The 63,217-nt window shown below is 47.1% G+C and overlaps 1 protein-coding gene across 3 annotated transcripts; it reads right to left on the minus strand.

Moving 5' to 3' along the window:
* Window positions 1-5,536: 5,536 nt before the first annotated feature.
* Window positions 5,537-44,301, minus strand: ASCC2 (activating signal cointegrator 1 complex subunit 2). 3 transcript variants are annotated; one of them, XM_090257265.1, is made up of 20 exons: window positions 44,216-44,301; window positions 40,076-40,173; window positions 34,676-34,761; window positions 34,136-34,306; window positions 32,820-32,949; window positions 28,344-28,411; window positions 26,533-26,643; window positions 25,318-25,430; window positions 22,024-22,098; window positions 21,480-21,587; window positions 21,194-21,262; window positions 20,920-20,994; window positions 19,365-19,545; window positions 17,741-17,955; window positions 16,749-16,868; window positions 9,613-9,706; window positions 9,393-9,523; window positions 8,727-8,826; window positions 7,424-7,503; window positions 5,537-6,087 (listed from the first exon to the last, which is right to left on the minus strand). In XM_090257265.1, the coding sequence occupies exons 4-20, from the start codon at window positions 34,202-34,204 to the stop codon at window positions 5,916-5,918; spliced, it is 1,911 nt and encodes a 636-aa protein (XP_090113391.1). In that variant the 5' UTR covers window positions 34,205-34,306; window positions 34,676-34,761; window positions 40,076-40,173; window positions 44,216-44,301; the 3' UTR covers window positions 5,537-5,915. The 3 variants fall into 3 exon arrangements, with proteins under 3 accessions (XP_090113391.1, XP_090113392.1, XP_090113393.1); XM_090257266.1 differs by having other exon boundaries at window positions 34,676-34,834; window positions 44,216-44,281; XM_090257267.1 differs by lacking the exon at window positions 34,676-34,761 and having other exon boundaries at window positions 44,216-44,281.
* Window positions 44,302-63,217: the final 18,916 nt, after the last annotated feature.

Consider the following 63,217-nt stretch of genomic DNA (forward strand, 5'->3'; position numbering starts at 1 on the left):
GGCCAGCTTGCTTCTGACCCCAGAGCCAAACCCTGCTCTGAATGACAAAAGCAAAATAGGCCACTGGCCATTCAGAGGATCCTAATCCCCAAGGAGATGTTCTGGCCTGGCCATCACAGGCTACTCTGACTTAATACTCTTGGGAAGAAACCAGTGCCTTTCTCTGCGGACTCCTCCCAAGTGGGGAGTCTGGTTTTCCAAATGTGACATGCTGGTCCCTGAACTGATTCTCATCTGTTACTTCTCTCCTGTGACAGAGGCCAGCTGGACCTGGGGGCCGGCCTTTGCCCCTTGAATCTGCCCTGTGGCACCCAACAAGCCTGTCAGAGGAATGGGGGCATCGGCTTCACCTTCTTCTAAACAAATCCCATCCAAAGGGGTCTCAGACATAGACCCCTGGAAACATCACAGTTCCCAGGCTCCCCTAAAGGCAAGGGCCTGGGGGAGACTGTTTCACCTCAGAACTTACCCATGGAGGCAAAAACCTTGGAGTCCAAGCCATCCCCTGGTCCTGTACTTCTGATGAGAATGAGCAGCAAAAATTCAGAGAAAGGCAGATCTAAAACTGTTCGTGGCCCTGGGACCCAGAATTCTATAGTTAAAAATGTACCCCCGGAAATAACAGGTGATTGGTGCAAAGAGGTTTCTGGAAAGGTGACTAAGGGCAGAGGTGACACTCCACCTCAAATGCTGAGCGGACAGGACTCTGCCCCTCACCATTCTCTCTCATTTGACAAGGTTCACTGTTTTGAGAGTGTCCCCTGGTCACGATCTCTTACAATTACCCGTGCCCATGAGGCAAGAGGACCAGGAGAATGATCGCCCTCGTTTCACACAAAAGAAACCGAGGCCCAGAGAGGCCAAGAGACAGACCCAAGGCTACACAGCTTCATGAAGTCCAGGGCCCAAACCCCAGCCACCTGACCCTTAATCTAGTGGTCTCTTCACCACCCCAGGCCGCCTTTATGAACAAATTAGCAATAAAAAGGATGGGCACGTGAGACCTGGGCATGCACCTTTGGAAGAATGCTAAGGAGATCGGACCAGGAGATGGGAGATAGGGTGGGGATCTGCATGTAAACTGCAAGTAAAATTCCTACATGTTCAGGAATTATTTGTCTTCATCCCATGGGGGCCCCTTTTCTGCCAGGCTCTTCTAAGAAAACCACTTTAAGGAGGAGAAAACCAAGATTCCTCCTTGGGATGACAGAACACTTAAGGGACATGTCAAAGTGCTGAGGGTGGGCTCACACAGCCAGAAAAAGCATATTCAATGTCATAATTTCATATTTGGAAAACTAGAATTAGGTACCCGTTGTTTTTGTAGTTCAGACCACAGCGAGAGAAGCTTGGCGTAACCTCCACAGCTGGGAAAGACCCATGGGAGTCCAGTGAATTCTTAAGAAGGGAAAGCTCCCATCCCCAAGGGAGGAGGGGGTATTTGAATTCCTGGGGCCTGAGACTGGAGAGGTTTGGAGGTTTAAATAGGTTAAAAATTCTGGAAATTAAATGCCCTTTAAGGCTCTCTGAATTCTGCCAGTGTGTGTAAAATCCTCTTGATGATTATTGATTGTAGGAAGAGAATTTCCAGTATGACGTGAAGTCAGAATTTCATGCTCATTTTAAGACACCCTCCCCCCACCCACCGCCACACAAACACAAGGGGCTGGAGACATAACCTTTAGACTGATTTGTTGACTTTGCTTCAGGCTGCAGAATTGTAACAACAGTCTCAGGCCATAGCGCCAGCACCCATAGATTTAAAGACCTGATGTGTTCCTGGCCAGGTAGCTCCGGTTTGTTGGAGCATCGTCCAGATACCACAAGGTTATGGATCAACCAATGAAAATACATAAATAAGTGGAGCAACAAATTGACATTTCTCTCTCTCTCTCTCTCTCTCTCCTACTCTCTGTTGACCTTGCCTATTCACGTCTTCATTTCTTTATTAGGATTTAACACAACTGTTACTAATAATTTTTTTCCAAAATGTCTTAGCATCCAGAGCCCCCTTGAAATATAAATTGCGCGAGGGTGGGTACCAGATCTTTGTCACATGTGCCAGTGCAGCGCCTGGCACCTGGCAGATCTTGGTGGACATGTGCTGAATGGATACACCTGTCCTCCCCACCCCGGGCCCTCCCGGCCAGGCTGACCATCCATGCCACAAGCTCTGAGAGCAGGCAGCAAACATTCAAAGCTGATGCTCTGCACAAATGTCCAGGCCGTGGCCTGTGGCCCTAACTCTGGCACTCCCTCCCTCTCCTCCGCCTTCTTCCACAAGCACCCTGGGCCCTTTGACTTTCCTGCCCCCTTGGCCTATCTCAGGCCACAGAGCTCTCCAGGCTCTGCTGTCCCCATCTCGGCTGAAGTGCTCTACCCCCAGCCTTTTCTCCACTTCCCCTGAAGAGGGACAGGACAGAAAAATAAAGGATTATCCAGTGGGCTGAATGGCAGACTAGAAACACAAAGGAAAAGATAAATGAATTTGAAGACAGAAAGTGAAAAAAAGGGAACAGAGCATCTGAGATCTGAGACAGTATCAAAAGGTCCAATATACACACAATTGGAATCTCATCAGCCTGGCCTGATGAAATGGGATTTCCCATTCTCATGTTCTGCAGCTATATTACTTGTATTTTCTTTCTTTGTAGAACAGTAACAAGGAGGCAGGAATAGAGGAAAGAGAAAAATGACTATTGGCTTAAGGATTAAGAGCGTGGAGACAATTCTGGGACTGAATCCTTCTCTAGTCATCTGTTAAATGTGTGACCTTGGGCAGGTCACATACCTTCTCAATATCTCGATTTCCTCATCTGTACCCGAGGATTAAACAAGATAATACAAGGAAAGGGCCCAACAGAAAATTGCCATGGTAACTACTCAGTAATTGCTTTTATTTTCATTACAAATCATTGTGGTCTCATCAACGTTTTCATGTATGTGTATTCTCGTCCAGATTTGGTCTGTATGTAAAATCTTTTTTTAATATTTTCACAGTCATGGTGCAACACCATTATGTTTTCTGCTTTCAATTTTGTTTATTTTTTTAAAAAGATTTTACTTATTTAGAGAGAGGGAAAGGGAGGAAAAAAGAGAGGGAAACATTGATGTGCAAGATACATCGATTGGTTGCCTTTCACATGCCCCCAACTGGGGACTTGGCCTGCAACCCAGGCAAGTGCCCTGACTGGGAATAGAACTGGTGACCTTTTGGTTTGCAGGTCAACACTCAATCCACTGAGCCATACCAACCAGGGCTGCTTTCAAATTTTAAATAAATAAATAAATAAATAAATAAATAAATAAATAAATAATTCTTGACTATTTAGTTTCCCATGTGGCTAGTAAGTCTTCACTGACATCATTTAAAGGGAGGGCTCTACAACACTCCCTGCATTTTTGGTGGATTTATTTTTGTTTCCCTCTCTGTATTATTTACCCCAAGCTCCTTGTGTAACAGGGACAGGCAGGTTCTTGACAATTCATTTATTCTTCCAGACTGCACTTGGCTATCTAAGGGGGCCACTCAGAAAGGATCTGTATCCAGGCTCTGCTGCTAACTTGCCATGGGCTTTGGGCAAGTTACTCCCTGTGCTCCTGGCTCCCTTTTATAAACAATGACAGGCTCTTCCACGCACTCACAGAGGCACATAAGCGCTGTTCAAACAAACATGGTCACCATCATTGCCACTCTTGGACTAGAAACAGACGAGTCTTATGTTCTTCCAGAGGCACGAGGTCTTAAAAGCTTCCTGGGAAATGCCTGTGATAGTCATGTTCTCTGCCAGGGAACAGAGAAGGCACTTGGCAAATTGCTGCTTAGGAATGGTAGCAGGGGTGGTGGGCCCTAGTGAGCCAGTGGGCAGGGCTCAGGGCCCCAATTCCACTTCTCTTACAACACTTCTGCCATTGCCCATCTAAAACCTGGGCGCCTCCTCAGAGGATTTAATGGGTACCAAGTGGGAACCACGCTCTGGCCCAGTGTACCCACCTGGCAGATGGGAAAACTGAGACTCCAAGAGGTCGAAGGGGTGTGCCTACCAGCACCATTCTGTTTTCAAAGCGTCCCTGAAAGGGTGTCCTCAAGGTCTGAAATGAGAAAGTATGTAGTTCCTCAAGGGAGACCAAATTGGACCTGGCATTACATTCCGGAAAGTTTTAAAAAATAATTTCTGTCTTCTCAAGTCCTTTCAACCAGGAAGCTGTGAGACCTGAACATCACCCTTGGTAGTCAGGAGGTGCAGATGACAAAGTGAAGGTGACGGGGGCCGTATGAACAGTAACAGGTATGACAAGTAAAGTCTGGGAGCTTCCCCAACCCACCTCCCTTCTCTCCAGGGACAGGTGCTGGGTCTGAGGAACTCAGTGACAGAGAAAAGAATGGCCTCTGCCCCTGCGCTGGCAAATGCCTGCAGGAGGAAACAGAATCTTCCTGCTGCCTGTCAGGATGGCTGACCCTGGGCCTGATCTCAGCTAATTTAGTAGTGCGAGGGGAAGACGCCACCCCCATATCTGCTCTGCATCTCCAATGCACCAAGAGAACTGTCATGACACAGAGGAATTGTTATTGATTTTCACTTGTGCGGGCTGACCTGAAAAAACCAATTCATCAAGGGCCTGTCTGCCTCGCTGCTTCAGACGCTCATCCTAACCACATGCAAATAAATTGTACTAGCAACTAAAGTGATTTGTCAGGGTCCAGCTGGGCAGGGGCCCTGGCTTTCCACTGATGGACAGCAGGCCGGGCTGTGCTAGGATCAGCCCAGCAAATGCCTCACTGTTGATCCACCATTGTTCAGCAATGTTCTGGGGGGCCCAGGAATCGGGGTGCCTTGTGGCTGCGGCCACACTAGGAGCCAGTTGGCCCGGCCTGGGAGTAGACTCTGAGGAACGAGGCCCAAGTTCCTCTCACTCCAACAGGGCTTGGCAGTAACAGCCTCATTTGTTTCTCCTGATCTCTGACCCCTCAGTTCTGGAGAATTTAAGAGAATGTGCAACCAGGAGGCACTGAGTTCTGGTACTAGCTCTGCTGCTGGCCACGTGTCCTCAGGCCTGCTGAGACAGAGAGGACACCACCCACGGGGCCTGGGACCTGATGAAGGCCAGGGATCAGACCGAGTGTCCAGCCCTGTTCCCCCAGCTCGTAGTTGGGAGTGAGTGACTGCAGACGCCGAGGCAGCACCTTCAGCTCTCAGTGCCTCCCTTTCCTCACATGTGCTCTGGGGCTGACATCGGTGCCTGCCTCCTCGGGTGGAGGAGGTGGTGACTAAATGAGGTAACAGACAGGACTTCAGGGCCTCACAACCCGAGTCCTTTCCTCCACAAGCAGGGACTGAAGGTTCAGAGAAGGGGGTGATGTTCTCAGGGACACACAGCAAGGCAGAGCAACATCAGGGGGGACCGCAATGAGAGGCGAGCACGAAAGGGTCATGAAAACACAGTGACATCCTGCCCTCTTCCTCTCTAGACAGTGGCTGTCACTGAAGAATGGGACACAGGGACAGCGGGTCAAGGGCACATCATGGGTGATTGCTTAAAAGGGTCAAACACTTTATTCGCAGGCATTTTTTTTTTTTTTTTGAATACACAGGTTTCCTGCCGTCCAGAGAAAAAGGGAAGTGGTGTCTTGCTGCACGAGGTTTGGGGGGCTTGACTGGGGGCCCTGGCCCATCCCTTTGGCCGGCTTGCTGGCCCCATAGGTTCCTCTGCTGTGGAATAAGGCACTGTGTGTTCCGACGAAGGTGCTCATGGCTGGCTGGTGGACAACGAGGCGGCCTTCTCAGGGGCTGCAAAGCTGAGGCTGCTGAGGGGCCAAGTTGACTGGGGCCCTGGTGAGGTGGCCCTGGGCTGTAGACATTGCAGCCTGGCGGGCCTGGCACTGCTGTCTCCAAGCTGGCCGTGGCATGGCGGCTTCAGGATGGAATCATGCCTTTACTTCTTTTGCGGTCGGCCATGGTCCTCCGGTTGTGATTGGCTCGTGCAGACTTGTTAACTTCCTTCTTCCTGCGCTCCTGGGTTGTCTCACGGCCCTGCCCGTGGCCCCGGGGGCTGCCGGCCACTGCTGTTGAGCTCTCATGCCGGTACCTAAGGGCGGAACAACCCACCCGGAGGAGAGCACATCAGCCAGAACACGCTCCGAAAGGAAGAGCCCACAGCCTGCCTCAAAGATTCCTGGGAAAGGACACCCAGCTTGGGCGAGGATGCCTATGTCCCAACTTCCAGTGGGAAGAGAAATGAAGCCTATTAGGGGCAGGGGCTATAGGGGCTCTGCACGACCCTGTGCCTGGTGATTTCTCTTCGCGGAACCTTGCCTGCTGATGGGACCCTGGTTAAGCTCTGAGGAAGGACCAGCTAGTGGGCTGACTGCAGCCCGAACAAGGAGAGGAGGAAGGCTTGGGGATGGGTCCGCTCCCCACTCCATCCAAGGCCTTATACTATAGATAATACTCATTCTATACCTCAGAGTCTTGCTTGGTGGCCTTCAAAGACCAGGTGCACCCACAGACATGACTTAGGACCTTTTCAGACCATCTCAACTGCTGGCTTTACCCAGAGCTCTGTGCTCAGGGGGTTGGGATGAAAGAGAAGTCAAAGTTCCTCTGCTTCCTGCTCAAAAACCTTCTGTGGCTCTCTCTTGCTGCCTTCGGAATGAGATCAAAATGCCTTCCCTCCTGGGCGAGGCCTCCCGCACCTAGCAGGCAGTGCTGTGGGAGTCCCAGGGTCAGGACGGGGGGCTGGGCTTCCACCCCGGGCTCGGCCTTCAGTGGAGGAGGGACCACAGGCAGGTCCTTGGCCCCTCTGGACTAATTCCTCACTGGGAAGACTTAGGGGAATGAATTAGAAGTGTCTCTGGCTATGTGTTCCCAGTCCCCCACTCCCCATGGCCAGACACCTCTCCCCGAGCACACATGCAACTTCTCGCCTCTCTGCCCTCACATGACAAATTACTTTGCACCCTTTCCACCCTTCAGGCCCCAGCTCAAGTGCCCCTGTCCCCACCATGCCTCTCAGACATAAAGGACGTACATCTGTCTGTCTGCCTGCCTGTCTGGGCTCTTTCACATTTTACACTCTGCCTGCTTGACACCAGCTAGTGCTGGACACACTGGGCTCCCACATTGGGTGGGGAACTCCTCCTGTATGACAAGTAATGGTTATCACTGTGGACCCCCAGAGCTGGGCCACCTGGACTCAGTCTTTGCTTCACCATCTACCAGCTGTGTAACTTTTGGCAGGCTACTTAACATCTTTAGGCCTCAGTTTCCTCATCTGTAAAATGAGGAGAATGATAATAGTAGGTACTTCATAGGGCTGTTGTGAGATAAATTAATATACATAAAATTCTTAGGGTTTACATGTGGGCTTCCTGGGTATTTAGCTGGGAATTCCCTCCCACCAGAAACAGCTCCTAAAATCTCACCCCTTCCTGGCGAGGAAGGCCATGCGCCTGGCTTCTGCTTTCTCCCGCAGCACTGCGGGGTCCTGCACAAAGTGGTCAGGCTGTGGAGGGAAGGGGAGGGAAGAATCATGAGCCATCCCATACCCCAGGCTGAATCTTGTTGATGCCTCTCTGCCAGGGGTAGGGACAAGCCACAGCACGGCAGGGCAATGCCCCAGGATGGAAATGGCTTGCTATGGTCCAAGGTTTCTACCAGAGATCTCCTCCTCTGTCCCTCCACCAGTTTCCCAAGGGGGAGGCAGAAAAGGGACTGAGGCTTCTAGGACAGGCCTCATAGGGTGGCTGACCACAGTTGGAGCATAACAATGATAAATGGGAGCAATGAAGGGAAGGCCAGGACGGCCACCATGAGAAGCCACGTAGGGTCTTGCAAGTCAAGAGAGCCGCTTCTGGAAGCTGTCTTGTTCTCACACTGGTGCCGCCACCACCAGTGTGTTGTGGGAACGTCCATTCTCGAGGACCATTTTCTGTGCCAAGATTAAAAGGGGCCTGGACTAGGAAGAGTAAAAGGAATAGCCCAAAGACCACCGACAGACTGTGGTAGCCTGTGCTATTTAAAAAAACACAAGCAAAAGTAACCTTTGAAAACTGGAAGATTTTACATGAAAATCTGGGTGGCTTCCTTGCCTGGAAGAAGAGGAAGCCCTGGAGGTGCTGGTCTATGCTTGTGCTAAGGCCCCTGCTCCCCACCCCTGACAGGGTGAGAGTGCTATCCCACTACTAGGCTCAGGTTTCACTAGGACACATCTGATTTTGTCACCCTGTTGGGGCAGGGGGCACAGGGAGATCCAGGGGTTGCAGGCTGCCACTCCATTCAATCTGAGCAGCACTGCTTTTGTACGTTGAGATTCGAGTTAAGATTTTATGTGAAGAAAACTTTTAGCTGCTAATAAATAAAATTTTCAAACCTACCAGCTCAGATGACCTACAGAGTCCCTTGGGCTCTCACACTTCTCTGATTTAAAAAATTGCCATCCTGGCACAGGCGCAGACAGCTGCCCTCCTCCCGGCCCCCAGGCTCCTGGGCCTAATGAACCCAGCAGCTCGAAGGCCCAGCCTCTGATGTATTCCCTGGGCCCTCACTGGGCAGCGAAGGTGAGTTTAGAATTGCTCTCCCAGCAGACATCTGGGCTGGAAGGTGCCCTTCTTCTCCAAGCAGTGGTGCTGGGGCTGCCTCGAGGCCAACAGGGGAGGTCAGTGCTCTCCATTTGCCCTTTAGAACTGCACCCTCCTTCCCTTCATCTGCCACCTGCCAAGGAGGTACCTTGGGGGCCTCTTCTTCAGCTTCATCTTCCTCCTCCTCATCCTCCTCTTGCACTTCTCCGGGCACTTTGGTTCTTAGCACTTGAGGGATGGTGAAGGGCCTAAGGGTTTAGAGAGAAGGTAAGATCAAAGACAAGAGTAAACTGGGAGAGCCTCAGGGAAGAGGGAATCAGCCTGGGTGAGGGGGCTGATGGGATAGGCTCAGGAGTCCTGGAAAAACCAAAGTGCTTTTCCACCCAGCTTTGCTCCAGCCTCCGGATTCTTTGAGGGTACCAGGGTCTGATGTATGGGCTTAGCGGAGACTGAGCTGGGGCTGTGGGGGCCCTCTAGTTCTGTTTTTATATGTATTGGGTAACCTCCACATGATTCCACTGGCAAAAGTTTTCTATAATTAAGAAGAATGTAAAACTACTCCATGAAACCAAATTAATGAGTTCCCCCTGAGGGTGGGTTGAACCAACCAGCCAAGGGGATAACTTGGGTAGGAGAGAGCACTGGACTAGGAGTCAGGAGGCCTGGGTTTGGGCCCTGGTTCTGCCACTGACTGCTCATGTGAACAGGGCCTTGGCTTCCCCATCTGTACAAACCAGAGACTATGGGAGAGCCCCACGGGCTGAAAGCTGCCCTGCCCCCAGAATTCCACCCTCTGCCTGCCCTAGAGCCTCACCTGCGACTGATGAGCTCATCGTCGGAGTCGGCATCGTTGGCACCCACCTGGTTGCCATCATATGTGTCATCATACTCATCCTCATAGTCATCACCACGGTAGGACAGGCCCTCACCTGGCTGCACTGGCACCTGCAATGGTAGAAGTGCGAGTCAGAGGGGCCAAGGGGCCAGCTGGTCTCTCTGGCAGGGCACAAGCCTGGTGGCCTGGGGACACCTACCTCCTCCACCACCACACTGTACTGCTCGTAGCGCTGCCGCTGAGCCACCACCTCCCGCTTGTCGTTCAGCAGGTTCCTCGTGTTCTCCCCCTTCCTGGCATTGAGAAGAAACAGCGAAGGAGAGAAGAAAGAGAACCATCAGGCATTGAAGGCTATATCAAAGGTCCAGAGAGACCACAGGTTCACTTCTTCACCCCTCAAGTGAGCACAAAATGGAACAGCCAATATTGAGCACTGGAGGGGTGTGGGCAGGTGGGACTCAGAGCTGCTGGTGCCCACATGACCATGCCCAGTACTTTCAAGGCCATCCCAGGAGCAGCTGTTAGAACATAAATGTGCCTGCCCTTCAACCAGAAAATACCCCTTCTAGGCATCCACCCTTGAGAGGGGCTGGCTGTGTGCCACTGGGTCTCACTGGGGATTTTCTTTTCAGCTTTGTCTGACAATAGTGAGAATGGAAAGCAACTAATGGCCATCACCAGTGAAATGGCCAAACGACCTGTGCCACATCTGTATCACAGAACACCGTGCACCAGTTCTCCAGAATGACGTTGATCTATTTGTGCTGACGGAGAAAGAATTCTGACGAGGAAAAAACCCAGCTGTAGAAAAACGCATACAGTACAATTCCATCTATACAAAAGCTGAAAGCAAACAAGACCAACTATCTGTTCTCAAGGGCACATATATATCTATGTATGTAAATGCACAGAGAGGGGCTAATGAGCCCTCCACTAAAGGACAATGGTGACTGCTAGGAGGGCCCTGGGTTATTTGAATCTTTTAAAACAAACATTTAAGAAAGAGCAAGGCACATACAAGAGACTTTCGGCCAAGATGGAGGCCTAGACTGACATGCTCCGTCTCCCTCCACAACTAAGAAGGAATACAACTACCGCAAAACTAGAAATAACCAGAAGTTCCAGAAAATAAAACTATATGGAAGGTCAGCGTATGAAGTTATAAAGAAGTGGTGCTGGTCCAGACGGGTAGGAGGGACAAAGACGGGGCGGAGAGGTCAAGCTGTGCTGGCGGTGGCAGCAGCGGCGACAGCGGCGGGACAACGGTAAGCACAGACACCCATATTTAAGGGGAGACGAGAAGCACCTGGGGAGCACCCCCCGGCTGCAGACCAGATCTGTCAGCTTGCGATTCCAATGCCGGGAAAGGTAGACCCCCATTGCCTTCGACTGTGAGGCCCGGAGGGAGTGGGGACAGAGGAGGAGGCTCCTGGTCTCTCAGTGGAAAGTGAACGGCAGGAATTCCTCTTGGACCCCCACCCCCGCATAAAATGCCACAGCGTGGTGAGAAGGGTTGCCTGCTTGTGACAAGTGCACGGGGCTCTTGTCCCCCAAGAGCACAGAAGGTGTGACAGCCCTGCCCAGGAAGCAAAGGTAAACAAAAAACTGTCAGGATGACACAGATCATGATAGAGATCCCAATCATGCAGCTGACCAGACAGCAAATATCTAATCTAATGAAGCAGCAGATAGGAAATCTTTCTGAGGCTCAGTTCAGAGCTTTGGTTTTAAGAATGCTTACAGACCTAACAGTAGATCTTAAACAAGACGGGGAAGAAATGAAGACTAGTCCTGCTGAAATGAATGAAAACACATACAAAACTAGTGGTGAGGGAGAGAAAACCAGGGATCGAATCAACAAATAGGAACATAGGGAAGGAACAAACAGTCAACCAGTGCAAAAAGAGGAATCGAAAAGTGAGGAAAATGAGGAGAGGTGCAGAAACCTATGGGACAGCTATAAGCGGGCCAACATCCGAATCATAGGGTTGCCAGAAGGTAAAGAAGAAGAACTAGAAATTGAAAAATTATGTGAAAAAATAATGAAGCAGAACTTCCCTAACTTGGGGAAAGAAATAGACTTACCGGTCCAGGAAGCACAGAGAGTTCCAAAAAAACTGCACCCAGGGAGAACCACACCAAGACACATTATAATCAAAATGTCAAAAATTAAGGATAAAGAGAGAATCTTAAAAGCAGCAAGAGAGAAGAAGAGAATTACATACAAAGGGGTCCCAATTAGACTATCAGCCGATTTCTCAAAAGAAACTCTGTAGGCAAGAAGGGACTGGCAAGAAATACTCAAAGTAATGAAAAGCAAACACCTACAACCACGATTACTCTATCCAGTGAAGCTGTCATTCAGAAAAGAAGGGCAGAGAAATTGCTTCCAGGACAAAGTAAAACTGAAGGAGTTCATCAGATCCAAACCACTGTTATATGAATTGTTAAGAGACTTGTTTAGGAGAAAGAGAATCAAAACTATGAACATTAAAATGAAAACTGTATCACAACAACCAACAACAGAAGCTAGGGAACTGAAACAAAGGCAAACTAAGTGGGCAACAAGAGTGGGAAAAGAACTATAGGTATGGGGAACATATTGGGGGGAGGTCAGTGGGGAAGGGGAAGGGGGGAAAGGGAGGGAGATGGTACAGGAATTAAGAAGCAGAGTAGGAGGGAGTGGAGTAGATAGGAAGATGTTGAGAAGAACTATATGCACAACCAATGGGTATGGACTAAGGTAAGGGGGGGACAACTGGAGGGAGGGGGGGTCACTGGGTGGAGGGGAACAAAGGAAAAAGAAATTGGGACAACTGTAACAGCATAATCAATAAAGCATATTAAAAAGAAAGAAAGAAAGAAAGAAAGAGCAAGGCCACATGTGGCTTTTTTCTGCTGAGCTCAGGGGAGCCCCAGGGGATCTTTAGAGTGTGAGGGGTCAGGAGGATCCAGTCTCTTTCTCTCACCCCCACTTTAGTACGGTGGCCTTCTAACTGGTCTATGTTCGATCTTCCATGTCAGACTATATGGTCAAAAACGTGCCTGAAAGTTCCGCTCCCTATATCACAGGTGAGGAAACTCGGGTGCAGGGAAGGGGAGGGACTGCCCAGGATCACAATGAGCTATAGCACAGCCACACTGGGGACTCAGGCCTGTTGACTCACGGCTTTGAAAACCTGTAGAAAAATCTGGCTTGTCAGACACATAGGCCTGTGGAATGTCGTTTTGAGCCCTACAGGGGAAAATCAATATGAGATGCTAGGCAAGAAAATCCAGCTTAGCTGTGAAATCAGGTCTCTGGAATGTATCAAGGGGTGGCGGGGGGGGGGGGGCACACAAAGCCATTCGAAGCTTCCACAAATATCTTCTATTCACTGGCTTTTGGTGCAGGGAGGGGCAGCTGTCTGAGTCTGTCTGGCAGCCATTGACCCCAGGGCAGGACAGGACCGCAGCCTCCAGCATGGCGGGTTAGGATTGCACTTTTTTCAACGGTTTTTACTAAGGGCCTGCTCTGAGCCAGGCAGGGTGCTAGGCTGACTTGGGGGAGATTCAGAAAGGAGCAAGCTATGAGTTTGACGTTGTGGAACTCACAGTCCAGTGGGGGTGACACACAGGTAAACAGCAGCCAACACGAAATGTGCCGAATGGAAGCTCAGAGAAAGGAGGAAGGAACTCCAGCTGGGGGTCTGGGGAAGAGGTAATGGAGGCTCCATGGTGGAAGGGTGTTTGATCTAGACAAGGGAAAAATCTCCATCCACAGAAATCTTTCACATGACTGCAGGAAAGCGGTCCTGGGACTGTGACCATGGCCCTTAACTGGCTCTCTTTGCCAAGTTGGGGGCTGGAGAGGAATGAGGGGAGGAAGTGAAGGGGGTCCACACTTGTCTAAGTGGTTGGTGCCACTGTCAGGAGCACATCCATTCGTTCAACATACAGTTCCTGAGGGCCTACTGGGTGCCCAGATCTGCGCTGGGCCAGGGGACCAAGGATGAGTAAGAGGCATCACTGTCCTTTCTGCTACAACCCATGGCTCCTGGTCCACACTGTTCCGGGTTCTGGGCAGGAGGACAGTTCTTCTGTACTGGTGGTCTCTGTGTGTGGCTCCCTGGCAGGGCCAGATAGAGAAGCCTGGCAAACTTGCCCACCCATCCAGGCCCTGGGAGAGAACGCAGCTAGGGACAGAGTAGCCCGGGCATCCTGTCTACCACATCCACGGAGGTGTGGCTTTGGCCCATGACCTCATTCAAAGTCAGGAAGAAAAAACTTAGGGGAAACTAGCTGGGAAAAGATCCACCCAAGGGCCAGCACTTCAGTCACGTCTGGAAATGCAGGCAGCAATGACTTCGGAGACAGTCTTTGGAACAGTTTGCTTCCTTGGACTCCTAAAGATGACAGTGAGCCCAGGGAGCAAGCGGGCTCCCTGCAGCCTGCCTACTGTTCCCCTCCCCACTTCCTCTAGCCTATTCAACACCTACCCAAACTGGCCCTTGGGAGGGTCACTCCCACCTCCGAACTTCTGAAGGGCCTGCAGAGGCAATAAACACTTCCTTTTCCGGGTGAGAAATCAGGGGATCCAGAGAGGCACAGTAACTGGAAGGTCACACAGCTTTTACAAGCAGGGCCAGGGCCGAACGCAGGTCTCCTGACTCAAGTCTGCTCTGCTACTTCCTGAGCTGTGTGGCCACAGGCAAGTCCCTTGTCCTTGCCAAGTCTTAGTCCTGCCTCCCAGGGATGATGTAAGAGAAAATGAGTAGATGTGGACCTGGCACCTGCTGGCTCTACAAAGTAAATCCTATTTCTTTTACTGTAGGACTGGTCAGAGCCTTTAATGTGCTCTGTGACTCTCCTAGAGGCAGAAAGAGCACCCAGACGTTTTTGGCCATAGAACCTTTCTTGGGGGGAAAACATTGACTATGTTCCAGGGCACCACTGTTAAGTCCCAAAGAGTTAAGGGGCCCCACCTTATACACACCGCCCCCTTCGTTTAGCGATGATATACCTGCAGCACCTGTGCGTGGTTACCTATTCAACAGCCACCTTCTATCTCATCCCCACTCCCAACAGTCCCTCATTTGGTCCAGGTCTTTCCACCCTCCCCATTCTCCTGGAGCTGTGGACCTAAGTGCTGTGACTCAGTTCCCCACTGTGATGTGGGGAGGTTCTGGAGACTTCTGGGAAAAGTTTCCTGGTCTCTAAGATACAGAAAGACCCGGCCCAGACTTCCTCTTGGCACTGTCATTTTTGGAGTCATGGCTCAAACAGCAGCAGTGACCCAGTGGCCTTGTGGGAACCAGTTCTAAGAGATGGAAAAGGTGCATCCTTGATGATGTGGCTTCCCACAGGTCAACTAAGCCGAGGCTGCCCTACCTTGCAATTTCTTGTCATGCAAGGGAACAGATTTCCTTATTACTTGAGTCACTGAATGCATCCTACCTGATTTAAGAACACACACACACATTTTAATTCAAGTGTGACATGCCTTGTGCCCTGAGTCCTTCTGCCCTACACCCAGATTGGGACAGGTATACCCACTGAGGCCCTTGTATGCTCCATCCCAGCACCTCTCCCACTTTCTCTCTGCTCTATTGAATGGTCCAAGTCTTTCCCACAGTCTGTGCAGTTTGAGGGCAAGGCCTGGGCGCCCTGCTCACATTGTCTCCCTACTGTCTAGCACAGGATCTGGAGCTAGTAAATCGCTTAATAAATATTTGCTAAATGAATAATGAATACATGAATGGAGGCTTTGCCTCTTTGCAAGCCTCAGCCCCTGGGCTAGCTGTCACAGTAAGTTCAGTAATCATTGGTCACCCAGACTCTCTACTTGGCAGCCTGCAGCATCCCATGATCAGGGCCACAGCCCTCCTTGTCTGCCCCTTTCCCCACAGCAGGAGCTACAGAAGGTCATTCTGGCCTGGCACAGTGGCTACCGATGCAGGATACAGTCTCTGGCCTACGATCTGGGGATGTTGCAACGTGTGTGACTAAGCAGATTACAATTACTTCCTGCCCATACAGCCAGATAACTTTATAGCTGTCCTGTGCCTGCTCCCCAACCACTCGGCCAACCAAGCTTCCAGCACTGGACAGCCCTAGGGAGGGGAAATAGCACGGGGCTGTCACTGAAGTAGCAGCCTGCAATTCTGTCACTGGGGCTCTTATCATAAGAACAGGGTAGGTCCCACCCCCATCTGAACTGCACTGTCTCTATCTATAGGGTGAGGGAAAGGGCAGGCTGTACTTTTCCAGCAGAGCCCAGGTTTCTGGATTTCATCAAACAACACCATTTAGGAGAACTATGGGAGACGAGCAGTGTTGTCAATGTCTCATTTTGCCATTCTCTACTGCGTTGTCCTCTGAACAATCACTGCTGACTCTCAGGCCCTCCCATGGGTCTCCATTCCAAAGTCAGGTGATCCTTCCAAAACATAAAATGTTTTGGCTCACGGGACCATCACCATGCTCCCCATGGCCTTGGGGCCACTGCCCCTGCTATTCACTCTTTTTAGGAAGCTTCTGCTTCCCCACTTTGCTGACCCTTCCTTATCCTTCCTCTCTTGGTCTCATGTCATTTCCTCACAGGAGCCTTCCTGCCTGGATTGAAGCACCTGCCAAAGGTTTGGAAGTCTGCTCACCTTCACCTTGTAGTGCCTGTTATAGCTGCGATTTCACGTTGCTTGTTTGATGAATTGATTAGTGCAAACTCCACGTGGGCAGGGGCCATGTCTGTTTCACTCTCCACTACATCCCTAGGAACTAATAAATCCTGGGCAAATATTTGTTGAATAAATGAATAAATCATGAATAGTCTTTCAATGCCAAAAAAATAGGAAGGACATCAACTATAAATACAGTATGTGAAACACGTTCACCTTCTGAAATGCTTACTTAGTACAGGTCCTTAATTTTCTCTTTTTGTCACAGACTGCAGGAGATCAGGGCAAGGGAGGCTTCTGGGAAGCACTGCCCAGCTCTGCCATCCAGAGATTCGATGGTCGGCATAACCATATACAAGAAGAAGGGAAGAGTTTTGGCCCCTCTGGCCTTTTACTATCAACAAGGAGAATTCACTAAAACCACACTATGCAGTGTCAGAGCCTGATGTATTATATAATTGTTAAAGAACCTACACCCAATTGAAAAGAAGAGAAAAAAGAAAAGAAAGAAAAAACAGACCTGCCCCTGCCTGCTGGGAGCACACAGGTCTCGGACTGCCAGGGAGCCCTAAGCTGAACTCAGGCCAGTTTCATTAAGATGAAGCCACTGGTTTCTCTCACTGTCTTGCTGCAGTTGCAGAGTTGGGGTGCCTGGAACCCCACAGCCCACTACACTCACCTCCTGCCCTTGTGTACCCGGCTCAGGTCCACTGAGTCCCTGCTGAACACGTCAAACTCATCATTCTGGAAGACGTTGTGACGAGAAGACAGCAGAGGTGTCGGGTCTGGCTTCATCTGCCTGGGGAGTAAAATCAATGTAAGGGGGACTAGCCAGTTGATGCCTGCCTGCATCCCACTCCCCACTACCATGTTCAGATTCTCCACTCTCCTCCAACAGCCATACCTATCTGGCCCCTGCCTCGTATGACCCACACCTTACACAAAGCTCCCCCTTGGTCTCACTTGCCATCCACACAAATTTTCTTAGACATTCCCTCCCTCATTTAGCGCTTAGAACAGCCTATGAGATAGGTAGTCACAGATCACTCAACCTCTTTGTGCTTCAGTGCCCTCACCTAGAAAAGGGGGCACAAGGAGGCTGACAAACTTGTCCAAAGGCAGAGCTAACAATTCATTTCCAACAATTCACTTGTTCAGTAAACATCATTTGTTCATGGAAGAAACACCCATCCATCACTCATTCCTGGTACCCCAACAGCCCTAAGGGAAGCAGTGGGCCGAATTCAGAAAGGGTAGGTATGAAGGACGCATGCTTTGGCCGTCCTTCCTTAGGAATCTACTGGGAAGGTGGCAATGACAGGGGCAGGTCAGTAACTTCGGAGCTCTGAAGGGCTCAGCGACCGCTTTCACATCCTGTGTCTCTAGTCGGTCTTCCCCCAGGTACAGCAGGGATGTCCAGCTGTGTACTCTCTGCCTTACAGCGGGCACGTGAGAGGCTCCTGGCTACAGTTTTTACATCTCCCCCAAAAGGGCATTAGTCAGGGAATGCCCCTCTGGGGATGAGAGAGCAAGCTGAGTCCTGGGACATGAGGGAAGGAGTGGGAGGCAGAGGGGCTAAGAAGGGGCCCTGATGAGGGCCTGCAGAGCCCTCTGGCCAGGCCCCTGAAGCAGACGGGGTGCCATGAGCCTCCTCCCACTTGTCTCCCCTACCTGTCTAGGCTTTGGTCCAGTTGGCTAAGGGCAGGGGCCAGCCGCTCCTCCAGGATGTTGTTGATCACCTTCTCCGGGTCATAGCCATAGTGCTCCAGGCAGGCCAGGATGAAGCCCTCACCAAGGTACGGGAGCAGGTCTTTCACTTGGGAGATGAGCGAGTCCAGCTCCACACCACACACGGTGGGGCCCACGGCAGCCGCTGCCCCCAAGCCCTGTGGAGAGAGCCGAGTGAAGGCGAGGGCGGGGGGTGCCAGGGCAACAGGCCCCAAACAGCACTGGACCAGAAGTCAGGGGACCTGATTTGAGTCTTGGCCCTTACTGGCCATAGCACCTTAGTCAAGGGACTCGAGTCTTTCTGAGCCTCCATCCCCCCCCCCCGTGAAAGAGAGAGCTCTAGACTTACTGGGAGCGCTAGTTCCGGCTGTGTGACTCGGGAGGCGCTTCTCCTCTCTGAACCTCAGTTTCCTCCTTATAAAACAAGCATACAGACTACCGCCCGTCTCATGGGGTTGCTCCAAATGATTCAAGGCAACAATGCACATGGAGTGCCGAGCACGGTGCCTGGCACAGACCACGCTCTCCACAAACAGCCGTGGCTTCTACTAACCAAAGCCCTTTCCAGCTTTAACAAGTTGATGGCTGGCGTCGGAGGGGAACAGCAACCACGAGGCCTGGACCGTGTGGAGAGGCTCCCCTTTAATTATATGCTCTTCAATAAGGGATTTGGCTTATAGACTTTTTGATGTGGCTTAATTTTGTTAGGCTTTTCACTTAAGGAAATTCCCAAATCAAAAAACAAAACAAACCCTTTATGGCTCAGATAAAAAGCCAAATGGGGAAGAGGGTGGGAAGAGGTGGAGGGGACTGCCATTCCCCAAGGCCTTGTGACAGTTAAGGCACCTGGGCTCTAACAGAACATCAGCATCTATTAATGTGGCATTGAGGGTCAGCCAAGTTCAGAGAGCCCCAACGAGCTCACGGAGGCGATGAGCCCCATCTTACAGATGAGGAACCAAGGCTCAATGTGAGTGACCGTGACTAAGCCACACAGCTGCGGAGTGGTAGGACCAGGACACACGCCTGAGCTCCCTAACCACTCAGACTGTGTGGTCTTAATGCATATGTCTTGCTGCTCCAGACACACAGGGAAGGGCTCTGGGCTCAGTACAGCCACAGACTTGGTGAGTTCTGGAAAAGCCTGGAGAGAAAACCCTCGATGAGAGGTTTCCAAACAGGCTCAGTGGAGCCCTGTAGTCCCATGGAGGGGCTTCCAGGGCGGCCAAGCAATGAGACCTGGTACTGCACCCAACTGCAACCAAAGCAGCTCCACCATGATCTGTTCAGAGGAGGGAGGATTTTGCTTCATTTCATAATGGGGAAACTGAGGTTTTGACAGCTTACGAGACTGGCTCTCTTCTCAGACCCGGCCCAGCATGCCCTCAGCTCAGGACGCTCTAAAGGCAGCACAGAATGGACCAGCAGGTTGAGGCTGCCCATTCCAAAAGAAACCTTTTTCCCTGAGAGCAGAACCACAGAAAGGAGGTTTTCTGCTGCCCCAACCTCTCAGATGGGGACGGGAGGGCCTGACGCAGGGAGAAAGCGCCGCTCCCGACATACACACCTCCACTCCCTCCGAGTTCTCCAGACGTGATGACGGTCCACTGACTGGCCCTGCTGCTGTCACAACCCTGTTAGGATCCTTGGCCACTGGTGGGTCTTTAGCATCCGTGGCTTTCTGTCGGTCCACCCCTTCCCACGCACTCTTGACTGCCCCAAGGATGTAGGCAGTCCGCATCTCGTCTCTGTGAGGAAGTGTTAAGGGGTCCCTCTGCCTCCTCAGCTCTGAGGCAGCACAATTTCTCAATCCCTCCCCAGCTCAGGATCCTATGGTTGCTGCCAGGGGCTGTCTGGGATGCAACCCAGGGTGCATCACAGGCACCTGGGCCGCCTGAGGAAAGACTGGACCGTGGCCACACTGGCCTTAAAACCCAGTACCTACCACTTAGCAGAAAGCGGCTCCAGGTAAAGACAGGGACAGGAGGGCCTGGAATCAGAGCACCATGGGACAGGGTGTTCGGATGCACCAGCAGCTTCTCCTCTGCACTAACCCCCAGGAGGAGGGCCTAGCGTGGGCACTGCCACTGGGCTTCCCATCCGACCACGTGAGGGCTTTCTGCAGAGGCTGGAGGCCACAGGGGTTCTCTGAGGCAGAACTGCGCAACCCACCCCACCACCAAAATGGTCCAGAGGCCTGCTCCGCCCTGCCCCTCCTCTCTCTGTACTGCCCTGGGCACTGCCAAGTCAGACATCTTTGTTTCCCTAGACTCCCTCACTCCACTTCTAATCCAGACCCCCACTGGCCATGCCTGGATGCCAGCAACAGCATCCTCACCAGCCCCTGGGCCTCAGAGAGGTCCCAGGTCAGTCTATTCTCGTTCGTGTGCCGGATGGAGCTATTCTAAAGTCTAAAACTGACCCTGTCATCCCCTGCTTTAACCCTTCCACAGCACCCCAGTGCGTACAGGACAGAGCCCAAAGTTCTCAGTGAGGGTCAACCCAGGGCTGTGCAGGTCCACCTGCCCCCAAATCACCTGCCATATCCTAACCCCCTCCCACGAGACGCCTTCCCCTCAGTCCCACCTCGAGATCTACATACAATATCTGCAGGCTGTCCAGATGGGTCTGCCCTGCCCTCTGTCCGCTGGGAACACTGAGCTTGGGGCTTGACCATCTCCTATTCCTTCTGCTGTTCTCTGTGTGGACTTCGCTTCTGTGTGACATCCCACCCCGAGCTCTACTGGGTTAGGTGCCTCGCCTGGTTTCCCTGCCCTCTGAATTTCTCCTGTGTGGCACTCTAGCTAACTGGCTGTTTAGCTATTTTCCATCCTGCAGTGAGGTCTGCAAGGACAGGGTTGAGTTCCTCTTGGTCACAGAAGCCCAGATGTGCAGTAACAGAAAGCAGAACTGTACCTCCCCTGTTCTGAGGACCAGAGAAGTCATCTCCACCAGAAACGGGGGCTGGAGCCTTGGCAGGGGTCTAGGCATCTAGGGCAAGCCAGCTGACTTGTGACCTGCGTGTTCTAGGGTAAACTTCCCTCTGCTCCTCTGGGTCCCTGCAGCCCACCTCTGACCTGGTCAGGGCAGGTCCCATGCCTGTGTCTGTGGTAGAAGGATACAAGACTGACGAGGCCTGCTGCAGCAAGCTGACATCATCGGCCACCGGGAAGAGCTTATCGTAGTCCCGGAGGAACCTGCCAGACAGAGAGCAAATGGAAGGGACAGGGCTGGGGCCACAGGGGCACTGCTCTGCTGTGGGTCATTCCCTGTGTCTGCTGCCCAACCACAAATTCCAGAACCTTTGACTGTGGTGGCTATGCCAGGGGCTCTATTGTGGGGACTGATGAAGCCCATGGGTCTGTCCCACTACGGTCCCAGCTGGGCCACACTCACCTCTTCTCCTGCAGCAAAGAGCTGAAGATCTGCAGGAACTCTTCAATGAAGCCCTGGATGTTGTCACCGCTGGAACAGGGCACCAGGGAAGATGAGCTCACTCAATGCAGATGATATGCGGCTCCCTTCCCTGCCCACCTCACCCCACCCGGGGCAAGGCCTCTGGGCAGCCGGAGGAAAGAGGCTTTTTTCTTGGCTCTCCATCCTGCTTAGCAACACAAGAGGAGGAGGAGGAGGCAGATAAAACGAGGGAAAAGCCCAGAGGATGGCACTTCCAAGGACTTACCTGCTTTCTAGGACAGGGAGAAGGCAGATCTGGTTCAGGAGGATATGAAAAATCTCTAGTAGCTTCTTCCTGGAATGGGACAGCCTCTGCCACAGGTCACCTAGCAGCCTTTGAAGGCCAGGGGTAAAAAAGAAAGAGATTTGAGACAAAAAGGCGCCAAGAGAGCTTAACCCCAGCAATTACAGGCCCCCGCCCCCTGCCCCAGCCCCATACATGCCCTGAGCTGAAAGGGCCTCACAGTTCACTGTTGACTGCAGCTGGGAAAAGCCTACAGGCTCGGAGAGACTGGGTGGTTCCAGGGCCCCTTTTCAGTTTAAACAGTGGGTCAGGAACCCGTGGGCCCATTAACAAAAGCTTAGAGCCATAGCTGAGGGGAGCAGGCTTAGATGCAGGGGCCAGGCTGCTGCTCAGAGGGGTTGCAGCAGCCACCCTGCAAGGTTGGTCCTTGGTCCCACCCCTCGTCTTAGAGATGGGGATGCTGAAGCAGGGCCTTTGCTCAGGCTTCTTTCACCCACAACAAACTCGGAGTTTTGTCCCGCCTCACTTGCTGTCTTCAAGCCTCCTCTTCTGAATTGCAGACTCCAGCTCAGGAATTGCTATTTCGTAAAAGGAAGCGAGCCTGTGGAGGCACACGTGGGCAAAAGGATCAATTAGTTCATAAATCCGCACTTCATTAGAAAATCAAAGCAAACCCAAGGGAGCAGGAAGGCCCATTTCATGCTCCTAAGTTATTACTGTACTCCAATTTTCTTCTGGGACGACTCTGGCTCTTCTCTATGTTCACCCCAGATTGTCCCACTGTGGTGGGTCCCAGGAATAAGTCCCTAGGGAGTGACCAGTAGCTATGTCTCCCATTCAGATGGGAAATCATCGAATAGGCTCATTCTAAGAGTGACAAGAAGGCCATCCAGGACTCATTGACGTTTGAGAAACAAACACAGTTCACTCTTTTTTTGTGCTCAGAAAGTTCTAGCAGCTGCCTACCTCCTATGATACCAAATGGTAATTCCTCTCCCTGGTGCATCTATACCTGGCACAGCCTTGCTTCTCACCACAGCAACCTCACACCCAAACATCCTAGTTTCCCAAAGCCAGAAATAGAGCCTATATGCCTACGACAGTGCTGAGTCTGTAGCACGTGCTCTGGAAACATTTATCTGTCAGTTGGCTGACTTCTGGCTACTCCTAGCCTAGGGTAGTGCCGTATGTAGGAGAGAGTAACTAGGCCAAAAGAGGCAGGCCTTCCCTGGCCCACAGGATGGCACCCAGCAGACAGAGAGGGCCCAGATTCCAGTGTTGCCAGGATACATTGCTGGTGGGTGGGTAAGCTGCAACAACTCTTTATGGAGGGTGATTTGGCAAGATCTATAAGCCTTTAACATGCATATATACCATCTGCTCTTGCAATGCTACTTCTAGGAATGTATTCCTAGGAAATACTTGCAAAGATAAAAAATGTGTGTGCAAAGCTATTCTTTTGTTTGCTGAATTTTATTTTTTAATTACAGTTTATATACATTCAATATTACTTTATATTAGTTTCAGTGTACAACCTAGTGGTTAAACAATCAAAATTTATTCTTTAGAGCATTCTTTGTAAAAGTAAACAACTAAAGAAACCTTAAAGATCCATCTATGGGATCTGGTATCTCATACAATGGAATTCTATCCAGCCATACCAAAGACTGAGGGTGCTTTATGCACTGACATACATTAATTTTAAAAGTACAGGGAAAACAGTACATAAAGTATTCCTATGCCAGCATTAAATTTTTAAAAGGGGATGCGTGATAATATAATATGCATATTTGCTTGTATATGCATATCTCTGGAAAATTCCACATAAATAACTAAGAACAATGGTTGTGTATGAGGAACAGAACTGGAGTAGAGCGGGAGGGAGACGTCACTATATATTTCATAGTTTTGAGTTCCGAACCATGTGAATGAATTACGCATTCATAGAATTACAGGAGAGAGAGAAAGATTCAGGTATACTCAAGTATATACTCAAGGAGAAGGAGGAGAAGGCTGTTACGAGAGGGGCTCGCTAAAGAGCTGTTCAGTGGCTGTCACCCCTGGCCGAGAGTTCTCCGGGACTGAGGTGACTGCACTTGCTCAGTGGGCGTTCCTGGCCTCCAACACAGTTTGAACAGGCTGGGCCAGCCCCAGGCTGTTTGTGGGTCAAAGGCAGTGCCATTTGGCAAAGGCAGTGTCACTTTCAGTCAAAAGTGTTTTCCTTTCTTCCCCCCTAACCCTGAGATGACTCCAGCCGCTACCCTGCCTCCGCTGTCCCTTGCAGAAAAGTCAGTTCTTCCGAAAATTACCCCCCAACTCCAAAGACCCTTTCAAAAGCAATTTGTGCCACATTTGGGAAGGTGCTGCAACAAAACAGGAAAACGTCCATGAGAGGTGAAAACAAGCAGGGCCCAAAAGTCTGGGACTAACAGGATCTGTCATAGTGATTTTAATTTCCTACCTGTGGGAGTTTTCCAGATTCCTACAAGCATTTTCCCACGTTTACCCTGAGAAAAGATACCTTTAAAAAAAAAAAAGGCCAGCCACAGTCCCATCCTAACCCCTTCCTTCTTGGAAAGTGTCCATCAATGCTGTATTTTAGCATTCTGTGAGGGCTGATCAACCCTAATGTCCAATTTTGGCGAGCGGAGGTGCCCCAAAAGGAGTCAGAACACCACTGCCATCTCTGGCACACGTCAGCGCCAGATAAACGCTTTGGTGAATGGGTGAGTAAATGAGTGAATGGACTGCCGGCTGGGTGGACAGAGTTGGGCAGCTCCCAGAACTCCTTCAAACAGTGGAGAAAGGTGCCTGGCAAGAGCAACAGCCAGAGGCCACCGTGGACAGGCCAGCCTCACCGTTGCCAGGCAACATGTAGGTTACCAGCCCATGCCTTACACCCCTTTTTCTTGCACAAAAAAGGAACAGATGCCTGTGATGTTAAGTGGGCAGAGAGGGTGTCCCTCCCTGCTCCATGTATGTCCTCCTCTACCTCTTTCTTCATCCCAACAGGATCTTTCTGGGACTTCTTTGGATAAAAACCTCCAGTGGCTCCCTTCTCCCTACAGAATAAAGGCACCGCTCCCTGACAGTGTGTTCAAGGCTCCCCCTCAATCTGACCGTTTACCAGCTTCCCTCAGAGCTGCTCTCTCTGTTGCCCACTCCTGCTCCTCTGCCCTGGTCTCCCCGCCCCACTCCTCGCCCCCGCCACTTGTTGCCCTCCACTTCCTGGCTTTTCCAGGGACATGCTCTGGGCCTGAGAAGACCTCACTCCACCTGCCTGGCTTGCCCTTCCTGCCCCTGCCCCTTCTCTGTCTGGAAGGTTCTTGCTTGTTCTTTCAAACCTCATTTAAGGATCACCACAAAAGCTCTGATTTTACCAGAGAGAATTCCGCCTCCCTCCTCTGTTCCCAGAGCATTTCATAATATGGCCACAAAGCCCGCCCCACATGTGAACATATCTGCTTGTTTCCTGGCGCGTTTCTCTACCCTGGACTAGATGCCAGAGTCCTCAGCCACTTCCTGTTGTCTATTACTCCCTTGCACCTGCCCAGGATAGGGGCTTTGATATAAAATAGAACTGAACTGAAATTTCCCTCTTCTGGCTTGTTGGTTTTTTCCTCCCCGCCCTGTTCTTAGCCAAAAATGGGAGTGCTTCTAAAATGCAGGCTCCATACCAGCAGGAGCCTTATCTGTCTCCTTTACTTCTACGTCCCTAGGCTGCAGTAGGGCCTGGCACGTTCTAAGCACCCAGTAAATACTTTTTGAATGAGGATGAGAACTAGAACCTCTGTTTCAACGGCCAGAACTATCACAGTACCTGTAACAGAAGTCGTGTTTCTGGAAGGTTTGGGAAGCCAAAGGGAAGATATCCAGAAAGGCCCAGAGCGTAGTGCAGGTATCACAAAGGTAGAGGACAATGTCCTTTAATTCCTGTTGCCAAAAGAAAACCCTGCATTATTCTCCTCCACCCCATTGTTACAGCTCTGTAGTGGGTCTGAGACAAAGTTGACAAGGCCAGGGGTCCCCAACAGGCAGATGCCTCATGTTGGAAAGAGAACACTGGAGGTTTGGGTAAAGCCTGGCTGGTCCGTCTCTAGAACAATCTGGGCAAGTCACTCAATCTCCCTAAGCCTCAGGTCTTGCTACGTAGCTCCAATGGGTGCACACTCAATGATCTCTAGGGTTACCTCTAGCTCTAGGATAATACGGTTCTATTCTAAGGTGAAGGAGAACTAACCCCTGAATCCGAACACAATGTCTATGGTCCACAAAGAAAGTACATCCCAGTGAAAGCAAGAATACCAAGCCCACACTTTTCTTAGATTTTGAAGAGGCTATTCAGAATAGGGAGTGCTTTCTCATACACTTTCCTGATTGTCATGACAACTCATGAGAATTGTTATGAGCTGGGCAGCTGTTAGAATCATCTCTGTTTTACAGATAAGGAAGCTGAGGTTCAGGGGAGTGAAAATGACTTGCTCCCACAGCATTTGGTGCACCCCTTTCTGAAACACTTATTTAATGCCTATTTCCCCATGAGATCACAAGCTCCAAGAGAGCAGCTCACAGCTGCCTTGTTCCTGCCCTATCTCCAGTGCTTAAAACAGGGCCTGACACATGTCCAGGCTTCTTAAATATTTATGTTCTGCCTGTCGTCAGATGAGACTCTCAGTTCCATGAGAGCAGACAACATGCTGCTTTTGCTCACTGCTTTACACCCAAGGTCAGCACAGGGCCTGGCACATGCCAGGGGTTTCTCGGTACAAATTCACCAAATGAAGGAACAGCTCAACAAATAGCACATGCAGGAATCTGTTGGACTGAACTAAACTCCTATCCTCTGATTTCCAGTTCCCTATTCGCTCCTCTACTCCCTAAATGAAGCTTCCAGAGAAAAAGGAAAGCCTGTTGAAATGCCCTAACTGTGATAGGGATAGCTGCTTACGGAATTGGGGAAGGGGCCGTGAGCAGGGGAAGAAGCTGCTGGGTCCTCTATTAGGCAGTAAGAGGCTGGGCTGAAGGGCAACCTTACCGGGAGAGGCATATCACTGGGGGTCAACCGGCCCCTCTCTTCAAGCTTCTGGGGTGTGGCGCTGGCCCCGTCCCCTTGCAAACCACTGTGCTGGAGGATATTGCTGAAGACCTGTGAAACACAAGAGGTGACTCTCCCACAATCTGTCCAGCCAACAGCTAGGACCCCTCTCCTGCAGCCAGGGATGGGTGATCTGAAACTGCCTTGGACTCTGGAATCTATGCCAGTGCTCCTGGGACACCAGCTGAGACAGTGACCATCTCTGAGAGCAGGGTCAGAGTGGAAAGTGTGTAAAACAGAGATCATAGGGATATTCCTTTTACAGGATTATGGTGAGGATTAAAAAGTCAAAGTGTATGTAAAGCCCCCAGAATCTTGCAGATGTTATCTGACTGGAGAGGCTGGGCAAGGGTATGTTAATATTAAAGATACACATTTAGCAATATATAATGTGTTTCTGGATCCCCTGTAGATGACATTTATAGAAAATATATTGAAATAAAAGACAAATCAACAGTGAGAGAAAAATAGACCCAATCATAAAATCATGTAAATCTTTAACTGATTGTGCCACCTTTAAGTTTGCTAGTGGGTAACTATGGGAATCCCTCACTATCCTTCAGGAATTGGCTCTAGGGTCCCCCCCGCCGATACCAAAATTCACAGATGCTCAAGTCTGTGAATTTCCTATATAAAGCTCAAGATGCTTATATAAAATGGCATATTTGTATATAACCTACACACATCATCCCATATACTTTAAATGATCTCTAAATGACTTATAATACCTAATCTAATGCAAATGCTATATAAATAGTGGTAATACTGTATGGTTTAAGAAATGACAGCCCTGGTTGGGTAGCTAAGTTGGTTAGAGTATTGTTCCAATATGCCAAGCTTGCGGGGTTTGATCCATGGTCAGGACACTTACAAGAAGCAACCAATGAATGCATAAATAAGTGGAACAACAAAACAATGCTTTTTTTTCTCTCTCTCCCCTTCCCTTTCTTTCTTATAAAATAAATTTTAAAAAATTGTTTTTAATGACAAGAAAAAAAGGTCTGTACATTTTCAGCACAGACACAACCATCACAGGCCTAACTATATAGTACATATTAGCAACAACACAGCATTTTTTAAAAACACATTTTCAATCCAGGGTTGATTAGATCCTCAGATGCAGAACCCATGGATTCCGAGAAACAACTGTATTCTAAAAATTACCGTGATCGGTGGATAGCTCTTGGTGATGGGATGGAACCACAGGGGAATATTTACCATCCTTTTTCTATTTTTTTAAAAATATTTTTAAATTTTTTACAATGAATATTATTATTTCATAAAATTATTTTATAAAACTTAAACCTCTGTGCGAGAAGGGGTGGGCGGAATGGGGGAAGCAATGGGGGAAAAAGTGGGACAACTGTAATAAAAAAACAATAAATAAATTTTTTTTAAAAGAATAAAAAACAAACAAACAAAAAACCCTTTAAAGCTCTTATTTAAGAAACCTATTTCTCTCAGAGGGGTAGTCTTAGAGGTTATGGCTATCAGCAGACACAATATGAAAGCCAAGTTCTGCATGAGTACAGTACTTGACAGCCTTAGATTTCAGTCCTGATCAAGACGGAAAGAATGAATTGAAGTGGAGTGGTGAGGAGCAGGACACTGAGATGTCTGGAGGTGGGACTACATTGGTGTGGGGTGTAAACATTTCTCTCAGGCTCAGGAAAGTCAAGGTACACCATCAGGTGGGGCGGAGGTCTGCTTCCCAACCCCCCCCTCCCCTGGGCAGGGCTCAGAGCTGGTACCTGAAGGATGGTGGGCATGGTTTCATCCAGGTCATTATAGTAACTTGGCTGCTGGGTAAAGATGTTTCCTGAAAAGAGAAGAAAAAGATAGAATTGGGAGAAGAGAGTGGGGGTGGAGAGGACACATTACAAATGGCTGCCAGCATATTCTGTGACCTTTCTCCCCTTTCCTAAGCCTGCCTGAACTAGAGCAGTCTTGGCCCCAGGCCCTGCTGGCACCTGAGGTTTGGCCCAGCCTAGAAACTTCCCAAGGGTGGGGGAGGGACTTGCTCGGTGCAACTTAACCTTTTAAGCACCTCTGCCTAGCGAATTACGTAAAAGACCTGCCCTGGTCAAACCAGCTCTGCCTGACATCCCCAGGGAGTGATCACACTTGGGCACTGTGCCTTGTATGACAGCATTGGCTTTGGAAGTTAGAGTTAGTCATCCAGGAAAATTAGGAGATATGATCTCTTTGCTCAAGAAACCTGAATGCTGAAATCCAGCGTTCTCGCCAGGCCACGTCTCCAATAATGTGAAGGGAACTAAGGAGACATTTTTCTGGAAATTCTCTCACCCTCTGGTTTTGAATATGCCAGCCACACTAATTGATCCCACTCCAAGGGGAGAGGCCTGCGAGGGACCTGAAGGCAGACTTACCACCCATTTACAGTTGTTTCTGTAAAGTGAAGCTCCTCTCTGAATGTTTACTACTCTCCAAGTGCTGCTGCTGTGAGTGAGTAGGTTAGAGCATATGGTAACTGGAACAGAAACCAAATGTTCTGACTGCCGAAATGGCGAAGGGAGGGAGAGAGAATTGCAGCTAGCTGGGGACGTGACATGCAAATGTCAGCGAACACCTTGAGAGGCCAGGGTTCTTCATCCCATTCTAATCCTGGCATTTAAGATTGGCTGGCTGTCTGGGTGTTCTGAATTCTAGTTGTCCTCTGTCCTTGGGCAGGTCTGTCCTTGGTTTTTTAATTGAAAACTCTGCAGCCCTCACCCCATCCCAGAGGGTTTGTAAATGAATAAGAGCAAAGGCCAGATGGCGCTGAATGAGTAAGCAAGTAACTAGGTGTCTGGACTTTCTGTAAACACTTTCCTGTATACTACTTTGTTCCTTGATTCCAGAAAGCTGAGTGTTACAACTCAATTGCTTAGCACCTCCCACCTCTAGATGGGTGCTGATCACTCAACCTGTGAAGGTACTCCCTGACCCTCTGCGCCCATCTCCTACTCCTGACAGGCAAGAAGTGACTGAGCTGTCTCTCCACCAACATCTGCTCTTCCTCATAAAACTCTCCTCAAAGTCAAGTCTGAACTCCTGACCATGAGGCCCGTGAGATGTGGCCTCTGCTGGCATCTCTGACAACCCTCTCACCATTCCTGGCATTGCATCTCCTCCCTCGCACCATCCTCAACCTCAGAGAATAAGCCCTGTCCCCTCCTTCTGTATGAAGTGTCCTCCCATAAGGCAGGTGCTACCTTCTCCAGACAGCGTTTCCTGACCCAGGCATCAGGAGCAGGTCTCCTCCCATAATTCCCAGGGCCACACTGTGGTCCCTTCTGCACCCAACCACCTGGCATGGTGGAAGGCACTCTCTCATAATCCTTCCAATGCTTAAGCCTAAGTAACAGCGGTGTTTTAACAAGCACCAAAAGATATCACATTTCACAGTCTACCCTTGGGGACTTTGAAGTTCCCTTCCCCTCCTTTATCTGACTCCGTTATGGTGAAGATTTGACTTTTGTTCTCTCAAAGGAATAATTAAAAGGTATGGGACAGCAATGGCATCCTTAGAAATGTCCCTCCTCGGACTAAAGCAGTTCAGAAACCCAGGGTGAATGAAAAGTATTGCCAAGTAGTCCTGACAGGGCCAAGGCCCAATGTACTCCTACCTTCGTAAAGCAGCTCTAAGAGAGTCTAACTGGAAGGCCCTGCTTTCCAAATTACTTGCTCATTCACAATACCAGTGTTGAGGTTTACAAAAAGTGGGGAGTTGGGAGAGTGAGGGGCAGGGTAAGGACTGGGCTTCTGCCCAAAGAACCATCAGCCAAGTCCCTTGCTCCCCCTTCTTCCTGTGTCTGCAGGCTTCTTCTCCACCCCCACCCCCAACACACACAGACAACACACACGAGCATACAATGAATGGGTTCCGATGCCTGGTCCTGCCCTCTTTTCCGTCAACCACCCTCTAGAGCCAAAGAATAAGCCAGTTTAGAATTTTCAAGATGGGGATGAGAATATTCTAAAACACCTCAAAATCTACAAGGGGGTACATTTTTCTGGAGACAAGCTGTCATCTGATTCTCACAGAAGTCAGTGATTCAAAAGGTCAGGAAGACTGGCAGCAGGCAGAGCTTTCTCCCTCCACCCTTGCCCATCTGGATCCACACAGCCGTTCTACACCCAACAGATCTAATGCTGACCTTGCTTCTACTCACAGCCCACGCCTCCCACCTCCCAAGGGCCTTTTCTGTGATTAACACCAGTTTTCTCCAGAATCACTAGGACTTCTCTCTCCAGCTGACCTCACTAAGCCCTCCTTTATTCTGCCTCCCAGATGTCCTCTTCCACACCAGCAGCACAACCAGGCTCTCACCTTTAAAACCACGTGGAACCACTACCCTCCTCTGTGGCCTCCTGTCACCACCCTCCCCACCCATGTGCTGCCAGATTAACCTTTTTACCAGATAGCTCCCCACTCTGCTCCAAGCTCCTAGAGACCCCCATGGCCTCACCACAATAAGAGCTCACACTTGCTAAGTGCCTATAACGTGCCAGGCACTGTGCTGAGCACCACCTTATATTTGATTCCTACAACCATCGTATCAGGTAGCTGTCCCATTTTTTAGAGGAGAAAACTGAGCCTTAGAGTGGTTAACTGACAATTAATTAGTCAATTGGAGTGACTACATGACGCAGCTAGGAATAGAGCTAGGGTGTGAATTGGGCAGTTCACCTTGAGAGCCTGCCTTTTAGCCACCAGCAATACCACTCCCCAAAGCCTGGCATTGAGCCTTCCCTGATCTGGCCCTTCCCTTGTCTCCCAGAATGCTCCACTCTAACCAAACTGGCCTAATAATTGTTTCTCTAACAAAGCATGCTTGCTTTTTGCTCACACCATCCTTTCAGTCTACATTAAAATTATTAAGGGTCTTTCCCTGGGAAATAAAATAAATTAACTGATGATCATGCAATAATCAGATTTGAATGAGAAACCAGAGGTTGTTCCAATAAAAAAGCTGGATGTGAAATTTCATATACATTAGCTCTGATATGTTTTTAAAAACTACACAGAGAGAAGACTGGATGGAAACAATCACTAAATGATTGTCTCTAAGTGCAGGAATTTGATAACTGTTTCCTGCTTCTTTATACTTAATATTCTTCCAAAATTTTCTAAATGAAGATGTATTACCTTTATTATTAGGGGAAAAAAGGGAGGAAGCTATTATAAGAGATAACTCAGCTTTATAACTGGGCATTTGGAAGACTATGTCCTACAATCTCAAGGTGAAGAAGGCTGACGGGGTGTCCACGGTGAGCACCTCTGTGCAGGGCCCAATGAACTGTGATTGGTGCTGTTTCCTCTGTAGCATCCCAACAAAGCTTCTCTGATCGAACCTTCTAGTCCACTGCCTCCTGACAGGATTCAACTGCTGACTTCATTCCTTTCACAACCCAAAGAGTCCTCTCTGAACTCTGCCCGCATCTGCTCTCAGCAACAATGCAAATCATGACATTTCTGAGGCAGCCTCAGCATCCCTGAGGCAGGGAGTGGCCCAGAACAAGAGCTTGGTGGCTCTGGCTGGGTGGCTCAGTTGGTTAGAGCGTCATGCTAATATGCAAGGTTGCAGGTCCAATCCCCTGTATGGGCACGTATAAGAAGCAACCAATGAATGCACAAATAAGTGGAACAACAAGTCGATGTTTCTCTCTCTCTCTCTCAAATCAATTAAAAAAAAAGAGCAAGAATTCAAGAGTCAGACCTATGTGACATAAATCCCAGCTTGGCTACTTATTAGTCATAGCCTCTTAGGCAAGTCCCTTACATTTTAACCTCAGTTTTCTTATCTATAAATGGGGAGGCTGGCAGCACTTACGTCACAGAGCTGCTGTGAGGATCGGCTGAGGTAACATAGGAGTGTCAGCCCCTCGGCGGGCACTCAAACAAAGGTTAGCTATCATTGCTGCTCTCACTCTTACCCCCGGAGCAAACTGCCCCACGTCTTCACCAGTCTAACACATGGCCTAACACCAAGACTCTGAGATCCTTGAGGAAGCGTGGCACACATTTTTGTCTCCACTCCCCCACTGCCACCTAGCCACTTATTTCAGAGTTGATATACATATGTCTGAGTCATCTCCAAGCACCACTCACCACTGCCGCTCGGAATCCCCCTGCACTTGTCTGGGTGCCTACTTTTGGAACTCCTAGCCTGGCATGTGAGGGCCATCCCTGGGCATCCCCCCAGGCCCCACGCCTTACGCACCTATCATCTTCACGAGCAGCGGCGAGTTGCCTTTACCGAAGAGCACGCAGAGGTCCAGAATCTTTGGGATGTCAAACAGGAAATTATTATAGAGGATTTCTCCAAATGCAGAGGGGGAAATGAAGTGATCCTAAGGAACAGTGCAGAGAAAAGATAAGAGACTTTCTGAAAGCAGATGCATTGTCAAGTAATAGCAAACTCACAACAGGGGACTGGATAATAAATAAAGGTCTATCCACACTGTGGATATGTCTGAGACTCATATATTGACCTGGAGCAATAGCTATTCTTCATTTTAATGTAAAAAGAAGCAAAAATACACTATGAAACAGTTGGTTGGGGAGTCATTTAAAATATCTATGGATAAATTACAATGATGTCTGGGATAGCTTTAAAATACTCCAGGAAAAAAAGAGAGAGAGAGAGAAAGAAAGAAAGAGAAAAACTCTGAAGGAGAGAGAAAACTAGATTGGCAGAATGTTGATAATTATTGAAGTTGGGTGATGAGGACACAGGGTTCATTATGTGTATACTTGAAATTTTCCATACTAAAAATGTTCACAAAAAACCAAGATCCTGCCCTGGCTAGTGTGGCTCAGTGGACTGAGTGCTGGCCTATCAACCAAAGGGTCGCTTATTTGATTCCCGGTCAGGGCACATGCCTGGGTTGCAGGCCAGGTCACCAGTTGGGGGTGCACAACAGGCAACCACACATTGATGTTTCTCTCCCTCTCTTCCTCCCTCCCCCTCCCTTCCCCTCTCTCTAGAAATAAATAAAATCTTTTAAAAAACCCCGCAAGATCCTATTTTTAAAATAAATACATGCACAGGCATACACCTTATGTAAAGGAAAAAAAGAATCCCTAAAGGAATATACATCTTAAAAGTGGTTATCCTGGGGGGAGAGAATTTTGCAGGTAAACTGCACTATCAACAAAATATTTTTGTAATGTTTTTATTGTTTAGAGACAGCATTATTATTTTTTAAGGGTTTTTCAAAAGCATATACAAGTTCCTTTCAAAAATCAGAATCAGTGTTTTCATCCTCTGACGCACAAGAAAAGGCAGAGTCACACGTCAACTGGCAAAGGGCCCTCGGCTCCCATTGATGAAAACACTGGGTGTAACACAGACCGACCCGGTGAATCAGAGGATAAGGGAGGTGGCACAGATTTCTTCCCCAATGGTGGGAATAAAGGTGGAGAGGAGACAAAGGGGAAACTCGATACTTCCAGAGCCTTCCTTCCCAGGGACGGAGAGTCCAGCACAGAGGTGTTCGGTGTCACTGGTGACCTGTCACGGGATCAGGGACTTACTTTGGATTCCTTGTGAGTGGACATGCGGAGGAAGGTGAGAAAAACGCTTCGATGGAGGCGCTTCTGCATGTCAACAACCTCGGGGGCTGGGGCCACCCACTCATCGAACTTTCGGGGGACATAGTGCAGGTAGGAGTCCAGGCACTTCTGCAGGGTCTCATCGAAGACAACCTTGGCCGGGCAACAAAGGAGAGCAAGGGTTTGTTACCAAGGCCCAAGGGCTTGTGGGCGGACTGAGCAGGGGCTCGTGGCCCATCAGCCCTGGCCGGTGGCAAACACTCCAACCCCAAGGGACAAAGGAGGTATGAATGAGCAAGGGCTAAACACAAGTTTCTAAAAATGACGCACTGGAAGGCATTGTGTAAACATCATTGAGACTGTGATACAAGACAGAGCAATCCAAACCACAATTTGCTGGTAAGGATCCAGTGAAAAAAGTAGAGAAAAAAGCATCTCCTAGGGGGAGAGAAACAACAACAGCAACCAACCAAACGGCATGTCATGTGCTTTGTCTTAGCGTTAATTTTGATAGAATGTTACCTGGCACCAGAATTTATCGTGAGGCAAGGCCAGGAGCCAGTCGAGGTCATTGGCTACGAAGGTGGCGCGTTCCAGGTACTCCTCCACTAGGGCGGGAATGTTGTCTTTAGGGGGCGGTTTGTATAACACAAAATACCGGTCTGCCTTCTGCTCAGGGTGCTACGGATCCAAAAACCACGTGTTAACGTGGCAGAGGTTAGTCAGCGAGGGCCCATTTGCCAACCCACAGCAATGACAACACTTGGCTGTTCCAACCGGTGACCCTCCAAGGAGCTTTTAGCATAAAGAACCAAGTGTCTCTAACAAAGGGGCTTGGTTTCATCCAGGGTACACTAGGCAGTCATTAAAAACCATTTTGAGAATATTTAATGACACGGGGAAAGGTTAAGGAAAGGAAAAGCAGGACCCAAACCTTTCTATTTAATATAATCAGTTTTGGGATTCAAAAAAAAATGTACATAGATAGATATATTTAACACAGTCACCTACTAGTACAGGCTAAAAAACTAAAAGTGGTGGTGGTGGGGGTAACACTCCAAAGCTGATAGTGGTTATCTCTGGTGGGGGGATTTTTACTTGAATATACTTTCCAATTAAAAAAGAAGTATTACTTTTAAAATTATTTTTAATTATACAAGTGAGATGTGAGCATCTTTTCTTTTAAAAATTTACAAGGCTACAGGGGTGAGTCGCCTGGGACCCTATTCCCAGTCCCCATGTCCTCCCATCTGGTGAGTGTCCACGCAGACCTTTTCTAGGCATTTACATTAAAATATACCCATCTAAAGTATTTGTTCAGATGTTTTTATCTTTCTCACAAAAATGGTATCATTCTGTATGGATTATGCTATATCCTTTTTATAATCAGAAATAAAAAACACCCCAGTAATTTTTTTTTTTTTTTTTTTTTTTAAGAAAAGATGCTGTAATCAAGTAATTGCAGGTCTTGGCTTAGAATCACAAGTTCTCTCTTCCAGCTCCTGCTTTGTCATGAACAAACCTTACTTTGTTCACCATAAAGAAGAGGCAATGAGCTCAGTTTTCTCCTCTGACTGCATAAGGGCAGCTTTCTCCAGGAGAAATGGTAATAGGAGGAAGGCCAGGTAACATCTCGGCTGTTATCAACCACGGCCCACATGCTTCCAGGTCTGTCCGTGCAGGGGGCACAGGAAAATCATGGCTGACTGTCAGGCTCCTTGAGAACCCACCTACGCCCTCCTGCTGCCTAGTGCAAGGTTTCAAATTGTGGAGTCTTTGGGTTCCACAAGGCTTCCTCGGGGCCACCTATTGGGTGGGTTTGCGGGATTCTTCCCATTTAAATTAGAATTTATACAGTGGGGCTCCAGGTACAAATCTTCTGAAAAAAGAAATCCTGCTGATGGAAGCAAGTTCAAAACTACTCTCCAGGGCCTAAATTCATCTCCTTGGTTTCTAAGCTTCCCCGCAACTCTGTTGACATCTCACCTCTTAGGTCGCTTTCCAGGCCAGGCTATGCACCCGTTCTCCACTCTAAAAGAGAAACACACCCCCACCGTCCCAAGATTCTACTTTTCTTACAATCCTACAACGGCTGGCACCCTGCTGGGCCAGCTGCGGTGGGGCACAGGAAGAGAGGCGTCTGCGTGCCCACAGACACCACGCTCCAGAGGGGAAGATGCACATCTAAACCATCAAGTGAGCATAAAATAGAGAATGTGACAGCTCAGCTCTGGCAGAGGGACTGTGGGAGTGCAAAAGGGGCTTAACGGTGCGTGGATGATAAGGGCCAGCTAGCTTCCCAGAGCGGGCAGCATCTGAGCTGGCCTTGGGGAGTGAGAAAGATTTTTAGAATAAGGAAACAATGTTTTTGTGGAGGCACAAAAATGGGCCATTAAAAGGGGGGGGGGTGCACAGATTGCGCTGGGTGGTAGGAGACAGATTTGGAGGGAGAGAACACTGGAATGACGATAATAAAAGCCACCGTTTATCAAGGACCTGCCCTGCATCAGCTGCTGAGTAGGTATGTCCCACACAGCCTTTCTTGTCTACGACAACTATTTAAAAGGGAGATAGTGTTTTGTTTTGTTTTTTACAGAGGAGTAAACAAAGACGCAGTAAGCTTCAGGAACTGCGCCAAGGTCACAGGGCTAAGGAGGCCACTGAGGCAGGATTTGAACCAAAGCTTACACTGCAGACCTACTAAATGACTATGGTACCCACGTGCCATCCTGGTCTCACTGCTTGTCCTTTTGACCCCAGCCCTGACCTCATCTCCTCTAGGAAGTCTCCCCAACTCCCACCCCTGACTAGATTAGGGTTTTACCTGGGCTCCCCCAGCACCTGCACTCTGTTCTTCCCTGACTATAGCACTTGAAATGCATCAAAAGTGCTTTCAGATCAGTAGTTGATGCAGATGGGGAGAGAGGAAGGGATGAATTATAGAGAGGCACAAATAAACTTTTGGGGATCATAGAAATGTTCAATATCTTGATTATGGTGATGGTTTCATGGGTGTATACAGATGTCAAAACCAATCAGGTTGTATACTTTAAATCTGTACAGTTTCTTGTCCTTCAATGATACCTTAATAAAATTATATACAAATGGAGAGACTGTCTACTCTGCCCCCCACCCCCCCACCCCCGCTCCCAATAGACTGCAGGTCTCTGGAGGCAGTCTGAGCTTTGCCGACCACATTCCCAGTCCCCAAAATAGCACCTGGCATCCAGCAGACTCTCCAGATACATTTGTTGGCTGGAAAGAGGAATGAATAAAGGACCAGATACTACCAAGGCCTTTGAAGAACCTTGAATGCCAAGCTCAAGAGTAGGGACTTTCTTTAGTAGGTAATGGGGGCCATGGAAGATTTCAAAGCAGGGGGCAGCAGCAGGCCTCAGTTGTAGCTTCCACCCTTCAGACCTGGTTTAGGTCCCACCTGCTCTGTGAAGCTTTCTGAACATTCTCTGCCCATCAAACTTGTTTATCTTGATAAGAAACCATTTTGCCCCGTTCTCCAAATGTTCCACTTAAATGGGTCTTGTCTTCCTCGGAAGCTCATTCTGGCCCAAGACTTGATTTATTTTGGATCTTCAATAGCACCAAATATGCACTGTGCACATGTTAGCTACTCGATAAACCTTAGCTTCACCTATCACCCTGCAAAGGCAGCATGGTGGCTGTCCCTTGGCTAGAGATCCTCTTGTCCCAAGTTCAGATTAAAGAGAAAAATACAGGGTGGGTACAAACCTCAGGACAATCTTCCAGGAGCTTCCGGTGGCCAGCAGCGTAACCTCTTCAGCATGGCTAACAGGACTGCTCCTCCATCAGGCAACTGTCTCCCTCAGCTCATCCCTCTTTCCATCCTACTCCCCATTCAATGATTCCATCACTGTCACGGTTATCATTACCATCATTATTGAGTACTTACTATGTTCTAGGCACAGTGCCAATTCAGATGTCTCATTTAATCCTCGTAGCCACCACACAAAGCTGCTTCTATTATTACCCTTTTTAGATCCTGAAACATGAAGAGGTTATGTAACTTGCCCGAAGTCACACAGCCAAGTATGTGTGAGATTTAACTCAAAGTCCGTGGGATACTGTTTCCACCTCAAGTGACTGGTGGTTGGTTTAGGAGTCAGACTCTCTCAAAACAGCTTACTTGGGTCCTCCTGCCAGGTCTACCCTTTTCCCATTGCCCTGCCTGGCTATTGCTTACTCATTCTTCAATACCCAGTTCAGGATCCCCCTCCTGCAGGAAGCCTTCCCTGGCTGCATGTGCCCTCCCATTACTCCCGAGACCTCCCTGCATCTATACACCCCTTCTATCCAGATCAGCAGCCCAGAATCTCTGCTCATGTAGCAGCCTAGAGGACTTCCTTCTATCACAACCCTGATTACACTGGAGAGAAGCTACTGGCCTGCTTTCCTCTCAGACCACATGCTGCTCAAGGGCAGGAACAATGTCTTTTCTCTTTGTAGCTCCAGGGTCTGTAACAATGGCTGGCTGGGGTCCTTGACCCTTTTACTGAATTTTTCCTGGCACTGGGAAACCAGAATAAAGGGAAGGTACCAGGTCCCTGCTCTGATGGAGCCCACAGTCTAGCAACCCAGGTGTTCAGTATGAGGGGAAGGACTGAGGTGGAAAGTCAGACCCAACCACTCAAGGAACCAGTACTTTCCGACAGAACTTCCTGCAACAATGGAACTGCTCCATACCTGCGCAGGTCACCACTCACCACATGGGGCTACTTTAATTTAAATCAAGTAAAATTAAAATAAATATCCAGTTTCTCAATTGAGCAATCCACATTTCAAGTGCTCAATCGTTACACGTGGCTAATGGCTACCATGTTGGACAGAAGAGTTCTAGATTTTCTGATAACTATCCTCTTATAATCTTATAAAAAGGTTATAAAAAAGAAAGAGGAGGTTTTTATAGCAAAAAGGTTAAGGGTATGAGCTCTAGGGTCAGGCTAGCTGGATTCCCATCCTGACTCCCCTAATTTCCTAATTCTGTGACCCTGAACTGTTTCCTCAACTATAAAACGGGGACAACCAAAATGCCTACTCATAGGGCTACGGTGCGGCTTAAATGAGATAATCCAGGTGAAGTGTTTGGAAAGGTTTGGCCCAGAGCAAATGCTCTATGAATGTTAAGTACTATTATTAGAGAGTAGTTAGGAAGTAATAGGAACCTATCCAGAAAGCAGGAAATAAAACACCAAGCTCTTGTTTCCCACGACTTTACTCAAAGCCCCCAGAAAATACTTCCTCCCACCTTGTTCGAGTAAGCTCATATTCTTGGGAAAACAGCAAGTGGGTACAGGGACTCCAGTCCCCGCGTCTGCCTCCTTCAGCAGCCTGGCACCTCTCTGTGGCTCTAATCTCACCCTGCAGCGGGTAATCGGCATGCTCACAGCCTCCTTAGTTTTCATTCTCACAAGCCCTGCCGAGTCTGTATGTGGCACTTCTTAGCCCATTGTGATAAAAGACGGCCGGACCTCTGAAATCAGTGTTCCCCCCGAAGTGTGGATAGCAGCTGAGATAGCTCTGACAAAGGCCGACTTGAAACCTGAACACCTCCCGCAGGGTCAAATACCCAAACCCCGCTTTGGGATGGATCCATTTCTAGGCCAGCTCAGGCTAGTCAGAACCATCATCAGACTCTGATTCAAAATGAAATGCTTTGAGGGAAGGTGTGGGGTGGTGACATGGAAAATACTACTCAAATTCAAGCTGCTACTTGGAACGGAAACTTCTACATTGGGCCTGGAAGGACCTAGTAGTGTCCCAGCTACTGAATTACTGACTGTGGCCCTGAGGTTATTCTTGGAACAGATAAAGAAGGAATTTACTTTCCACTTTTGAAATTGCAAGAATGATAATATCAGGCTGAACAGCCTCAAGGCACCGGCTCACCAGCGCTGGTGAAGTCCTCAGCTTTCCTGTCTTCAGGTCCTTGTGGGTGATCAGGAGTTGGTCCAGGGGCACAGCTGGCATTGTGCTGCGTGACCCTCCTAAAAGGAACATGGATGGGAAGAAGAGAGCAGACACATAGGCTCCTGGTGGCAGGGGCCTACTCTGGGGCTGATCCCAGGAGAAGCTGAAACCTCCGGCCTTGGGGCTCTGGATGTGGGCCTCCGAAGACCTGGTTCCTGCATCTACTAATCCAGAATAAAGTGGCATTATTTTTTATTTTTTATTTATTTTTACCTAAAGCATTTCTCAAACAGAAGGAATACACTCTTCAGGTGACTCCTGATATACCCCACCCCCTTTGAGAAGTACTGGTTGAAAGTACCTAGATTATCTTAATTATGGCTCCAGCTCCATGCCCTCCTTGGCCTGTGAGCTCTGCACAGACAGTGCCCACGCTCTCCTTCTCTTGCTACCTTTCCCATGACCCACACAGGCTGGTAGAGAGGTGACCTCATCGAATGTATGATGAACAACTGAGCAGGAGAATGCTTTTTTTATAAGTCTAATCAGATTTTAAGTCTTTTGAGGGTTGAAGCCATGGGCCTCTCCTCACCTGCAGAGTACGTGAAGATTTTACAACCTCTCTAGGCTTCAGGGAAAAGGGACATGAATGAACAGAGGATGACAGAATTCACAAAAACTTGCCAGTACAAGCTCCTTTCTACGGAGCCCCAAATTAGCCTCAGAGTCAGTGAGTGGCAGACCCTACATCTTCCGTCTTCCCATCCAGTGCTCTTTTCGCAATACCGCTTGGCCTGACCCACAGGAGGGCCATGCATATGGGCTGCATCACGGAATGAAGTGAATTATGCCCTTTAAAAGACATGCCATAAAAGGTAAGCACAGTCTCAATGACAACATGAAGACATACCAAGGCTGGGATGAGGAAATCATTACCTCCTGAGTCCTCACAGATAAGCTGAGGGGCATGGTCAGCCACGAGTTGCATGGGATAAACACACACACATACACACACACACATGTGGGTGTCTACACCTCTGATATTAGGCCAGGGCCTGGTGTTAGGAACACGCATTAACAAGGCAGGGTCTCTGCCCTGATGAAGCTTACATCCAAAAATGATAATGAGGATAGTCTCAGGAGCAACATGTTTATCATGTATTGGAAACTCTTCTAAGTGCTTTTCTCAGCATTAACCTACTTTACGCGTTAACTCACTTTACATGTATTAAAGCTCATGACAACTCTAAGGTTGGTTCTATTATTATCTTCATTTTACCAATGAGGAAATAGAGGCTCGCAGAAGATAAGAAGCTTGCCCAATGTCTCACAGTTAGTAGTTGGGGAAGCAGGCTGGCTCTTAACCGTTTGCTGGACTGAGTGTAGTCTATAGTTGAGCTTGCAGGGGTATGGCTGTGAGGAAAGCCTTTCTAGAGGAGAGGCTAAGGATCAGGAAAGCCTGAATTGTGTTGATAGGAGACTGGCCAGGGAAGAAGGATGCCTCAGGCAGCTGAAACAGCAAGAGCAAAACTAAGGAGGTGAGAAGCAGTTTGGTACACAAGGAACCTTGCTTGATTCATGGGCTGTTTTAAAGACTGTGAAGATATTCATCCTAGAGGAATATAAAGAGGGAGGACTAGTCTGTCTAGTCTTTGAGGTCTGTTCCAGCTCTAGAGTCTCAGTGAATCAGACACATTGTCCCTGCACATATGAGGTGGCCTAAAAAAAAAATTACAAGGCAAAATAATAAAAGGGGCTTGGAGTGAGTTTTAGTCTTACAGCTTTGCAAAACGTTGATAATATCCTCTGATGCATGTACATTATTTCTAACTGAGTTACTATCTTACAAGCCTCTCATAACAACCCAGCTAAGGATGACAAAGATTATTATGCTCAGAGGTCCAAAGACAGGCCCTGATGTGCTCAAGGCAAATACACTGGTGGCCAAGATGAAACTGAACCCCACCAATTCTGCTTGGCACCAGGGTCTCTTGTGCTGAACATGTTAAAAAATACGTTTTTCTTAACCCCAGGCCTACCCCCAGCAATGCTGAGAGGGCAGGTGGAAGCATCAGTGGTCTTTTCACCAGTGCGAAGTCCAAATGACTCACAGGCCCATAGCTTTCCAGGCTTACCTTCCAAAGACAGTGGCGAGAATATCCAGTGTGGTGACCTAGGGTGGGGAAAGAATTACAGGAGGAGGCAGCTCTCCACCCTTTAAATTCTAGGCCCCTGATTCCAGACTTAGACAGGTAATGACAGCACCTACTTTCAGAAAAAATACACTCCTACAAGCCAGTACCTGTAAGGGCAGTTCAGACCCAAGCTGGTGTGGCGGTTGAAAGAGAGCTTTATAGTTCTACAGCCTGGGTTCAAATACTGGCTCTACCTTTTCCTATCCATGTTGAGACCTTGAGATAGTCCCTTAACCTCTCTAAACCTTTATTTCTTTGTCTGTAAATTGGGATGACAATAATACATAATCCCTCAGGATTGATGTGAAAAAGTAATCAACACTAAGTGTTCAACACAGGACTTGGTACATAATAAGCACTCAATAAAATTTACTTGTTTCTGTCATTCAAGTCCCAACCATAGGCAGAGCTTCCTCAATTACTCAGCGAACACTGAATACATTCTGGGTCCTGTGCAAATAAATGGTTATCATCTGGTATGGTTAGAACTAAAACAGGAAATTTCCAAAACAAGCACAGCAGAGAAAGGGAGAATGTCCCAGAGAAAGTGACCTATAACATGATTGTTGAAGGGTGGTAGAAAAAGATGAGAAGGAAGGGCCTTCCAAGCAAAGAGCAAGCATGAGCAAAGGCTCAGAGACTGTCTCTTTGATGAAAGAGGAAGACATTACTATGGTTAAAAATACAAGGTCAGGGAGCAGATGACAGGAGTAGAGAGATGTGGATAGGAAAGATGGGGCCAGTTAAAAAAAAAAAAAGCCTTGAATGCTATGCTAAAGATTTTGGCCTTTTACCTGAAGGGAGTGAGCAACCATTTAAGTAAGAAAGAGACATGACAAAAAGAAAAGACAATAACTTGGGGGCAAGACAGACCTGGTAGGAACCACTGGAGAGCAAAGATTATGTTAATCATCTCACTTATCCACTCGAAGATTTCTGAGCACCTCTTACCCAGGCACTGACGCCCAGAGAATCCTAAAGTGTACAAATAACAGACCTGGTCCTGCCCTTCATAGAACTTAGTTTTTAAGGGAAAGACAGCTATGAACCAAATAGCCATACAACAAGCAAAACTCAACACCATGATGTATGTTATGTAAGTAAGGCCCATGGAGCTATGACAGAGAGAATTGACTTGACAGAGGAAGGTTGTCAAGGAAAATATGAGTTTTCATCTAAGGTATGGGTAGAAATTAACTAGGCAAAGAATAAACTTTAAGTTCCAAAAGGATAAGGACAATGATCATGACAATGTCTATGCCCAGCACTGCAACCTCAGTGACAAGCAGGACAGCAAAGCCAAAAGTCAGGAAAGGGCTTTCTTTAGAAGAGGAGTTCAGTGCAATCGCCAATTACAGTAAGGCCTGGGCCCATCCCAGGGCTACTGCTGCCTCAGTTTCTCTGGTTGCCATCACTCTTCTGGTCTCAATATTGTATTACTCTCCTCGGAGCCTTTATCAGACTATCCTAAGTATTCACTCCCCCAGTTACTGTCATATCTTTAATCATCTCGAGCTTTTGTCATTGACTGTTTTCTCCCACTAGACTGTACTCTCCGTGAGGGCAGGAGCCTTGTCTGTATTATTCCGTTTGTATCCAGTGCCTAGATCTGTGCTTGGCACGTAGGAGAAACTTAGATATGTATTTATTGAACTAATGAATGAACACCGAGGAAACTGAACGATTCACGGTCCTCAACTCAGGATGAGGGTGCTGGGACCGTGACTCATTCAAATCACTCTGGGTCCGAGCCTCGAACCCAACGCTTCTGCCTCGTGTGAGAAGGGGGACAACTCAGACCCCTGGGGCAGCATAGCTTTGGCCCTGTGCTGGAGGCGAAGAGTCCCAAGGCAGTCAGAGGCACGGCTGCGGCTCCTCCCAGGCCCGGCGCCCCGCATACGGCAGAGCCCAGCCACACACTCACCTCGGCGGCTGTACTACCGGCGACGTGCCGCCGCCGCCACCGCCGTGGTCCACGGTGACAGCTCCAAAAGAGACAGCACTTCCGGGGTCAAACAGCGATTCCGCAGACATGGACAGGAAGCCTTGGCCAGGCCCCGCCCCTAGCGCCAACTGCCGCCGACAGGTCGGGCCGAGGCCCCGCCCTTATCCCTAAGACTCCGCCCCCACGAGGAACTAGCCTGACTGTAACCACGCCCCCGTCCCGTTCTATCTTCCTTCTTGCTTTAAGCAGAGTGGATGGAAGCTGAGAATAGGTTCTGATCCCACCTCTTGGAAAATCGAAGTATAATACTCAGCTTCTCCGAATCTCAGTCTTCCACCTACTTCCTAACCTTCTCAATCATAATTTTACCAATTTAATCCAAAAGAATGTTAATGAGTCAAAAGCATAAACGTGCTACTGAGCGAAAGTATAGACTTATAGGCAGTTCTAGAGCATCAGAACTAATGAGTAGTGATGGTGGTTACGTTTGGGGATAGTGAATGGGGGGGGTGGGGAGGGACACAAGTGGCGCCATTCCCTGTTCTTATCTTAGCATCTTAGGGTGGTTACATAAATGTGTCACACTGGGAAAGTCATCAAATTATATATCTATGAGTTGTGCTTTTTTCTGTATGTATGCAATACAAAAAGTTTTTTTTTTTTTTTAATCAGGAGGCTGTGTATAAAACTATCTTAAGAACAGAATGCATTTTTTCCACAGACTGTTGCAAGTGGTGTAGCCTGGCTATGAATCAGAATCATCACAGAAAGCTAGTTAAAAATACACATCTCTGGCTTCATTTCAGTGCCTGGCACACAGTAAGAATTCAAAAGCCACCACCATCATTATCACGAGGGTGTTATGGAAAGCCCTTAACGGAGCGCACAACCCAGCCCTGGGAGGTCATGAAATACTATTCAGCACCCTCCTGGTGCCAGGCCCTGCTGTCTGCACTAGGGCTACAAGGAATGACCAGCACAATGCCTCAAGGAGCTTACAAGGCACGAAAACGAACAGCTATGAGGCAATGTGATAAATGCAGGATGCTAAGGAAGGATGGGAGATGGGCTCTGAATCAGAAACTAAGTTGGATTCTATATGAGTTATGTAACACTATCTAACAAATTATCCCAGACTTTGCAGCTTATAACAATACACATCTATTACCTAACATTTTCTGTAGGTTAGGATTCTGGGCATGACTTAGCTGGCTGTTCTGCATCAGGGTTCCCCACAAGGCTGCAACTGAGGTGTCACCCAGGGCTGGAGTCTCATCTAAAGGCATCTACTTCCAACCTCATATGGCTGTTAGGCAAATTCAGTTCTTGAGGGTTTTTTGACTGAGGGCCTCAGTTCCTAGCTGGATTTTGACCCGACGCTGCCCTCAGTTTTTCACATGGGCTTCTCCAATGTGACAGCCTGCTTCATCAAAGCCTGCCAAATGAGTAGGCAATAGGGAGAGTCTGCTAATAAAACAGAAGTCACGGTCTCATGTATCCTGATTATGAGAGTGGGATCATCTCACCATGTTCTATTTGTTATAAGCAAATTGCAGGTCTTGCCCACATTATGCTGAGGGGACTTACATAAGCCCATGAATTCAATAAGGTGGCAATCTCTGGGGGATATCTGCTTGCCACAGATAGAGAACACACATCAACCCTAGGACTTCAGCAGAGGAAGTAGGGGTGCAGAGGGATACAGCCTAATCATGATAGTAATGACTATGTTTGTCAGGCCTTTACTCCATTCCAGGGACTGGAAAAATATATTTTATATATATTATTTCCTTGACTCTTTATAAGCATCATAGGAGGTATAAAATTATTATTATTCCATTCTATAGCAAGGTTTAGAGACTAGTCCAGGATCACAGAGCTTGTAAGTAGGTAGTGTGGGGATTTGAACCCAGCTCTGTCTGGCTCCAGAGCTTGGCCTCATAACCAAGGGCCTGCGCATTCTCCATGGGGCAGGTTTGGGAGCCTCAAGGGCAGGAGGAATTCTGCAGACAAATGCTGTAAACTGTCTCAGAACAGTGACTACTTCTCTTTATTGCTGTCATTTTTCAGATAAATCTGATTGCTATGAACTCTCTCTCGTTCTCTTTTTTAACTCTAGCACCATACACATTGGGCACACAGAAAATATAATCTGCATCTTGATGATTGATTGGAAGGAAATCATGTGTAGCAGCCTTTGGTGTAGAGAAAACTTGAAATAGGACTCTGACAAAAATGTATGGATCAATTTTGTCTTTCCCTGTGGGTATTACTATCACTGAGGTTTTGGAACTAAATAACATGACTGCAAATACAAAACAAAACAAAACATGTAACTTCTTCACATGTCTCAGTTTCCTCATCTGTTAAAAGGGGTCATTAATACCTACTTCATCATTATTAGGAGGCTTAATGAGAGAATATAGACAATGCCATGCCCATAGTAGGTGTTCAAGAAATTCTGGTGGAGAGGAGGAAGGAATGAAGAAAGAAGGAAGGAAGGAAGGAAGGAAGGAGGGAAGGAGGGAGAGAGGGAGAAAGAGGACTTCCTATCAGTTGGAGTGTTAACTCATATTTCTTTCATTTTTGCTTTTGTTCCTTTGCCCGAAGAGATTAATAAGGAATGTGAGCTTCCAAAGGAGGCATCATTGTCTGAGCTAACGTATGTCCAACTGGAATTAAATTAAAAAGCCACTTTAAAAGGAGAAGCCTGAAACCATACATTAGTCACAAGTATGAAGGAATTTCTAGGCTTCTATTCTCTACTTTAAAAGAAAAACAACAATAACTAACTTATTTTAAGAACAAATGTATTTGGGTTGGCAAAGGAGGCAAGTGTCTGTGGTGCTCATAACCAATCAAGTCTAGGGATAATTAGGGAGAAAACTGTCAATAGTTGGAGTTAGGAAATCTGCATAGAAATATCTGGGCCTGAGTTCTGCCTGGCCCAAATGTTCTGAGTCACCTAAAATGAATCAGTGTTACCTTTGTTCTTAAATCCTCCAGCAAGTGTGTGTTCCTGTAACACCCATTGTTTCCCCACTAATAATAATTTGATTATTACTCAGAGAACCATTCCTCCTGCTTCAGTCCACTTGGAGCAGCACTGACTCCTTAGCCAGAGTTGAAGAGTATGCAGTTGTATTAGTTATCCACTCCTGTGCAACAAATTACCCCAAAATGCATGCACATAGTAGGTGCTCAAGAAATTTTAGAAAAGAAGTGAGGGAGGGAGGGAGGGAGGGGAAAAGGAAGAATACTGTCTATCAGTTGGAGTGTTAACTCTTATATTTCTTTCATCTTTATTTTTTCTTTCCTTTGCCTGATGAGATTAATGAGGAATGTGACCTTCTAAAGGAGACATTCTTCTCTGAGCTAACATATGTCCAACTGAAACTAAATTAAAAAACCACTATGGATATTAATCATTTATTATCGCACATGATTTCTGTGGGTTAGGAAGGAAAAGAAAAACAGCTGTTGAAGGATGAGACTTCAGCTTTGTCCTATTGCACTGTTCTAAGTGTGTGTGTTCTTTGTCTGCAGGCTCCCCTCAGTTCTGGGGGAGTCTTGAGTGCTGGGTGCACTGGCTCAGACAGTGTCTTCACCATCTCTGTCTCCTTAGAGCCACAAAGACCAACAGTGATTTTCTCCAGACACTGGGATTGAGGGTCTTCTGTTCTTGTTGTCCTTGGTGGATTTTTACGTTTTCTGTTTTGATAATATATTATTTGAGAAAAATTGCATATTTTAAAGTATAAAATGGGGGGGAGCTGCTTGAATATCCCCACAACATGGCCCCAGGCTTCAGAGAGGACAATGCAGGAGATCAAAGCAGAAAGAGCAATGCCTCCATGACCTAGTTTTGGTTTCTTCTGGGAGGGCACTGTACAAGACCGTGAATATCAGAAGACGAGCTCATTAGGGTCCATCGGGGAAGCTGGCTACCACATCAATCTAAGGCAAGCCTTGCTAATTGGCATATTCTGAACCCTCAGACACAGTAATTGGCTCAAAAATAGATATAGGATCCAAAATTATCTAATGAGAGCTAATTCCAGGATCGTTATTGAAGTCAAAGTGAAAGAAAAGCTCTCTTTCTACTGAGATTGCTAGCACTAGGAATGAACTAAGCCTGGAGATTGAACTAAGCATGCCAGAGGCCACTACCAGGAACCTGAGAATGAAACCAAAACACAGGAAAACAGAGCTAAGAAAAGAAATGACAAGCAGGGGAGAATGAAAGAGGGTATGGCATCATTTGATTCCTGGATCTAGGTGCACCTGAATCCAGAGACTCCTAGACTTCTTTTGTTTTGTCTAAGCCATTCTGAGTTGGGCTTCTGTCCTTACACAACTTCTAGATGCTGAGTTCTTCTCGTGCCTAGCTGATCAGAAACCACTGGGACAAGAAGGATGAGGTTGCTAAGTGTTCAGGCTTACGACCAGAAGGAGCTGCTGGCATTACAAGTCACTACATAGTGATAGTAAGAAGTCAGTTTATGGATTGGCCAATTACACCTTGGGTATCCACCAACTGGTATCCTTTAGCTGGGCCAAGGGTGTTAAGGAGAGATATATGGCGAAGTACATGGATTGGCAGTAGAGTCTGGAGACCTGGGTATCAGTCCCAGTTACACCTCCTATTCACGGGGTGACCTTGGACAATTAACTTAGCTTTTCTGAGTCGCCACTTCTTTATCTGCATAATGGGAATCATAATACTTGTCCAACCTACTACATACACCCACTCAGCAAACATTTATTAAGGACTTACTATGTGACAAGTACTGTCAAAAAAGCAACAAAAGACTTAGTTCTAGCCTTTAAAGTTGTCACCGTCTTGTCAGAAATATGAATAAGATGTGAATTACAACATGGTTTGAGATAGATGTACATAGTGTGACAGACATGCACATGGGTAGTTAGGGATCATAAGGGAGAAAGCATCTCAGATGGTGGGATCTGCATGGACTTTCTGAAGAGGATACTAGTTAGTCTGAATGTTCAGGAAATGTGGGAACTGACAGATTGCAAGGGTATAACAGGCAAAGAGCACAGCCTGGAAAAAGACCCAGAGGTGTCAAAGAGGGTAGACCATTTCAGAAATTGTAAGTAGACTTATATAGCTTAAATCTTGGTGTTTGAGGATATCTTGAGGAGAGGCCAGATTATGAAGCTTTGTGGGCTATGTTAAGGAGTTTGGACTTCCTCCTGTTGATGGTGGGGAAGGCCCTAGAAGGTCTGAATAGAACAGAGGAATTTTAAAAAGGTATTTTACAAAGACAACTCTGGTAGCCACAGGAATGGAGAGGATGAATTGTCTCAAGAATAAAGGTAGGTCTGTACTACAATTATCTATTGCTACATGACAAATTACCCCTAAACTTAGTGGCTTACAAAGACACTACATTATTCCTCATGATTCTGTGAATTGACTAGGCTTAGTTCTTCTGCTCCATGCAGTGTCAGCTAGAGTTATAATTTGGTTATATTCAATCAGGTGTTCAGCTGAGGCTAGAACAGCCAAGACAGCTTCACCCATATATCTTACTTCTTAGCTGGGGTGGCTGGAATAGCTGGTAGCTGGCTGGGCCTCTCATCACATGGTCCCTCATCCTTCCGTAGTGAAGTCCAGCGGTTCTCAAGCAAAGGTGAGTTTCTCCCACAGGGGATACATGGCAATGTCTGGAGCAACGAGTGGGTGGAGGACAGTGATGCTGTTAAATATCTTACAATGCACCAGAGAGCCCACCAGCACAAGGAATTATCTGACCCAGAATGTCAATAGCACTGAGGCTGAGAAACCTTGGTCTTAGCCCAGGTTTCTGTACATGGTGGCCAGACCCCATGAGGATAAAAGTAAAAGCTGTCAGATCTTTTGAGGCCATAGGATCTGGGCCCCACACAATATCACATCCTTCATATTCTATTGGTTGAAGCAAGTTATAAAGCCAGCTCTGATTCAAGAGGAGAGGAATTAACTCCCTCATTCATGGGCAACCACTAATCTACTTTATATCTCTACAGATTTTGGATGGCCACTTTTACAGGCAATCTACCAAAGCCAGGGAGACTACACACTGAAAGGACTCATGTGGGAAATGATAGTGGTTTGAACTCAGGCAGTAGCAAAGTATCTTTATGAGAAGATGAAAGAACAGCACTGAAATTTCTCTGCAAAGTGTTGCATAAAAATGCTAATTTCATAATCCACACTGTCCCCATCCAAGAAATGCTGTCCCCAGCAGCTTTCTGTTAAGCCCGGCTTTCTCTCAATAGGCCTCTGCTCTGTGTCTGTCCAATCCTACTGCCCGTTGTCTAGTTCATCAAAGCTTCTGCTGACTCAAGAAGAATCTAGAGAATGATCACTACAGTGAAAATCTCAAATCATGCCTTTGGGCCCCTAATAACAAAACATCTGCTTGTCATTCTCCCTTACCCCTCTGGATTTTAGTGAGAAAACAGTGTTAAATGATGATAATGAGAACTTAAAAACTAAGTTCCCTGGGTTCTAAGAAGAGAGGCTTAATTTGAAGGCGGCTAATTATCCACTCATTATAATTTACAATGAGCGGTTGGTTGTCCTGCCTGCTGTCACTGGTCTGTGAACAATTGTTGGAAAGATGGAAAAAAAAATGTCTAAGTTAACACATTTTAGAAAGCAGAGGGCAGAGAATCCCCATGGCAAAGAAAAAAATCTTCTTGAACATGGGGTCCAAACCTCTCATTTTACAGATGAGGAGTCGCCCAGCAGCTGATGGGTGGCAGAACGGGCACTGGATCTGAAATCTTCCTGCTGGCTCCAGCCTAAAACCCCGCCCAGGGAGATGAAAGGGTAGGTCTGTCTGCCCCATGCAGCTAAGAGACTGTACTCAGACCACCCATTAAAGTGGCAATTGGCACATCCGAGCCTCTTGATAATCATCAGTGTGGGATGGTGGAGCCACAGAATCAAGGGCTGAAATAATTCCTCAAGGGCTGGGACGTAGCTTAAACTGCAGAGGGGGCTGGGGCAGGAATGTTGCTTCACTTCGATATCACCCATTTTTATTTGGTGGCATCATGTACTTTTTATCCAGGATCATAGAAGAAGGGTTTTCAAAAGGCACCTCCAGTTGTTCTGGTGATGGAAAAGGTTGGTACTTGATGTTTTTAACCATTAAACCTGGGTTGTAGGGTAGTGGAATAGTGCCAGTTCTTCAGCTTTTCTTCAGAGAGCATGGAAAGAAGCTACTGGAAGATATGTCTTGACCTTCACGAAAAGAGGAAAACTTAGCTTTCTTATGTTTTTAGCTTTTTACTCCCTTGGCCACACAGTACCTAGAGGACTCCAGAATACAACTTCTCTGTCCTAATCGCTTTCTTTTTAAAATTAACTAATTAATTAGCTAATTAATTAATTTTGGAGAGAGGGAAAGGGAGGGTGAAAGAGAGGGAGAAAAACATTGATGTAAGAGAGAAACATCAATTGGTTGCTTCCCGCTCATGCCTCTACCAGGGACTGAACCCGCAACCTAGGCGTGTGCCCTGACTGTTAATTGAACCAGTGACCTTTTGTTTTGTGGGACAATGCCCAGTCAACTGAGCCACACTGGTCAGGACTGACCTTCTAAGTTCTTAAGTGCCCTGGCCCCCTTACACTTCAGGGCACAAGCCCATGGTGCTTCCTCTGTCTGAAATGCCGACGTGCTCCCCTTATCAAGGTAAAACCTCTTCTTCATCTCTTCTTTCTCCAGGTTGTTGTCATTCCCCTGATATACACAGTCCTAGCTAGCTCCCTCCACTTCCCTGTATTGCATTGATCACAGCTCATCATCTCATATTTTTTGCATGTGACTAATCAATGACTAGCACCCTGGCTGGTTTAGCTCAGTGGATTGAGCGTCGGCCTGCGAGCTAAGTGTTGCTGGTTCGATCTTCCAGTCAGGGTACATCAGAGAAGGAAAACTCTGACTCCAAAAAACCTCCGCTGCCTTGCGGCATACCTCTTCAGGGGAAAGGCTAAGGGAGTAAACCCCGACAGAAAATCCGGAGCCGGAGTCCCTAAGGCGGTTTGACGTTGTAGTCAACACCGGCAACTCCTGCGGCGCACCTGAAGCCAAGCTGTATTGACTCCGTCTTTCCCTTGGATCCTTCAGCTGCGAAGAGAGGGGGGGTCTGCTGCATGGGCAACAGCAGACCCTCCATATCACCCTGCCCAGGCTCTGTAGCTTCAGCGTCATCGCAAGATGTCGATTCAACACGGGAGGAGACAGATACCATGTCACTCCCGAGTCGGACTGCACAGCCATTCTCGGCGGTGCAGATAGACTCTTAAGAAGCTACACCATCGTCTCTCGAGACGGACGGCTGCCGACGAATCAATGACTACGTCCCTCATTAGACTATGCAACCTGACAAGTTCGGGACCTCATATATTTTGCTCAACAACCTTGTCCCCAGTTCTTAGCTTAGTACTTGGCACCTAATAGGGTGCAATAAATATGTGCTGAAGAAATGATTGGGTCAAAGTACCAAGATTATCTAGACCAACTCTTTCAATTGCAAGTAAGGAAACCATGGCCCACCAATAGGCAATGACTCACCCAGGGTCACGCATAGGCATCTAATAGCTCCTTGCTAATTATTCACATCCTTAAAATACCTTGGCACCTAGGGCAGGGCCATTTCAATGCAAAGCTGAGGGACTCAATTGTTTTTCATCCCATGACAATTGTAGTCCCTCTTCTCAACAAAAGGCTTCCCATGCAGCAGGAATTCTAAACCTCGGTCCATTAAGTGGCCTTACACACCCCCTGAATTGTACATTTATATATTGGAGAGCATTTTTCAGTAGAGGGGCTGCAAGGCTTTCATCCAATCCTTAAATAGAGCTATATCCCTAAAATGCTAAGAACCACGCACACCAGCTCTCTGCTGGATCTCTTCTTCCCTTTTAGTTGGAAAAGCCACTCCATGGCCCAAGAATCTCTGGTAGCAGAAACATGGCTTAGTGTAAGGCTGTTGGTCAGCAACAGTCAGGGCTAAGTGGCTAACACATGGGATCAGAGAGAAATGTTTTCAGCTTCAGTTGGTTAGGGTTATCAGAGAAATCTTCCTGGAATAGGTGCCAACTAAGCTGGCTGTAATAAACTGTGAAGGCTAGAGAGGCTGGAAGTGATGTGGGGAGGGAGATAGGGCCTTGAGTTCTCTTCTGGAAGCCCCAATGTCCTCATCAACTCCATGCCCCAAACGAGGGCCTGTTTAAACCGTCTATATCAGGGTCATTTCGGTCCAGACAACAGCCTGGCTGTAGAGTTTCTTTTTCCCTCTCCCTTTAGAAGGCAACGTGGGCTGTTTTGTGATGCCAGCAGCCCTTTGTCCCCTCTGTTGAATTATTCATCTTGTGAGATGAATTATTAATTTCTAATTTTGTATAGCAAATGCCAGGCAAACAGGTAGAAATGGAGTTAGTACTCTGGGCAGGGAGCCACAGGCCTCCCCAGGTCTCCTGAAGCACAGGCCATCAGGGCCAAGAAATTATGCAAGAATCTGCAAGGGGCTCACCCTGGAATGCATTTAATTGAGGGTGAAGTTGGCCCAAGTGCCCCTGAAATGACTGAGCTCCATTCTCCTCCGGCTCTCAGGCCCCTTCCTCTCCTGGCACTCCTGGCTGGCTCCAGCGCTGGGCTGCATTGTATGTCCAGAGTGGGCTCAGCTGCCTTCATCAGAGGGACTTGAGTTTGATTCTGAGCCTAGACTCCTAGTGGCCCTGGGTTAGTCAAGCTGTGTTTCTCAACCTCAGCACTACTGACATTTTGGTCAAGATACTTCTTTGTTAGGGATAATTCTATGCACGTAGGATGCTGAACGGCATTCTTGGCCTCCACCTACCACATGCCAGTAGCACACCTCCCTCTCCCCCCAGTTGTGGCAACTAAAAAGGTCTCTAGCCGTTGTCAAGTGTCCCCTGTGAGATAAAATTGCTCCCACTTGCCAGCCACTAGGTTAGTACTTTTACTTCTTTGAGCCTTTTTTCCCCTCATCTGTGACATGGGGATCAGAGTAGTAATTACCAGGGTGAGATGATGAACAAATGAGATCACATATGTGAAGTGTCAGCTTGTTTGGAGTGGCTCTACTCTGAGACTTTTCTGTTACATGAACTAATGTTTCTCATTTATGCTTCCGTCCAGGTCTAGGTTAGGATTGTGTTCAGCAGCAGGTAAAAGAAGATGCACCTTAATCTGACCTAGACAATGAAGGGGAGTGATTGGTTCACATAACTGGAGACCCAAAAGTGGGCTGAGTTTTAGGTTTTGTTGATTCAACAACTCACCTGTGTCCTCATCCTCAGGGACCAATTCTTTCTGTCTTTTTGCTCTACCATATACAGTGAGGGCCTCTACCGAGATTGGTTCACTTCAGGGCCCCAGGATAACCTCCTGCAGCAACTGGCACCGTGGGCCATCTATTCACTTCAATGCCAAAAAGAACCTATCTGTTCCTGCAGTATTAACCAGAGTCCTCAAAGTCAACCTAGCTGGGCCACTTAGGTCACAAACTAACTCCGAAATCAGCATCTCCATCTAGTGGGATGGGTGTGCTGGTTGGTTTAAGTCCTCCAAGTCCCACCCCATCAACTTGGGATGGAATCAGGTCTCCCAGTATATGGCTTTGTAGATACCCAAATGAAGATCTAAGCACCAACAGGATCCAGTGACTATTCCTGAACCAGCCATTTTAGCTGGAGGGGAAGAATAGGCTTATTTGATTTGGTGAACATGGGATCTGACCAACCCCTGGAGTTGAAGACATGGGGAGGTGGGCAGGTCAGCCTCATCCAACCACAAGGACTGACAGTGGTGGTGGTGATGGTGGGGTCTTGGCTTCCGAATCCCAAAATAGAGATGCTGCTACCAGAAAAGTTGGAATGGATTCTGGGCAGGCAAGAATGTGAGGTATCCATTGTATGGAGTCAAGAGAGAGCCATGGCTGGGGGTAGGGACGTTAGTATACCTGTAGAATGAATAAAACATCTGCATATAGCACTTCAGGTCCTCTTGGGCATACCTTTTATTCCACTCAGTGATAGGTGCTCTTAGGTGCAACCAGACAACACCTCACTCCTTTCACTTTGTACCATGTGCAACCTGGAGGTGCGAGATGTTAATACCCCATGAGGCAGCCCTCAACTAATGAGAATGGGAGTTGATGACTAGATACCTCCTCCTTTATTCCTCAGAGTGGATTCTTCTAAGATATACTTCCCAAGCATTTTGGAAGATCCTGAGGAATTGAGCCCCCAGTCACCCACACTAGGGCCCCTCATGGCCCATCCTTATTCTGGCTCTTTCTCCTTGCCTGTCCTTCATTCCTGCTTCCTGGGGCCACTTCCTAGATTAGCTTTCAGTACAGAAGCCTTTATCTCAGACTCTGCTTTTGGATAAGTCAGAGATTTTAGCTAGTCTGAGATTTAGATATGTCTTTATACTTTGTGGACAACATGTGAAAATTTTTAACAACTTTTGTGCCTTTAAATTGGCCTCCTGCCTGCTGATTAGGGGTGTTCTCAGAAGACACTGTATTCAGGGGTGAAAGTCAAGACTCTTGAAATCCAGTGAACTTCGGGCCTTTCCTGGCAGGAGGCAGCAGCCTGCCTGCTGCTATGCCCTTGGGTGGGCAGGCAGGCAGCAGGAGCGTCCCAAGATGAACCGCTACCTGGGGAAGCTGCCGGGAGCTAACTGCAGGCCTTGAGAACTTTATCAAGATATCACCAGCCAAACAAGGAAGGCTGCCCCGCCTCCGGCTGAACCTCTGTGATTCTGACTGACGTGTCAGGACACCGACATGTCCCCAACTCCACTCAGGCATCAAGTGCTCGCTGGGGTGACCTGCCAGTGTCAAGGCACAAAGCAGCTTTTGCAGAGATAGTGAGAGGGGACTGGAGAATGGACCGTCTCCCTTTCTCTAGCGGCCTTTTCTCTTTCCCACTGGCTACAGACATATGTTATAATGTGTCTCTGCTTCCTGCACCCCTGGGCTCAGTTTTCTCTACCAGTGCCCACTGACAATCCCTGACACTGTTCGGATGAATGCCTCCTTTTCTAAACCCTCTGGCCGCTGCCCATACACCTACTGTGCCCCCCTCCTGGTAGGGCCCTCAGCCACCTCTCCTGGGCTCAAGCTTTGCTCATGGATGCCAATGAGGCCAGCAGCCCAATACATTTGCCTTTTGACAATCCTCTAGCTCCCCAACAGAAAACCACAGCAGAGCCAGAAGGCTGCAAAGGAAGCCCAGTTTATACATATTTGGCACCACATCAGCTAGTGGTCGGGCATACCAGGGGAACTGGGGGAAGGACTGCTTGATTACTGAATAGCTCCAATCTGGCTGTGTCATGCCTCGGCTTCATATTTTTCAGTGGCACCCCCATGGCAGTTCAAGGGTCTGTGTGGGGTATTCAAGCCTCTCAACCTTCTCTCGTCCTCTCCCACATCTCCTACCATTGAGCCTACTGTAACTCCATGACCATCCCTGGCTCCTTCCAGCTCCCGTTCCTGTGCCCTAGTTGGTCCCACTGCATGGGATGTACTTCCTACTCTTGTTCCCCTATTACTTGACTTACTTTGAATCATTTCCCAGCTCTCACATGACTGAAACCTCCTCCAGGAAGCCTTCTTTACCTTTCCAAACTGAGTGAGATTCCTCCTGTAAGCTCCTAAATTACCTATAATAAACCTTAGCACATTGCCTGGTACCTACATTTGTTTGTTTGTCTTTTGCAGCAAGCAGTAAATTCCTAGACATTCAGGAATTTTATACCTAGTGTACCATGATTCACTCAGGGCCAAGCACTGAACCTAAGAAGGTACTCAGTAAGTGTTTGTTGAATAAAAATTAGACTTCAAAGTGTCTAATAATTTGAGCTCAGGGTTTGTTCAGAGAAAATGAAAACTTAGGTTTTATATAATAATTAACAGTTGAAAAATGATTCATACATTAATATGGGTATTAATATTATCATGTCATGTTCATCGTCAAATATATTTGTATAGATAAATATTTTAAAACTAAAATAGCCACAAATTTTTTAAAATACTCTTAAAAACAGAACGAAAATGAATATGCAACAGTCTAACAAAATATGCATTGTATATTTTCCACCAGTCCTTGCCTATGGGCAAGGCAAATTGAATCCCCCAGTTACGGTGCATGCTATTTCCATCCTTTTATTTAATATTATGGTATCATCATTTTTTTTTTCATCTTGGAATTATGGCCTTTGGAGGGAAAGGAAACTTAGAAGTGGTCCCGTCCTTTTGCTTCATTTTCAGAGTAGCTGAGTCCAGAGTGATGGCTGGCTCAAAGTCACCCACCAAAATGACAACTCTAGTTTCTTAACTTCCTGGCATGTGATGTCACATTCCTGCCCCATGGCCTCTGAGATTTTCTTAGACACTTTCTCCACTTTTGGATCTGAACAGGAAAACACTTTGAAACGAGGATTCTGAAGCACACATGGATCGTAGTGGGACTTGCTACAATCATTTTTGAGAGTTTAATTACATGAAATTTTATACTTTCACTGAAACTCTCACCATTGCTGGTGGGAAGGTAAATTAAATTGGTACAACCACTTTGGAAAACTTATTGGGACAAGTTTGGTAGTATTTCCCAAAGCTGAACATCCATCTGCCCTATGACCAGAAATTCCTCTCCGACATATTACTTCCATCAGACATGAGTACTTAGGTCCACCAAAGGACATGCACAAGAATGTTCATTACATCCTTATTCATGATAGCCAAAAACTAGACACAACTTTGATATCCATCCACAGTAGAATGGAGAAACATCTGTGGTCTATTCATACCATAAAATACTACACAATAATGAAAAACAGTGAATCTTTACTGCATGTCAAATCATGCATAAATCTCATGGACTTAGTGTTAATTGAAAGAAGCCAGATATAAAAGAGAATATGCTGTATATTTCTATTTATGTCCAAGTTCAAAATAGGACAAACTAATTGATGGTGACGAAAAATGGTTACGTGGTGGGGGGTTGGCTTATAGGGGGCATGAGGAAGCTTTGGGGCTGATAACATTTTATATCTTAACAGAGGTGTTGGTTACATGGGTGTTCATATACATAAAACTTCATCAGGCTGGGCACTTAAGATTCATGTACTTCATGTGTAAAATAAAATTTTACAAATATATTATGCTCCCCAAATTGGCACAGTCTGAGGAAGGTCTGTAGTCTTGTCAATTGCATTGTGCCAATTAACTTCCTGGTTTTCATAGTGTGCTATAGTTATATGAGGTGTTACCACTGGGGAAGCTGGTTGACAAGTACAGAGAACTTCACTGCAATATTTTTCAAACTTCATGTGAATCTAATTATTTCAAAACAAAAATTTAAAAAAATTGTATGGTCTCTACTGTTCATTACAAAATCACACAGTTTAAGCCATTACTTTTTCAATCACATTTGTCCCTACCTTCAACCAAATTTATGAGTCAAATAAATTGATTATCTTTTCTAAGTCGTTTTAGGCCCTCTTTTCCTTCCTTCTTTTCTCTCCCTCCCTCCCTTCTCTCCTTCCTTCTCCCTCTTCTTCCTTCCTTCCTTCCTTCTTTCCTTCTTTTGAATATCAGTGAATCTGACTTTTCCTCTTTGCTGCCCCACTCTGGGTCACCCCACTTAAGGGAATGCCTGCTCTGACAGGGCATCTCCACAGGATCTTGAATCCAAGAGCTGAGAAGCCTAGAATTCATTTCACTCTCCTCCCTGCTCCAACCCCTGGTGACCTATGGCCAGGCCTCTAATTTGTGAGTCTGGGTTTACCTGTTTGGAAAATGGGTTGAATAATAGATGCCTCCCTCACGAGGGTGTTGGACTTTAATTACTGTTTGCAGCATTGCTTGAGATGTTGAGATGAAAGGCAGTTTTAAAAGTACATGTTATTGGCATTAGTAATAAAGCTGTGGAATTTGTTTATGAGTTTGCAAGGTTGTCATAAATGGGAAAAGGGGGAAAAAAGGTTGATTTTATGTGGAAAACCTTGTCCCCAAAAAAGCCACAGATCCTGGTTGGTATAAATAGCAAGAACATGTTGTACCTCAAACGGCTTTGCAAACTTCACATTCTTCCATGCCCCTGAAAAGATAGAACCCACACTTCCAAAACTGAAAACAAGGAGTTACCTGGGGTTATAAGGCAGGAAATTCAGGAGCCAATTTTGGGCTGAGACCATTCTCAGTTCTCCTCACAATTTACAAGAAAAACACAGTTAAAGCACAGGGTTCTTCATTTTCACTGTCAATACTTTGTTTTTTCTTTTTGCATTTGATCATATTTCTACCAATAAAGTTAACAAGGACTTTTAGAAACCTACCTTTTTTTTGTGTGTGTGAATACTATATAAGGGAAGGTTAGGGGAAAAAGAAAAAAGTAAAACTTAGCCCATGCCCTTTAAGTGTTTACCATCAAGCCAGAAGATAAATAGGAGTGAGTAGCCTATATTTAGAATTTATTTCATGGTGCCCTGTTATTAATAATAACTGCCCCCTTTGGAGTGTTCACAGTCCTTTGAAATGCATTACCTCATTTGAGCCACTGACAATTCTGGGATTACAAGCTCTGGTTTGAGGATGAGGAAGCTAAGACAGAAGTGACTTTCCTAAGGTCACACAGCCTACAAGTGATAATGTTGGGACTTAAACTAAGTCTTGAGAATTGGAATGGTCAGAGCAGCAATTTTCAACTGGTGTGCTGAAAGAATTTTTAAAACAGGCAATAACAGACTATTTAGTCTGGGGCACTGACCTTTTTTCCCTAGGTTGTCAAAGAAAAAAACGACAATAATAGCTGTTCGGTGTGAACGAATCAAAATTATACCTATTTCTTTGTCAGGTCAGCAAAAAACACATTTTTTGGTTGCCACAGAATTTTGGTAATTAGTTATGTGTGTCATGATATGAAAAGGGTTGAAAATCGCTGGTCTAGAGGAATTTAGTGGAAGGTTCTAGTGTTCTTTCCACTGTACTGCCACTCCTGGTAGCTACTCAGGGAAAGCCTTGGACTTTTGACCCAAGTTCAAGGCCAGTCTGCACCACAGACCAATGCCACATAGCATCTAATCAGAAAGGAGGACTGCTGTAGAGATTAAAGGTGTGAGTCTCAGACTCAGAAGCTCTGGTTTTGCTCCTGGCTGTTAATCACTATGTGGATTGAGACAAATGACTTGACTTTGCTGAGCCTCAGTTTCCTCATCTATTAAATGGAGATATAATAACATCGTTTTCTTTTTCACTGAGTTCTATTGAAAGAGACAATCTATGAAGAGCACTTAGCTCAGTGCCTCACACACACGTACACACACACATCGGCTTTGTTAAAGATTATCAAGTTGAGACCTTAGTACACAAATGGATGGTAAATGTACCTTCACCCATGAAAAGAACCATTTTGGGCCAAGAACTCAAATGAATTAAAAAAAAAAAAAGACTATTGTTTGAGATAATTGTAGATTTACGTGCAATTGTCAAAAGTAGTACCAAGAGAAATTCCCTATGTTCTTCACCTATTTTCCCCCAATGATATGACTGACGAGAGTACTATGTCACAACCAGGAAATTGACATTGATACAATTCACCCACTTTACTGGTATTTTACAGGTTTATATGCGGTCATTTATGTGTATGTGTTTGGTTAGTTCTATGAAATTTTACCACATGTGTAGGTTTGTTTGACTACCATCACAGTCAAGATACAGAATGGTTCCTTTTTAAGGTCTCTTCATGTAACCCTTTTATAGTCATATCCCTCTCCCTTCCTTCTCATTTCCCTAACTCCTGACAACCATTAATCTCTTCTCCATCTCTATAATCTTATCATTTCAAAAATGTTACATATATATATTCATACTGTACATTGCCTTTTTAAAAAATATACTTTATTGTTTATGCTATTACAGTTGTCCCAACTTCTTTTCCCTTTGTTCCCCTCCATCCAGTGACCCTCCCCCCATTGTCCCCCTCCCCTTAGTCCATGCCCATTGGTTGTGCATATAGATGTTCTCAACATCTTCCTATCTGCTCCACTCCCTCCTATTATGCTTCTTAATTCCTGTACCATCTCCCTCCCTTTCCCCCCTTCCCCTTCCCCTGCCACCTGCCCAGCGCTTGCCCCTTTTCCAGGCACTTCTCTCACATCCGCACCAGACTGGTGCCCCTCTAGCTACTGCTCTGGCCGTCATTCCCAGAGTGGGTGGGTCTGTGGACATTCTAGGACCATGAGGGCTCTTTAAACAAGCAAGCTCTGCTGAGAGACTGGCAGTTTCTGCCTCCGTCCCAACCCCCACTGGTCTGCACAGTCAGAAGCAATGAGGCCTGATTTTCCCCGGTGCTGGGACAGTGAGCTGAGTGGTCTGGTGAGGAGCTGGGAACACTCCTCAGGTGTCTCTCCTGACTTTTAAAAACGTATAACTGCTCTTTCCGCCGGCCTGCTGCTGTTGCCGCTGCTGCCACCACCACATCGCGTCCTCTCCACCCTGGCTCTGCCCCTCCTACCTGTCTGGATGAGTATTTCTTCTTTATATCTTTGTTTGCTGCACTTCCATGCACTTTGATTTTTTGGAACTTCTGGTTGTTTCTAGTTTTGAGGTAATTGTATTCCTTTTTAGTTGTGGAGGGAGACACAGCATGTCTGTCTACGCCTCCATCTTGGCCAGAAGTCCTTGTACATTGCCTTTTGAGGTTGGCTTTTTTCATTCAGCATAATTTCTTTGAGATCCCATGAAGTTGTTGCAAGTATCAATACTTCCTTTTTATTACTTCGCAGTATTGCATAGTATGGATGCACCAGTTTGTTTTACATTCACCCATTGAGTGACATCTGGTTTGTTTCCAGTTTGGGGCTATTATGATAAAGCTATGAACAGTCATGTACAGGCTTTTGTGTGATCATATTTTCATTTCTCTGGAATAAATGCCCAGGAGTACAACTGCTGGATATTGGTGTGTGGTTAGTTTTGTTAGGACACTACCATACTACTTTCCAGAATGACTCCACCATTTTACTTTCCCACCAGCAATGTATAAGCAATCCAGTTTCTCTACATCCTCACCAGCATTTAGTGTTATCAGTAGTTTTTATTTTAGTCATCCTGATAGGTATACAGCTATATCTCATTTTAGTTTTAATTTGCATTTCTCTAATGACTAATGATGCAGAATATCTTTTCATATGCTTATATCCATCTGTATACTCTCTCCAATGAAATGTCTGTTTGTCTTTTTTGCCCATTGTCTTGTTGGATTGTTTGATTTTTACTGTTGAGTTTGAGAGTTCATTAGAAATGAAGTTTACAAATATGTTCTCACAGTCTGTAGTTTGTCTTTTCATTTTTTTCCCATAGTCTTTCGCAGAGCATAAGTTTTTGCTTTGATGCAATCTAACTCATGAACTTTTCGTTTCATAGGCTATACTTTGTTGTCAAGTCTAATACCTTTTTGTCTAGCCCTAGATCTCAAAGATCTCCTCTTCTTTTTTTTCCCTAAAAGTTTTATAGTTTTAAATTTTACATTTAAATCCATGATCTATTTTGAGTTTATTTTTATATATGATGTATGGTTTAGGTTGATGTTTCGGGCTTTTGTTTGTTTGTTTGCCTATTAGTACCCAATTGCTCCAGCACCATTTGTTTAAAATGCTTTCTCTTATTGAATTGCTTTTACACCTTTGTCAAAAATCAATTGGGTGTATTTGTGGTGGATCTATTTCTGGGCCAAGATCCCAAAGCAATTTTGACTCAAATATTGAACTTGGGTGAACAAAACACAAAAAAATCAATCCATACGGAGACCGAATGAAGACTAACATGTGAAGCATTTATCAAACAATCTAATGTTCTATGTAATTAAGTGTGAAAGTGTAAGAAATTGACCATGAGTACCCTGATCATTCAAACATAGACTCAGGGAAG

This window comes from Furipterus horrens, unplaced genomic scaffold, assembly GCF_987537825.1.
Source record: "Furipterus horrens unplaced genomic scaffold, mFurHor1.1.pri manual_scaffold_11, whole genome shotgun sequence".
Classification (NCBI taxonomy): Eukaryota; Metazoa; Chordata; class Mammalia; order Chiroptera; family Furipteridae; genus Furipterus; species Furipterus horrens.

What these genes read in the sequence shown, in the direction of transcription:
- ASCC2 (XM_090257266.1), bottom strand. Translation starts at nt 40,156, where the DNA reads ATGCCAGCTGTGCCCCTGGACCAACTCCTGATCACCCACAAGGACCTG. An exon ending in CCATGCCCACCATCCTTCAG is followed by an intron (nt 26,644 to 28,343) that starts GTACCAGCTCTG and finishes TGTGTTTCACAG; the next exon opens with GTCTTCAGCAATATCCTCCA. An exon ending in CGGGTACACAAGGGCAGGAG is followed by an intron (nt 9,707 to 16,748) that starts GTGAGTGTAGTG and finishes TCTCAATGCCAG; the next exon opens with GAAGGGGGAGAACACGAGGA.